Source organism: Anguilla rostrata, chromosome 1 (assembly GCF_018555375.3).
Source record: "Anguilla rostrata isolate EN2019 chromosome 1, ASM1855537v3, whole genome shotgun sequence".
NCBI classification, from domain to species: domain Eukaryota; kingdom Metazoa; phylum Chordata; class Actinopteri; order Anguilliformes; family Anguillidae; genus Anguilla; species Anguilla rostrata.
The window spans coordinates 50723786-50795874 of NC_057933.1; the positions used below are offsets into that span (position 1 = coordinate 50723786).

Sequence of the window (72089 nt, forward strand, 5' to 3'; positions counted from 1 at the left end):
ACAGAAATTGTTACTGATATTAAGCACCTTTATTTCATGTAAAAAGGCTGGACACAGCAATGTTTATCATTTAGCCAACCTAATCCAAATAAACCATGACTAGATGAAATGGCTTTATGGAAGCAAACTTATTCACATACATGATCACCTCATGATCACTTGAATCCTCGTCAGCGGTGGTCAGTTGCTATTCAGGTTAGTTAACCTAATGGTTTTATTTAAGGGCTTATTTAAGACAGGGGTGATTTTTACGGTTTTAATCGGGAAAAAGAGTTCAATGGAAACTTTCAATCCAAAGAATGCAGCTTAGCAGCAGTAGGATTCCATAACAATTGACTTGCCGTCTATGACCAAATGAAAAACTCAGTCTGAAGAATTTGGCGTTAAAGAAAATATAATTTGGCATCTAAATCATTGTGAAGCATCCAACCACAGTGCATCAGGATGGTTTTTTTTTACCTTCAGTCTACATGCTACAAATGTAGTTATGCAGCCAGTGTGGCACTCAGAACTCTGCTAATGATATAACTGGCTTCAAACAATTAATGATTGTGATGATATAGCTTTCAGTAATCATATACTATAAGACTGCATGTAACAGCTTTTAGTTTAGCAGTTTCTTGAAGACTGTCCATATCAGTGTCTCAGCATAAAAGATTTTGACATGCTGAAAAGTGCAGACAAAATTGAGCTTGATTCACTTCTGTCAGAAATCAGGGTTTTCATGAAGAGGTGAGAGGTCACATGATTACATCACGGAAATCAGGAGACAAAATAATATCCAACTGGACAGGGGAATGAAACATGAGCTAGTCCTGCCACAAATGAAAGAGACTACCGGAACTTGTGTAACAGTCCTGGCTTTATTGACTGATGAGACTACCTGGACATAGCGTCAGAGGTAGTGCAGACCCCGTGATTAAGGCAACTGTTTGATGGCTCAAGAATTCAAATGCTTTCCAGTGGTATTGTCACATGGTCAATTTCTTGGGCAACAGTTTTGACCTTTGTGCAGATGTGTAGGACAAAAATGTTTGAACATATAAAAACTATTTTGATGTCTAATAATATGTGAACAGTGCCTGACAATTAGGCACTGTGATGGTGGTGGACAGCTAAAGGGCTGAATCAGAAACAGCTCACATTCATCATCCAAGCTCTCAAAAGGTGATGAATATTGTCCAAAAGAATGCAAACTGTCTGAGCTGGGGTTTGAGCCATACAGCTCCTTTCAAAATGCCACCCGTGTTTAACTGAAAAACAGGTCAATACTGCCTATTGTGGTAAGAATGATGCCATTTCTGGATATATTAGGGGGTGATTGGCTGGAATCTTCTATACAATGACATGAATTACCTTTCGTGAACCTTGCAAACAGTATTTCTATAAAAGTAAGGTGCAAAGGCCAGGATAAGTTCGCCAGAAAAGAAAGAAACACATCAGCAATGAGAAACTGATCATGAATTATGAATATATCATTTATTTGACTTGGACGCACTGGTCGTATGTGGTGGTGAGGTACCGACGCCAGCCCATTTGTGGGATGCTGCCAGTCAAAATGCATATCTGAACAGCATACCTGACTGAGAGAAACTGAGAGCAAAGGGTAGCCAAAGCAGGGCCCATTCTGAGTCAGGGCCAGTAGGCACTGGGAAGGAGGAGAAAGGATTTGAAAAACCAAAGCCATCAATCACAGCAATGAAATGTAACACTCCGGGTAATGTTTTACCACAATGACAAAAGCTCACTGGATATTTAGTGAGTGAAGTGATGAAGCGTGGTACTGGATGTCTATAAAGCCATTTATCCTGTAGAAAAGTCAAATGTGGCAATATGTTGACAGCTTTGAAATTCAAACTGGTCCATAAGCCAACTCAGAGATACGAATCCAACTGGGTTGTTTAGAACTCTAAAATGATTGTGACTACAAAAGTGCTCAAATTACACCAATGTAAAAACATTTTTGACCACTAAATGAAATGGTTACTTGCTTTCCTCTAGTCTTTTTTAAACAGGCTCTCATTTTGCACCTGTAAATAATTTTATACCCAATAATCAAACTTTTAGCATGATCTCATTTTTGCATTCATATCATTGATTTCTTTTTCTGCAAAAGACGGCGCAAAATGAGACGCAACATTATATAAAGGCCCCTAAAACCTCAACGCATAGCAAGAGTTTTTTAAATGTGTATTTAAAAATGCACATAATTTGGCAATGTTTGCATTCAAAAATGCCTTCCTTCAAGTCTCTGATGACATCTATCCGCTGTTCGGTTCTGTTAAATTTTTTTCCACCTACAGAGGAGTCCCCCCATTGCTTTCAGACTACGGCTGATGTTTTTTTATTGTTTTATTTTTTTTTGTCAATAAATGCTGGTCCACTGTTGTTTCTTGACCAAGTATAGGTTTGTTGCAAAGTGTGCAAAATAAATTGACTTTGTCAGAGTGCAGTGTTCCAGGAGGGTACTGTCACACCTGTTCTTCTTTGCATTTGACATTATGTCCATGTCACATTCCTTCCTCTCACTGAGTGTATGACTATTAATTGCTTTTATGAGGGTCAGAATTGATTACTAATTGCATAGTTAGTCAGGTAATGACCCAAAGTGACCCTGCAAGGATTTAGATAGCAATTCAGATTGAAATTATTGAGTCACATGCCATACAGTAGATAAACCAGTGTCCCTATTTATGATTTAATTAATTATATTACTTTACGTTCATTATATTTCGGAAATAAAATCTTAACATAGATTGTGTTTCATTTTGTTCAAAATAAAGGATGGTGTTTCAGCATAATCTTCGGTGGGGATGTAGACATAATTGAATTTTAGTCTTCATTACTGGGTGAGGTTTACTGCTATTGCTTCCAGTGATATATACAGTACAGTCCATTTGTTTTGTAGTATCAGCATTTGATATTTTTTTCTAGTTTTGTGTATTGAATTGGCGAACAGATATGGAATCGATTGGGAACAGGATCGATTTTTTATAATGATTTACAAATATATTTTTGATTGTTGTTTTGGGATGACAATCTATAGATACTCCTGATTGTGAATTATGGACTGACTTAAAGTGCACTGGAGCATGTCAGCAAACAGGCTTTTTTTTTTTGGAGGCAGCAATTTTTTGACCGTACTTCATGAAATGTCCCATATGACATCAGAAAGTGCAACAGCAGCCTAAACCGAACACAGGCTGATCCAATCAAAATCTGGACTCGTCTCGCGGAGCAGCATACAGAGGCCTGGTTTGGCGGTTAAATTTGCAGTCGTAAGAACTCTTCCCAGCGAAGCGACCGCAATTGTTTTATGGGCTCTCTTTCACACGTTCTCTACACGGCTCCCGCGCCGGCGACTCCGCCTCCCGCCGCGCTCTCTCCGCATGGTTCCGGGCTCCATCTGCCTCGCTCCGCCGTCTCGTGTTGCAGCGACACGGCTCCTCATTTCTCTGCCGCTCCTCATAGCATTCAGCACCTGCGGTCTGCTCTCTGCAGACGGGGGAAAAGAAAAGAAACATCGATCACTGACACGCACGCGAGAAACCCTTCCTCTCCTGCGAGAGCGATGCATCGGAGGGTGCACCAGCTCGTCTTGTCTAAACGCCTTGACTGCATTCTGTGCTCTTTGCTTCACTGTGGTATTGCCAAGTGTAGTATTAGTATTTCTTACCTTGCATGTTATTCTAGTGGCGTTTTCTGTGCAAAAATAGCCCTTTTCAACAAGATGATTATTTTTCCTATCTGCATATAAAATATAACGTGTTAAGAGTTTTTTTTATGTCTTTTTTTCTTGCTTTTTCTCCACAATTTTTGGAATCCCCAATCATGCTCAGGCTGTGACAGTCATCACAACCTCTGTCTTCGATTGGGGAGAGGGCAGACAAGCATGCGCTATTCTGTGAAGCATTTGATGCTACCGTCACTTAATTTCACATAACAGTCGACAGGTTGGTTTCACACAGACATGAGCCAGGGGAATGCTTCACATGCAGCTCAACAGGTGAACCTTGAACATCTGACCAGCAGGGGTCACTGGCGAGAGATAAGACACCTTCATCCCCAGCCAGCTGACACCTTTCCTCCCTGGGGGATGCTAGTGGCAATTATGCAGGGGAGTCAACACTGGCATGACTCATCCTGGCACTGGATCAGTGCCTTAACAGGCTGAGCCTCGACTTGTGCCTGTCCCATTTGCAGCTACCAGATAGCAAAGTGTGATTAGGTAGCGGCTCCTGTCACATATTCGTGTTTTATTTTCCTATGCTTGCAGTTGAGTCTTGAGTTATCTGAAAAAAAACAGCATCACACACTCATGTATGCTTCTGTGCGCATCCTAGTTTCTGATGACATTCAGATGCTTAAATCACCGGGGAACAGAGGCATATTAATCACAGCCCTTCGGTCCAACCAGCTGCCTTGTTCCAAACACTCCCTCTAAAAGATCCCTTGTTTATACTCTAGTTCTGAATATCATCCAGATGCTTAATCTTGCTTGAAAGCAGGTGGATTAAAAAGGGGATGGGGCGCTGTTTTGCAGGTGACACTGTTTTGCAGGAGACCCTGGTCATAGCAGCAGCAGAGAGATTGTGTCCCTGGAATCACATTAAAGTAGGAAGGGAAGAAATGAATGAAGACAGGCGCCATTGTCCTCATCAAACGAAGGGTTGCTGTCCTTTGTGGACACATCCACGTGGAGGGCATCCATTATCCGTGTGGAAGATTGACATCTCCTTTGTGAAAGGCGGTGGTAATGCTCGATGAGGCTTTTTTTTTGGCCGCCGCTGCTGAAGAACACATGGGAGCGATTGTGGGGCAGCATTCCATGGCACGCAGTGGTGGTTTCCACAACTGGCTGACCCCTGCGCCTTCCACTCCCAAACAGGTGCCAGTAGCTTCAACAGAGATCTTTCATGCATAGACCCATGCTGCTGAAAGTAAACAAATTAACAGTTGGCTTTTTTATCTGGTGCATTTGCAAGCTCAAGTGCAGAGGGACTTAAACTCTTACAAAATCATATGGGGTTTGTTTAAAATGGTGACTGTAAGTTTCTAAAGCACTTGGCAAAATAAATTCCAAAATGAATGACATCCCAGGAGTTCACAGTTCATTTGGACGAAAACTTAGAAATGGCTCAAAAGAGCTTTTGCAGCATGTAACATGACTTGTACTTGATTTAAAACCATTCTCTTGTTCATGTTGTTTTTCATATGCCAAAAAAATGTCTAAATGTTGTACAAAATCAACTGGGATTTTCCCATGCACAAGACAGAAATTGTTACTTTGTTCAGATTATTTCTCACTTAAGTTTAAGTGTACACTTAAACTTATATGGGCTTATGGCAAGGTCTTTAATACAATTAATGTTTTTTATCTACAAGTACCTACTATTCATCAAACCTCTTATGTAATATCAAAAATGCATATGCCAAACAAGGAAAGGATGTCTGGGCAATTCTAAAACACTCTATGACCAAAGCTCTCTTAGCATTTATTGTTTGACATTCGTGTTCTTCACAGGTGTGTGATATGCATGCCATTTTCAATACCAGGGGATTTGCAAATGTCCTGTTGGAAGACAAAAAATAATATTTCATACATTCAAGGCATTCCCCTACAGACACACTCACACACGCACGCACACACAAACACACACACACACACGCACATCTGGAACTGTTCTTCTCTTAGAGTGTGGTGTTTCTCTGTTACTGTACAAAGTCTATTATGGTAAGCCATGGTACAGTAGAGAGTGAGAGAGGGATGAGTCTCGCCACATGCCCAGATGTTTTTCCCAGGTTTCCTCCCTGCGTTTCCGTGCAGAGAGCCATGTGTCCTGGGCCTCCCGCCGTCCCGGGGCAGCCCGAGCGATCATTCCAGTTTAATGACACCCTTTGGTAACCCCGCATCTCTTTACGCCAAGGCGAGCCCTTCCGATGAGATAAATCTTCCACTGGGGACCTTGACGAAGTTAGCGCAGACCTCTCTACCTCACCTTAAGCCTTTACAGATGACCCAGGGTCCCTCCCACCATTACAAAGAGCAGGCTTTAGAGTGGAAGACATTGTCCAAATATGTGGCAATGGCAATGGAATTATGTTTCCATGACTGTCTGCAGAGATCATCAAAGTGTCTCGCATGACCTGGGAAAAATGAATATCTCCTTTTGGCCACTGAACCAGAACATCATGCCACAACTTAAAGCTGAACTGCAAACCCCATTCCAAGAGTGCACAGTAAAATGCTCAGTGTTACAGCTGTGACAGAGTTTAAATGAGTCCAACAGGGATCACACATAGTATATCAGGGTAAAATGTACTGGATCAGAGTTGATTTAATAACCGGAATTATTTCATAGTGTCTGTTAGAATATTATATCGCATATCCAAGCCAAAATAACAGTGTGCATATTTGAAAAATGAATTACTGCTATTTGTATACTTTTATGCAGCTTTTGTGCAATGCATACAACTGAATGCACCAATGAAAATGGAGGTCATTTGAACTGTTGGAGTATACAACTAAAACCCTAGACCTTGTGCAGTGATATGCCTGATTTGTCAGTCGGCAGGGTATCCCCCACCTTATTGCACACTAGTTTTTCCTCTGGTAAATGCTGGGCATGCAGTCAGCCTGTGCCAGCTATGGAACAAATCAAGTTCTACAGCATATCAATTCTCCAGTCTCCAGTCTGGAAGACAATTGAATTGATGGAGCATGTTTTATTAATGGGATGTAGTTATAGGTGCTATTGGCCATTCCATATTTGGCTAAAATGGAAAAGTACCATAAATAAAAATGTTCAGATTACTGCTGTTTTTGACAATGCATTTTGTATACAGTGGCTAAAATTTAAAAATTAATCAGAATTTCATTTGTTACTATACTGATACATATTCCTTTATCCTGAAGATGAAATGCATTCAGATAGAAAAATATTGCCATGTTATTCACCAGAAATAATCTACCATGTCATCCTCAGCTTTATAACTTATTTCAAATTCCAGAGTGAGATAGGTATTTCAGAAGAAAAGGCAGGGTAAATAGATATGACTGCTGCTGCTCTGGAGAATAATGGAAATTGTGTAATGCAGGATTGTGTCAATATGAACACAAAATTTAAGAAACCCAACCCATAGAAAACATATCAATGGGCAAATACCAAAACACGGTATGAAACATTAAAAGAGATGTGGTCCCACAATATTCTAGTCATAACCAAGCCCAGAGGAAATACAGTGTAACAATATTCACATAATTCTCAAAACAAAGATTTGGATGTATTCAATGCTTCTACATTAAAGTTTTGAAGGTTCTAATAACTTATCCCAGGACATTATTAATCAGTCGCATAGGCAATTATTCCCTTTGACCACTCAGAAAAATTATATGTGCAGTTTTTTGTTGTTGCCAAGTAACAGTATCACTATTGTGACTGTTGAGAAATAATTCAAGCTGATAAGCTACAACTACAGCCAATAGCCACCTTTGTTTTTGGCTTGTACAGTGCTGAATAAAGTTATATTGTGTGAAACACCAGATCTTCCCGATAGTACAGGAACATCTCTATCATTTCAGGGGCGGTTTGTAAGTCTATTGAGCCATCATAGTCATTGGCAAAACATGAGAGAGGCTCAGCTGAACACAGGGGGCACTCAGTAATCATGTGGATTTCATGAGCGGTCCAGACATGACTTTTGCGTGTTGTAGAGCCCTTACATGCAGATTGCTTGCAGCAGGAACTTGGCAGCAGGGCCAAGCGTAAATATGATATGGCTTTCGCCCAGCGGCATCCATCAAGACAGCTTGGCTGGGAGCACCGACCCCCGATGCATGAGTGACAGCCCACGGAGAGGACGGCGAGGACGGATTCATCCAGCCAAGAGCCAGAGATGAGAGCGTGAAGTGTGCTAAGCAAGACACGATGGAGAGGACCAGGAGGGGGTGGTGCTGGGTGTTAATGCAGACAAATCACAACAGCTCCACACTAACATTCAAATAAATGTCAAACGTGTGTTCTGTTGTTCTTTAGTTTGTACATTTGACAAATCTTGAATAACCTTGCAATTAATGTTTTAACTTTTTTTTAGGTTGAGCCCTTGTGGTATTGTCAGTTATGCTGAAATCTAGCATTCTTTTGAGATTATTCCTTATGGTAAAAAAAACTGTAAAATTGCGCTCCTTGAAACAAGACATCTTGTTTTAGGGCAGAAGGGTAAATCAATCATGGTGCATTTAGTGTTAAAATTATGCATGTTTGTGTGTGTGTGTCTTAAAAAGTTTAAAATGCCAGCTTTGAGCTGTCAGATTTGAAAAATGGGAGGATGACCGCAGTCCGTGTGGTTTTTAGACCCAACTCATTAATCTCCTGGACTGATTCCTAACCCACAGGTCAGTGTATGATGTCACGTGTAAGAGGGATGTGCTTATTTATGATGAAGTACTCAGTCCATGTGCATGAGGCCCGGTTACTGGCATCCATTTGCCCCAGATCAAAACTCAAAGCCCATATGGAACACTCTTAAAATTCAACCAGCCAAGTTGCTCCTCTCTGCCAGTCTTTAATTCAAATAAGAAAGGTAGACGCAGTGTTCTCCTGAGATCCAAATCTGGCGAAGCTGGCTGCAGCAACGTTGAATTACAGACTCGGGCCTGAATCAATGCTCTTCTTTTCTGTTTCAGTGAAACGTAACACTGTGGCAAAGGTTCATTTTGACAGGAGCTCAAAAGAGACTCAAACCCAGGGGATACATCAAATGTGTTCTCAAAAGTGAGGGGCATGTACACTGCATTTCAAGAAGTGTGTGGACACCTGAACATCACACCCATATGTACTTGTTGAATATCTCATTCTAAAAACATTGGCATTAATATGGAGTTGGACCCCCCCCCCCCCAATTTGCTGCTGTTACAGCCTCCACTCTTCTGGGAAGACTTTCCAGTAAATTTTGGAACATGGCCAAGGGGATTCACTTCCATTCAAGCCACAAGAGTATTAGTGAGGTTGGGCACTGATGTTGGGCTGATGATGTAAGACCTGGTTTGCAGTTGGCATTGCAAGTCATCCCAAAGGTGTTTGATGGGTTAGAGGTCAGGGCAGTCAAGTTCTTCCCCACCAAACTCAGCAAACCATTTAATTATGGACCTTGCTTTATGAAACTGTTGCAACAAAGTTGGAAACACACAGTACTCTAGAATGTCATTATAATCTGTGATTAGAAGGGGTGTCCACATACTTTTGGAAATGTAGTGTATGAATATCAATGCAGAATATTTCAAAATTTAATTCAAATTATATTGCATAAATACCAAATTTCCAAAGGTATGTGGAAACCCCTCCTAATTAGTGGTTTTGGCTATTTCAGCCACACTCATTGCTAGCAGGTGCATAAAATCAAGCATACAGCCATGCAATTTCCATTGAAAACATTGGCAAGGGTCGTACTGAAGAACTCAGTAACATTCAACGTGACACTGTCATAGGATGCCACCTTTCCAAAAAGTCAATTTGTCAAATGTCTGCACTGCTAGAGCTGCCCCAGCAACTCTATGTGATGTTATTGTGAAGTGGAAATGAATAGGAGCAACAACAGCTCAGCCGCAAAGTGGCAGGTCTCACAACCTCACAATATGGGACCTCCAAAGCGTGCAACGTGTAAAAATCATCTGTCCTCAGTTGCAACACTGACTACCGAGTTCCAAACGGCCTCTGGAAACAACATCAGCACAAGAACTGCTCATCAAGAGCTTCATGAAATGGGTTTCCATGGTCGAGCAGCCATACACAAGCCTAATATCACCATGTGTAATAGCAAGTGTCAGCTGGACTGGCGTAAAGTATACCACCATTGGACTCTGGAGCAGTGGAAACACATTCTCTGGAATGATGAATCATGCTTCACTATCTGGCAGTCTGACGGGCGAGTCTGGGTTTGGCGGAATGCATAGTGCCAGCTGTACTGGCCTGAATAGTGCCAACTGTAGAGTTTGGTGGAGGAGGAATAATGGTCTAGGGCTGTTTTTCATAGTTTGGGCTTGGCCCCTTAGATCCTGTGAAGGCAAATCTTAATGCTACTGCATACAATGACATTATAGAGAACTGTACTTTTCCAGCTTTGTGGCAAGGGTTGTGGGGAACGTCGTTTCCTGTTTCAGCAGGACAACAAGCCTGTGCACAAAGCAAGGTCCATAAAGAAATGGTTTGCTGACTTTGATGGGAAAGAACTTGACTGACCTGCATAGAGCCCAGACCTCTACCCCATCAAACACCTTTGGGATGAATTGGATTGCCGACTGCGAGCCAGGCCTAATCGCCCAATCAGTGCCCAGCCTCACTAATGCACTTGTGGCTGAATGGAAGCAAAGCCCTGCAGCCATTTTCTAAAATTGACAGGAAATCCTTTCCTGAAGAGTGGTGGTGTTACAGCAGCAAAGGGGGGTTCAACTCTATATTAATGCCCATGGTTTTGGAATAATATGTTCAACAAGTACAAAAGGGTGTGATATTCAGGTGTCCACATACTTTTGACAATGTAATGTATCTGAACATATATTTTATTAATGCTATTATTTTCATAAACATAATTATTAGTCCACCGTAAGGCTAAATTACTAATCTAAAATGTATTCCACAGTATACTTTTAAAATGATGCATGTAAAAGAGATGATAAAATATTTAGTACAATGAGGCAAGAATCCAATACTTTTTTTGGCCCTGAGATGCACTGCTCAAATAGAGAGAACAGCATGACTTAACTGTACCCAGAGACTGAAGGCCACAACATTAAAGTTTGAAGTTAAGTACAGTTCATAATGTATTTTTTTGGTATGTTTGGGCAGGGGTGCTTCAAATCATTTCCTTTTAATTATAGATTATATTATTTAATATATATATATTGCTGTAACTTTTTTTAACAGTTAATTTTAAGATGGATTCTGCAATATGGCTCAAGTTTTATTTTAGCCTTCAGAAGAAAGGCTGTGGGTAGGTGTTTAATTAGCCAGTCTGTTTTTTTTTAGAAAAGTTGAAAAGTTTATACCCTCTATCATGGATAAAGACCCTCAAATCAACTGCAGACAAACGCAAATGCCATTCTAATTGTACTTCATGAGTTACTGTAGACAGTTGTACTCCACACCGTTCTGTGGGGGAAATATTGCTGGGTTTCCATTCTGTTGTTGGCTTGAAATTCAGTTAATATGCAAATAAATAAGATGTGGATAATTCATTATAGAAAAGTCGCTTTGAAGCCATGATTTCTGTGTAAACAATCAGTCCCGCTCAACCTCTGGTTGGCTGTTTAAGGAAACATATGTAACAGTTTACATTTTTGTGATGTTTTTTAGATGTGTTTTGAAACACAAGCTCTTGTTTACTATTCTCCAACATGTCAAGCTAGTTGTAAGCCTGAATGGGGAAGCCTGGTAGCCCAAACTGAAGCTAAGCTTTACTAGGCCCAAAAGAATGTGATACTTTTACAGAGAATTCAACCCCTCTGCCAGATGAGTGTGGTGACATTTGTATTCCACAATATGTGCTGAATGCACAAGTTCCACATAAAGAATGGTCTTATTCATGTAATTTTATCTTTTGGCAGTGTTGTGATATTACTCATGAATATGACATTGAATTTTAATTATGTATGACTCATTCGGTAATTTATTTTTATCATGCTTAAAATATGTCTGAAAGAAGCAGATGTGGTAAGTGATTGCATGCTTTTTCATTATGTTATTATGGTCAATTATGCTTATAAGGATGCAAACCATTTTGAAACCGAGGTGATGTAAATGTAACAAAATACGTGAATGTACAGGTCTGACCAAAACCTACGCTGTATTTATTTGACACCTGATGGAAAGTGCTAGAATACACAATTATTGATATATGTAATCTAACCAAACATGAGTACTGAGAAATCATAATAATAATAATAATAATAATAATAATTTATGGTTATGATTATGATTATTATTATTATTATTACGGGTCAGTTAAAAAGGGGGTAAAAAATGTAGTCAAGCAAGGATAAAACAGTGATATTACATAAATGTTTGTGTTGATAAGAGATTCATAGCTGGATAGGAAATTTTGCAAAGGAAAAAGCTTAACTCCTTTAAAGAACAATTCCTGTTGTGTGGCCACAGGAATGTCTTGAGGGGAAATGGTGGTGGGTGGTAAAGAAAAACAAAGGGATGACACAAAGCCAATCAGAGGAGAACTGCATGTGGAAATAGGAGGACATAATATCAGGATGCAGGACCTGACAAACACTGTTATCCCTTTTTTGGCTTGTGCCCCTGAGGCTAAGAGGGTAGCCATGAGATTCAGTTAAGAGAGTATATTTCCTTAAAGTTTTGAAGTTTTTATAACATTGTTTGTTACTGCTGATGTGTGCTAAAGTTTGTAATTCCCATGTCAAGTTATTTTGAAACGCGATCAAAACCCCAGATAACTAAAGACCACCCATATCAGCAACTGCAACTATATGGTATGGAAGAAATACATTTTGACATTAAAGTTTGGATTGTGTTTATGGATGATTTGGGGCCAGGTTTTATTTTATTTTTTTAGTTTTTTGTTGAGAGTTTAGCACTCATTTTTGCTGCCAGTGTTCAAACTTTAACTTCACTAACCCTTATTTTTGTGCGAACAACAGAAACCATTTTCTATCAGTCTGCATTATCTCATTAGAGTGATGGGAAAAGATTACATTTTTGATTTGCAGTACAGATTTGTGATTTTCGACGCTGATCTTCTGTTTCTCTGAATATCCGGTCAAATTTCCAGTGAGCTTCCGGGAAACGTAGCGGCCACTCCGCACAGTGAAGCAAAGGCTGGGAACAGCGGTGGTGATTGAGTGGAACCCTTCCCATCTGCCTGGGTTCCTAGCGGTTGTTCTTCCCTCTCCACATGCAGATGGTGAATTATATCCCCTGCCAAGATGTTTAACTGCAAAAAAGCCACAGCGTGCGCTCAGCTCTGATACATACAGATTAATCTTTTGCGCTGGGCGTCACAGAAACAGAATCTGGCTGTTTTCATAAATATCTTGCAGCTCTGAAAGGGCAGGATGGAAAGTATTCCGAAACACCTTGCAGTCAGACGGGAGAGCCTGCCATGTGTCACCCTCAAGCAGGGCCAAGCGGCATATGATCCAAGCCTACGTCTCAACGGGCCCTGCCTCAGCAAGGCCTGGAGCGCGGAGAGACAAATGGACGTGATAACCAACACTTCGTAGAAGGATCTGGAAAGGACCGAGGCAGCGGCAGCTGCTTCCATCCAGAAGAGTTATCCCACATGTTTTTCCACTCTCGCTCGACAGCACCGTGGCCGTCAGCCGCACAAATATCTCCAGGCAACAAGTAGGAGAACTCCATTTGATGCGCATTTCCTGTTGATCGCACTTGCTTGTGGGATACTGTTGGCGTTGTTGTTGACTTTGTTGTCGTCATGGAAAGCAAGTCGACCAAAAACGTGGAAACCGCTACACACAGTTGGCTTATTTAGGAGTAACTCTGTTCCTCTCGCACAGCAGTCTAGGTGCTGAACCTGTCACATTCTGTCAGGTATAGGAAGATGGTTACAAAACCCTATGTTACTCCATGTTTTTAATCATCACTGCTGCCTAAGAACTGTATGAAATCAACATAAAATAGATTGTTACTATGCATCGAAAAAAGGAAAATTGTATGTACAGCACATTGCTAATTGGCTTTTGGTTCATGACTCATTAATGACTGTAGGAATACATTTTTGAGCATTTTGCTTTTTTTGGTATAACCATGCTTTAAAAGTGACATATTAAGCCTAGTTTAATTAAGTCAGTGTCTGCATGTCCAGCTTATTTTTATTTTTTAGGAGAGAGGGCTAAAATAATCTTTCAAACACACCCCCACTCATGACACCCAGTGTCTTCGTGGATCTTTTGACAGGATGCATTCATGACCTTAAACCAGCCAAGAAATTCCCAGATGATAGATTTCACACAATAATATATAGGCCTATTTTATCCTAGAATTGATGTCATATGTATGTGATGCAGTAAATAAATCAGAGAAACATTTGTCCTTGTGTTTCAGCTTTTCATTCATCCTCTCTCTGACAAATTGCCAGTTGAGCCCCTTGGATGCGTTCCCCCAGTTATCACAAAATCATACTAATGTCTTTAGGAAACACAAAGTAGACTTATTACTTCCCTACACAGGATAGATTTGAATATTTTTCAATGATTTCCATACAGCAAATCTTTTACAGGAATTACCATATTTTAAAGCAGTGACCTCTTCCCCTTTGCACCCATTTATGAGTATGCAACCCCCACGCTTTGTACTTTTTATTTTTGTGATATTCTGTGCATTGCCACTAGAGCATATTTGACTTCTCTCTCATTAATACGTGAAACATGTACATATTTTGTTCATTTAATCTTTTATAAACGCTATTAATCTACTCTGCAAAAAAAGATTTCCACAGACAAGTAAGGTAATATAAACTTCTTTTCCATAGGAGAACCCTTCTTAGTTCTTTATGGATTGAACCATTTTGCCCAACAAAAAACCCTTGAACTACATAGGGTTTCTCTATGGAGAAAGAGGAGCCTTTAAGGAACCATTTCTTCTGAGAGCGCTCTTCCTGTTTGCTTGAACAAATCCACTTGTCTTATCTAATGAAGGTTTATGCATTCAAAACAAAACAATTGACTTTTTGTTAATTTGGGCAATCTTCTAATATGGACTAGCTAACAATATCTAAAAGGATCCAAGATACGTGTCTGACACAGGCTCTCTGCTTCGAGCACAGTCCAATTAATAAAACTGCACAGTCACCCAAACTCCTGTCTGTATGTCTCACAGATGTGAACAAGAAACTGGGATTTAAAAAAACTAATGGATTACGGAGAGAGGGAGAATATTTTTTGGTCATGTCTGAGGGCTTTCATGAAGTTCATGTTTCATGCTAATAATTTTATTCTTAGTAGGCATCAATTATTCCACATTCTTTGGAGATACAGAACCTCTTCCAGCAGGGAGGTTATGCAACCCATTAGTTAATCATAGTAGGCATATCCGCAGATGTTAAGAACACATGTGCAGACCATTAATAATATGGCTCTTGGTTTAGAGGATGAATAAAACTCAAAACATTTTCAGTAATCAGAATACCCTTAAAAGGATTTTGTTGGGGTAGAGTTTCAGTTCCTTTCTACAATTAAAAGTAATATGACTGCCTTTGTACGCTTGAAAATGGAGCTGGGGGTCTCACTGGAAATCTACATGGTGGCCTTTTAACATATTGTTTTGAGGAAGGTTGTACAGTAATACAAAAAAAAAAAAACTGTATCCTGCTGCTGAAATTAAATCCAAGCCAAGAGGATGTATGTGTGTATACTGTATGTACTATATATATATATATATATATATATATATATACATATATACTGCAAACATGTTTGACCCTTTCGTGACTTACAGCTGGCAGAGTTTCAAAGCTTTTTCATCTCCATGCTGAATAGGAACATTGTTTTTGCAAGACTGTTACCTGGTTGTACACAGCGAAGAGCAGACTTGGCGTCTGAAACGAAACTGAATACAAACAACAAGCAAACAAAAAAAAAGATCAGCATGTAACCACACAAGCACCATTCATAAACTCCTGTAAGATGTATGCAGGGTCTGGAATAATTTTATCCTTTTTTTTTCTCTCTACCTCTCCCACAAACAGCACTGGATATAAAATATCCTCTTGTGGTTGCCAACAATGTTCACCCAGGATGCTCAATCAGTAGCCAATCCCAAATTCTTTTTCTTTTTTTCGTTTTTTTGTAATTAGGTCTTAGGCCTTGTGTGGGGTGAGCCGCATGCCTTTTGGCCGCGAAGACGATCAGTGAAGGGATTTGAGGTTTGAGAAGACCGGGCTGGAAAAGAACAACTGTCTGTGCAAGCTGGCAGTCCGCCTCACTCCTCCCAGATCACTGCCCCTATAATTTGACACATGCTATAGCTCAACCGGGGAGGCAACATACCATTCCATGGGCAGACTCACCGCCAAAGTGCATGGGGTCTCCTCTTCTCCCTTGGGAGCGGTAAGCCAGGCTGCCTGGAGACGAGTCCTGTTCACCCATACATATACACGCATAATCCCCAAGCGCTGATGACTTCACACATACACCCATGGGCAGGAAGACACGCACACGCACATGCAGGCGTGTTTTCCAGGTTTTTTCATTGAAGCAAAGTATTGCTCCAGATTACTACCTTTGAGAAGACTGTTATTATAATTGTAATTATGGAGTTTGTTTGCTATAGCGCATCAAAGAATTGGGAACAGGTGGGTTTATGAAGTGATGTGACCTGCTAAACATCTAGCCAGATCCAGATGAACACAAAGGTATCCACTGAGCTCGGCTTATCATTACAAAATGCCCCTGAGCCACCCTCAGCCTGGGGACTGGATTACATCACTACACTGTTGCTTAGTGTGCAACATGTTCACAGCCAGTGATTTCTAACCTGTGATTTCAAACCTGCCAACCAGTTGCACCAAAAAACATAACAGCATGCATAGCAACATCTGTCCAAGATTGAGATGCCATAGCACTCATCGTGCCCACACATTTGGGGGGGCACTCACTGTCTTGTTTCCTCACTGTCTGTTCCACTGTATCAGAGACTTCAGGGTGCAGCAATCTGTGCAACAGCCCTTCATCTTTGAGGATGCAGTAACCCAGCCATGATTCACCAGCTGCTTATAGCACCGACATTTGTGAGTGCAACAGAAGGCGATTATGTCAATGACACCCCCCCATATGTGGAGATGCTGGAAATGGAGCAAAGTCCTTTTTGGCTAGGAATTCAGAGAACTGTTCTGTGCAGACCACCCTTATCCACGACCAGGAGCTTGGCTTGACTGAGCCATATGTTTTCCTTCGCAAAAGACCGATTGGCGTGATTGCCAAGAATCCGCTCGCAGTGATTGACCGTAACCTGATTGCGCAAGATGTGGTTGAATGTAATCACTCACCCGCTTTCTCTCTCTCGCGCGGGTTCATCCTGTCACGTGAGCATTCCTGCAGCGTGATGCCCTCATACTCCTGGTTCAATGACGTCTTCCTTTTCAGATGAAAGACTGACAGCTACACCTGAAACGCCCTCCTCCCCAGACTTGAGCCTCACTGAACATTTGCGAGATGAGGATGATCGTTCAGGTGGCGTTCAGGGATCACAAAGCGGCCAACGGGCACATGCTTGTCTGGACTGTTTGAGAAGAATGGGAGAATTCCACAAGATGGCACCTGCAAACTGACATAATGCACACAGATGTACAGCCTCCAGTGGCAGCCATGTATTATTCTAGCCCAGTACTATTCACATTTGCCCTTAGAGAGCAACATTCAGACCTGATAAACCAAGTAAAGTGAGTTAACTGTGTAATCCACTGCTTTAAGTGATCAATTAATGACAAGAGTGAATACAGCTGTGCTAGTCTGTGACCTAGAGCAAAGCCTGCTGTTGACCTTCAGTATGTCAATGACTAATATTAACAAACATAAAAACTTATCTGTCATGTAAATTCAAATAAACTTGAGTGAATATTCTTTGTTAACTGCTTAATTTTGTCATTCTTTTCTGCCGCCTGATTTATTTTTATAGATATTTATTTCTAAATCTCAATTTTTTTGCATAATCACCCAATGACCAAACAGGTATATGACAATTATATAACTCCTGCCTTCTATCAGGTGGAATAGGTCATAGGTCAGCAAAATAAATAAATAAATAAATAAACAACTGAACTCCCCTAGAGCTGCCATCAAGCACTTTTGCCATGTAACTACAACTTTAATCCAGAGATGATCTTGTATGTCATGTGTGTTTTATTTCTGGTTTTGATTTTGTACTTCTTGTTTGATTACAGTATATTGCATTGAGGTCTTGAACAATTGTACTGTAAACCAATACCACCATTCTATCTGTGTGAGAATAAAAGAACTTGAGCTTCAATTTAGAGAGATAGAAACATAAACATAGATTTCAAAAAGTGTACATCCTTCAGAAGGAACAGCATGATTGTCCTGATAACTGAATATGTTACAGGTAAAAGTAGTGGGAAACTAAACAGTGTGTTGACTCTTACCATTTTCCAACATACCGACAGCATGAAGGAATTGTTCATCTGAACAAACTGCTTCCCTCCTGCACTTATAGCTTTTAAAAAAAAAAAACATTCCCTAGACTTTACATTCAAAGGTTAAATAATCTCATCACTAGCGCCCAATCACTCTGACTGAAAATCTGAGTGATGTATGGCTTATAGTACTCATATATCATGGTCAGTCACAAATGATCAATCAGTCAACCTGAAGCCAAAATAGTACACATATGTCTGAAATGAATGTAGTTTACATGCATACACAGTGATACTGCACATTTGTTATAAGCAGCTGTTATTGGAGTATTTGTGGTCTTTTTGTTAGCTTGAATGGGTCTGCCTATTATCCTCTGACCTCACTCATCAACAAGGTGTTTTTTCCCACAGAACTGTCACTCACTGGATATTTTTTGTTTATCGCATTCTCTGTAAACTTTAGAAAATGTAATGCCTGAAAATCCAAGGAGAGGAGGTCATCTGTTTCATACCATGATCAAAGTTGTGCTTTATATATTGAGTTGCAGCTAGCAAGTGAATTAGCACTGTACGTTCTCTGTAGATATAGGTTTCCAGGTAGGCGGAATATATTGAATACATCTTAAACCAGTTAAACATAATGGGGATGCTAGTTTATTCAGCTTATGGGCATTGGAAAACCGTGTTTGCATTACTTTGTATATCATAGCTGGAATACACTACCTGAATATATGGGTTAACATGAGAATATTAGCAGACATGACTCCTAATAAATAACATTACCTAAAAGTGATCTGTTCACAATGCATGCCTTTTCACATGTCTTTGCCTTTTGATAATGTGTGCACTTTTTCCTATTAATCTTTTCCTGCATTTATGTTAATATACATGTTAATATGAAGTATGTGAAAACACTCTTCTGGAAATTAAACTCTGAAACCAGGTAAACAAAGAGGAAATAATTCCCTCAACTTTTAGCGCTGTTGATTAATCTTACAGAGGCATTGTGTTCCAAATGGACTGATCCAAGAACAGTCCTTTCAAATACAACAGGGACAAATAAATTAATGTTGAATCAGTTCTGCTGATGTTTGTAAACATGGGGGAAACCGTGAAAAACAAAATACACACAATCCTAGGAGTAGAAATGTTTTGAGTATACAGTTAGAAACACCACAGTAATTATATATGTCATTTCTTCCTTTTTGAGTTGAATGGAAGTAGACAAGCTGGAATTGAACAAATGTAATCCATCATGTGGAATGTCAACCAACTTCAACGGTCTTGTTTTTTTAATATCTTGGCTTGGCCTCGTTTGCTTGGTTTGAGAGTAATGACACACTGACACTGATCCAACATTTTTGATTAAATGATTTTGTATTTCCATTAGGTTATGGAATGAGAACCTGTATTTTAAGTCAGAACTATTTACTATATGGGATAAATTAATTTTTGTATCCTTCATTGTTTTCAAACTTGCAAAAACATCGTAAGTACACTTACAACTGCTACCAAACTGTTAACATTTGCCAAGTGACCTTTCAAAAGCATTGTTAGTTGGTTATATGTTCATTGATTGCAGTGTTTGACAGCCCGTTTGCAGTCTTCTCCAACCGATAAAAATGCAATAACAAGAACAACAGGGTGCAGGAACAGCTCGCTGCAGTAGTCTAATAAAAACAGAGACATCTTCCAAATGGAGTATCCAGTTTCAGGCTGCTAAAATTTATGGTATTTCTAGACCAGACTGGGGATAGTGGGTAATAACCTGAGTCTTAATCCCCTTACACGCATGCACAAGATTAAACTGTGACCGCCATCTCACCTACAGCGCTCACAGTCCTCTACACTAAGATGCTTCACCTCCCCAGCATTCCAGCCAATGTCTGAGCAGAACCCCTGGGTCCGACAGCCCAGAGGAAGCGGGAATGAGGGCACTCATCATGTGAGACCTGTCACCATTTTTTGTGTAATGGAACCTGGTCCAGTCCCCTCCCCCTACGGTTCTCTGCAGGCGGGATCAGGAGGGTTTAGCGATGCTTGCTTCATCCATCTTCTCCAGAGTGATCCACACCCACTGCTTGCTGGCCTCGTCTTGACAGACAAGGACGAATGACCCTAGAGGCGAGACTCCCTCACCTCGGGAAAGTATCCACCTCGTCATGAAATCCCTGCATCCCCAGCCCTCTGCCTATCCATATCTCTCACACATCCTACAGTTCTGCATCTTTCAATTAGAATCTGTGCACCACTGCTGCTTGCTGTCTTCCTGTCTTTATGACATTCATTCTTTCATTACCACCATTATGACAAAACGACCAAGAATAATAATATAGTTGTAAGCTGTCAGTACAGCAGCCAAGCACTCATTCAGAATGAATAAAATGAACATACAGCCAGTCTTTAGTAACATGATGTAAATCAGTCCCAAAGACATTGTGTCAGCGTTGGATGTAATGATTTGGGGGGAAATGTATTGATTTTGAAATTATTATGCACAGTGTCAGAACACTGTTCCCATTTGCTGATGCAGTTTGTTTGTGTTCATAATTGTGACCCCTAAACATGTTCAATAATTTCTGTGACCGATGTACCTGTAACACAATGCAGTTATTTGGCCTCTCACATATCAAAGTGGTGATTGTCAGACCTCTTTTATAGCTGACACATATTGCTAATTCACATTCAGCTGAATATGACTCACCTGTGTAGCTTCCCTCGTAATAGTTATTTAGTCACTTCAAAGCCAAAGCGCACATACTTGCATAAACGCGCACACACACCTGGAGTTTGGCAAAAACCATCCAGTTGGTTTTGTCAGAGTAAGAAAAAGAACTTAAAACAGAAAGTACAATAGGGTGCCTTCTGCCTTCAGTGATGAGCTCCTAATAAGATGAATGTAAAAATACTAATAATATCACCACTATGCTAGTTGTTGTCACTTCTATGTGGAGATAACCTTTAAAGTGCGAACAGTTCTTCACATAACAGACGCCACAGTAGAAACACTGCTGTGTTAAGGTCACTGGTTCCTCTTGTTCTCCTGAGCACCAGAAGAGCCTGGTTTGAATTGAGCCAGCAGACCCGAGCCACACCAGGTGGGCCGGCTCCCTGGGGACAGGGGATTACGGCAACACTAATAACTAATCCACTGCACTTTGTACACGACTCTGATCACAGCCAATAGCTTAAGGCTACATTTTCTCCCTCCCCTACTAAATCCTCAGACTTAGCAGCTGCGCTTCGTGTTAGTGAGGTTAGTCACTACTGCGCACAAGGAAATGGCAGTCATTAAGTGTCACGGTTTCTGCCGTAGTGCCACGAAAATAAAACTGATCACAGCATCATTTCACATATCTTTCATTTAGACATGATTCTTTGCAGGTGGCTAATGCACTCGGGGGTGGAGTGTAGAACAGCACTATTAAAAGAAACATGCCTTAACCATGGGAGACATTAACATTTCACCTGACCGGACAGGAAGTATTTCAATCAGCTTCCACTGTCTCTCAGACGGCCCTGTTTATCCTACGGACTACAGATGGCACTATTGCATTAGGATATAATGTAGCGTCTATGGCAAATAACCGATTATTTACACATGGTGATTAATAATTGGCAAATGTACATTTACTGCCATTTAATAACCTCTAAAAATTAAGCTATTAAAAAGGGTTGACTGCAAAACCAGAGGCCCCAAGTAAGTAATGTCTCACTTCCTTGATATCGCTTCAAACTTCATATTCAATTCAGCGGTTCTCGTAAAATGAACCACCCTGTCAGTTCCCCCTCAGAAAGTCTTTCACAAGTTGCGTAAGCTTGGCACACGAAAGCAAAGCAGGCATGTCCACTGACCAGGCCATTCAAGCTGAAATCAGTCTTTTGTTTCCATTTTTTCTTTTTTTTTTATATTCAAACATTAAAAACAATTCTTCGAAAGCGGTCATAAACTCAGCACTCGCGTTTTCCACTCGACCGTGACTGACATTATGAGACAACTGCGAAACTTAATAAACATGAGGGTTGGAAGAACTGGCTGATCCTCCACGGGTGACTGAAATGAGATGTTAATTAGACGTCACAACAATTGCAAATAAATGCAGAAGGAAACCGGGCCTTCTTTCGAGGGCGTGCTTCCTTCTAAATGTTACCAGATTTATGAATCGGAATTTTTGCTGCTTTAATTACTGGCAAAACACTACAAATTTCTTTCTAAACTAAAAATACAGACCCTTTCAACCCATGTAAACGGGTTTGACACTGTTTTTGAGCTGAAGGGTGGAACCCGCAGCTGGAAAATGTGCGTGGGGCGCTCTAACATGTTGGCTGCAGACACTCTTTTAATGAGACTTTTTTTTCTTCCACCAAATTGTTAAAGCAGGCTGTTACTCAAAGCGCAGAGTCAAAGTGGGAGTGGGAGCTGCTTCATTGCACACACTGCGTGCTGAATTTAGGGTGTAGGTATCCTCTAAGCATGGTCTCACGAGAATAACAATACCATCTTCCCACCAATGGAGGGATCTTAAGCTGGCAAAAGATTAAGCGCACATTCTCAAATAGGAACTGTTCTCCAAACAATATGGCTGTAAAACATTGACCAATGTGCGAGGAGTGGAAGCAATTTAAAAGTTTATTGTGACAACTTATAGACAAGTGTGGCCATAACCGTGAACATAATTGCAATTATCAACTATTCTGTTAGCAAACAAGCAAGGTTCGAGAGCAGAACACGAAAGCAACATCGACCGTACGCCGTCTGGATCTCAGAAGTCGCCACGGCTACGTGCTTTATGCAACGTGTTCTGCCTCTAACCTGCCTGTCCTTGGCTCATCATTAAATTAAACATAAATCTTTAATGATATAAAAAAGTGAGGAGAGAAGGCGTGGTTCAGGGACTTGGGGAAGGGGGGGGGGGGTGGAGCTGCCATTTCTGCTCATTGGGGGGGGTGGGGGGGAGGTGTAGGTGCAGCTCTAGGACATGGTGATCTGCATGGATTCCAGCATCTCCTCCACTGCCTTCACTGAGCACTTGGAGTCTTTTGTCCCCCGACCGGCCAGCTGTGGGAAAAGGGGGGGAGAGAGAGAAACGTCACTGTTGTGGCGGAAATCCGCCTTCACTTAACCTGACCTGCCAAAAGGCGCTGGGGAGTTCTGCACGTTTCCACTTCAGCGGGTCTCATCTGTGTCTGCGCACAGAGGACGGGGGGGAGAGGGGCCATATTTCACAGGGGGCTCCACCCCTGCCCACCCACACCCCATATATCTTTCTAATTACACACAATACTTAGGGATGTGTCTGACTGTTGCACGTGCGTGCCACCATACTTTGCATCATCTGTCACAGGCTGATATTTCATCACACTCAATATGTGAAAAACTGAAGTGGAAATAGGAAATAAAATCAGATTTTTCTGAAATGTTCAAAAACATAGAATGTAGTAAAAATGATGCATATAATAATAAAATTAATTTGACCCAATTAAAGTCAATTTGATAACGAAAATATTTTTAACTGAAGGGGGCAACAAAGTATTCATACCACAAAACTCAATTCAGTAGCTGGGTTTTGGCCATTTCGTATTGCAATTAAAACTGAAATTTCAGGAAATGAAGAATTGCAAACGCATTTCAGCTAAGCAGTACATCAAATAAACCAACGGCAGGGTGTGGATTCCTAGCAGCATTGTGTTGCTTTTGAGATGTGTAGCAAATAACATTCAAAAAGTGGACAGGTGACAATGCACTGTGCCACAGTGGATTCACATGCACAGTGCATACACAGCAATAACGTCCAAATGCAAAATATCAAAAATATTCCCCTTAAACATCTCGGGTTGAAGGTCTTTGCAGGTCTTCAGACAAATATATCAAACTGAGTAAAATACTGTGACTATAAAATAGTAAGTCACGCACAGCGATTAGCATGCTAATCCTCAGGCAAGACTGAAAAACGTCCAGTTCCAGCACACTTTAGAGAGATCAAATTTATCTCCATCTTTTGGAAGCAGGCCATTTATGACCTCGTTTTATTATGGTTTCATCTATCATGAAAAGCACGTCCTTATTCATGTCCCGAGGCATGTAAACCCTTACCATAAACCAAGGTACACGGAGAACCATTTGCACCCCTTTCTCTAATTGGATATGACCACATAATCGCATCGTTGTAGCCATGCAAGCGTGAGGGCCAGAACCCAATCAGAGGAAGTGATGTCAGCAAAATGGGCCAGGTCCAGGTGAGTCAATAGCCCTGGGTTTGGACCGCAGAGGTGGGATTCTGCCCCCTGCCCACAGCCTTTTGCCCCTCGTGGCCCCACATTTCCGCCCTGTGCCCGGCTTCCCTGGAGATGGCCGCCGTGATTCCGTGGGAGCCGAAACAGAACTATTCTCTTCACCATGTGAGGACCTCGTCCGGCTCTCCCCAAAAAATGGGGCGCAAAGCCTCAGTCGGGTGGGGAACCGGGAATTCCAAAATCCGGTAATGTACAGTCAACCTCTTTTAAAAAGTGAAAAAATAAAATGAAAAAAGAAGACAAACTGCACATAAGGGCTTTGCGAAAGGAGGGAAATACAACTGAATCAGGAGCTCACCCACCACCCCTTGAAATGATTTAGTTTTGAGTCCTTCTTCAGATCCGTGACATCTGCTCTAAAGGGGAAGGGCAGGAGGAGCGACTAGCTTTGATTCTGGCTGCTAGTGTTGGGCGATAGGGCTCCTCACAATTAAACCATTAAGAAAAACGGGGCGACCCCGCTGAACAGCAAAGCGATACACTTTCCCACGTCACCCCGCAGGTTCTGGCCCGTTCAGCCGTCTGGGTTTGAAAACATTTGGCCCGTCCTGAGGGAAGATTAATGTTCTCCTTGGGGGGCCCCCTCGCTCTCTCTCACCCCCCCCCTCCCCCCCACCACAGTTTTCAGACACCCACGCAACAGAAAAACACTTTTCTCCGCTTACATCCCCTGAAGCCGCTAATGTTTGTATCCTTTCTGGGAAAACCCGCCAATTCGGTCACGGGGGGTCTGCCCGCGAGCGCGCGGACCGCCGCTTCAACCTGCGCAGCCGCCCGCCCGCCCGCCCACCCCCACGCGCGCCGCGCCGCTCACACACATGCACTCGGTGTGCGCCGTGCCGCTGTTGCCACGGTGAAGCTTGTTTATCTGCGACGCCGCAGAGGAATCTCTCTGACCGCCTTGGCGAAAGCGAACGCTCGGCAGCGTAATTGCAGGCCGTGACTCATCCGCCGCGTTAGCGGATGACAGTCGCCGCGTTTCTGAGAGCCGCTCATCCACAAGCGGTCGCGCAATTATTTAATACGCCCCAGGTAAGGAGGCCCGTGTCATTTAAAACCCTGTAATCTATCAATTGGCCGATCGTGAAACCGCTAAATGGCTGAGAAAGTCATTTGTGAATCTTACCCGGAGAGCGTTTGGAAGGAAAAAAAGAAAGAGAGAAAAATGTAAGCGAGACGCGTCGGACGTGAGGTTAGAAACTGCGGCTGTTTGTTTCACGTCATGCGGCGCGCTGCTACTGCGTTTCCGATTAAGGCGTGTGTGACGCGTGCGTAACAGAGGGTTACACAGAGATAACACAGTCTGTGTCTGAGGCAGACACGTGTGCCAGCGGTGGCCTCTGAAACGATCATTCATGCAAATCCTTCAAAGTGAGCAACTGTCACGCACAAAAGTTACATTTCTCTTGTAGGACACCGGCCGCGTATTTGGAATATTGTCTGCGGCGTCTCTCAGTGATGCGTTGTTCTCGATGCCTCCAGCGAGCGGAGGCGTACGCGTGTATGACTCACAGCGCCCCCGCCCCCTGCCAGTCACGACCTCTCCCCGACCCTGCAGCGTCGCTCCCGCCACGCCCACCTGCCCCTTTTCTCACATTAAGGTATGATAACCACCAGGTACGGGGGCCGTAAAACTTAACCGCTGTCGCCCAACCTTTAATGTCGACATCAATCAGAAGCCCTGACCCAGAGAGACGAGAGACTCCTTTCAGAACTGCACAAGCCAGGAAGAAAGGAAGAGAAATGCCCTTTAATTTATCTGACCAGCAGGTACACCCTGTACACCTTCTCCTAAGGAGAGAGGAGGGGGAGAAGACTCTCGTCCTGGGAGTGTGAGTGTGTGTGTGAGAGAGAGAGAGAGATACTGTGAGAGAGCAAGAGAGCGAGAGATATACAGAGAGAGAGGGAGTGAGCAAGAGAAAGATACTGTGAAAGAGCAACAGAGCGAGAGAGAGAGAGAGAGAGTGAGTGAGAGAGAGAGTGACAGAGAGAGAGCGACAGACAGACAGAGAGAGAGAGAGAGAGAGAGAGAGAGAGTGACAGAGAGAGAGCGACAGACAGAGAGAGAGAGAGAGAGAGAGAGAGAGAGAGAGAGGTTCCCAGCACTACTCATTGTGATTGCGGACAAATTAAACACACAGGATGGCCTAACAACTTTTAAGCGGCCAGGGCAGAGATTAGTTATTACTTCCCTTCGGCTGCTGATAAAGCCGGCCATGTCTGCGACTGTCGGGGAACAGAGGCCCTTTTCTTCCAGGGCCCCTTTCCCAGGCGCACAGAAACACTCCTAATCAGATGCTTAGGGGAGTTCCAATTCCTTAAGAAGGACCTTTGATGCAAAGGGAGCTTAAATTCCATCACGGGCCTTGGGAACCTTCTGATAAAAATCGGCCGAGCTTTAACATACAGAGGTCAGGAGTGCTTCCCTCAACGGTGCCAAAGTCAGGAGGGGTCCCGTTTTCATTAAAAAAATAAAAAATAAAATAAATAAATGCCCCTGTCCAAAATATTCCAGCCGCAAGGCAGAAAACAGGTATTAGGCTACTTTGCAGGAAAATTTCAAGCCGCGGAAAATTTAACCATTTAACAACATCTGGTGAGGTGTTTGCTTTGTAAAAAAATGAATAAAAACATTGATTTTGGGTTTTTAGTTTTTATTAAATGTGACATGCTCATGCATTTGATTCACGCTTATGAATGTGTCACATTTGCAAACTGAAAGACAAGCACTATCCACATGACCTCTCAGTCTGGCCACGGAAACAGAGCACACACAGTTCCAATCTATTTGGCTGGGTGCATTTTGGGAAGCAGCACAACGAATTGGGCCACGATTACTAAAAACAAAGCAATGCCCTGCGGCTATCAGCGATTAGCCGAACACATGGCACGATCTGCTCGTGTTAAACACTTGGAAGGTTAAATGTGCTATTAATGATAACGTGCAGGATTTATTCAGTGCTTTCAACCTCAGGAGGCGCTCACATTGCCTTATAAGGAGAAAGGAGGGGATGGCCACTCACCTTAATCAGCCAGTAGTGTTACTAGTGGTCATAATTATTAATAACCATTAGTAATATCAAGGTCTATACACCTCAATGTTTTTATCTACAAAGGCCTTTTAAATAAGCTCTGTCTTTTTATGCTGCTAAATTTTAGGCAATGAAACCACAACACCAGATGCCTGGACTACATTACATTAGTTTCCACAGGTTCACGCTGAATCAGAAGAAAGGCCGCCTATAGTTTTAAAGCACCACACATTTTACAAAAGTCTGTTAAATTGGATATGCTAGTGTGGCAGAGCCATTTTAATACTCTTATTTGTGATTTCATTGTGGATGCACTGTAATTGTTTTTAACGGTCTGCTGTGTTTTTTCTGTGTCCTGTGGTTTCCTTTTCGTATTATTTTAAAAACGTAGCATCAGCGCTGTAACTTTACAGCTGTTTTATTGCTTGTTTTTATCGTGCTGCACAGGCCACGCTTGTGATAGAGACCACGGTCTGAAGTGTACCCCACGTATAAATAAAAGTTTTTTAAAATTGTTATTACACTTAGCTATCCTGGTGACACGCGAGGAGGGTTCACATTTTTAACAGCCCTTCAGGCATGGCTGGGTCCAGACCCCAGTGGACAGTGATGCACAAAGGTCCATGCAGAACCAATTCACACGGTCAACGTGCAGCAGGAGCATATGACCAAGGTCCACACGATCCGAAAGCAGAAAGGATGAAGAAACAGAAATCATGGCGTAGACCATCATGCGAAGCGCCGCCCAGCTCTGAAGCGGCAGCTTCAGGTAATCTGAAGCCAGGTAAGCTGAAGCCAGGTAGCTGAAGCCAGGTAAGCTGAAGCCGGTTTCTGGAGAGAACCGGTTGATGCGCAGCGCGGGCGAGGAGTCCCGGTGCCGTCGGCGCAGAGAAACGGAAACTCTTATCGCTCAACATCTTGTTTGGCTTAGAGCGCAAATCGGCGAGCTTCCCCCAGCGAGCCAGGACGGCAGACTGTGGCGAGGAGGAGGGGCGGGGGGGGGTCGTGCTTTCATGGCACGCTATGGCTTAAAGCCCGCGCTTGCTGAGTAAGGAACCGCTTATTACACGTTTAGCCGTCGATGCCTGAATAAGCAGCGTGCATCCCCCACGCCGGTCGTCGAATTTCTGTTAAGTTCTCATTTATGCGCGGCGTGCCATAGCAACCGTGTAAACCCCGTTTAGCGATACCATCTGAGAAACGCTTCAATTTTTCCTCTAGCGAGGCACACCAGCGGTACACGCGCGCATAGTTTCCTTTCCCCCGATCAGACGGCCCCGGGCTCGGCCGAGCCGCCACGACTCGCGCGGGATCGACGGCTCCGCTTACGCGCGGACACGGAAGACATCCGCGGAATACGAACCTGTTCAATAAAAACCAAGCCGCGGGACGAGGAGCGGGCGGGAGGCTAAAACAACGCGCTAGCTGCGAAGAGCGCCACACGTGCTGCATGCTCTCCTGCGTCTCGAGATGCTCCTCCGACACGCAAGACGCGCAGCAGGCCTCTTTATCAGACAAATGCATCGCAACGCAATCGATGGATGACGCAATTAGGTAGCCTCTGGAGGAAACCGCCCACATTATTGGGCCGTGAACAGCATTACACAACCCGTTTTATTTGCTTAGAGGATTCCATTATCCGGGACTGACACAGCTTAATTTAACATACTGCCCACTTACACGGAGCATTAAATGTTAAGTGCTTTGCCTCGAACGCACTAGGGCAGCCCCCCCCCGCCCATCTGGGATTGGAGCTTGTGACCTTCCCCGTAAGGTCGATCGGAAGGGAGCGGCACTCACCTGGTAGGCCCTGTTGATCTGAGCGGCCGCCCAGGCGGCGTACTTCACGTTGTCCTTCTTCACCTTGGCGCTGACCTTGGGGCTGGCCGCGATGTGGCTGGCCGACTGCGGGGGAGACGGCGGGCGACGTTAGAAACGCTAAAAAACCGCCGACCGGCGAGCAAGCCTCAATTATCACGACCTGACAACCTGACACCGCGTTCGCCCAGAGGAAAAAGTGAACGTTCAGTAGCACATGGCACCCCCCGAACCCTCAACCCTCAGACCCTTAATCTGTGAAACGGCGCGGACGCTCGGCGCTGACAGGCAGGGGGCCGCGCAGCGCGGAGAGCAAAATGTGAATCATGCTCTCCGGCCGCAGAACAGCTACTCTCCCCGCCACAAATCCCACGTCTTACATGCTATTCCCATCATCCACCCAACGCCAACCCCAGAGGGCTTTGACGGGCGAGACATGAAAGCCCGCCCAGTGGACGTGCTGAAATATTAAATGCAGAGCAAATCGGCCCGGCTTTCTGGAGTCCGCGGGCGCGGAAACTTCACGCCGCCGCGCGCCCGTCGATGTGGCGGCTCGCGCCGTTAAGAGGAAATGGCCGCTTGCTCGCGCCACTGCGCGGTTTTGGGACCTCCTGGGGCTCTCCAGCTAAACTGCCCAAGGCATCGTGCCAATACAGGTGTCGGTGCTTTCCCGCTTATAATCCTCAAATAAACACGATGTTTTGGGCTAGAGAACACTTTAACGACTCGTCCGCATCTGAGAGGCTCGCGCCAGAGACGATTAGCGGCGCGAGCGTCCGGCGCCGCCACCGCCGAGAGGCCATGGCGCCCGGACACGCAGCGAGTCGACGCACAGCGCGCGAGTCACGGCTTCGTTGCGTCCGGGCGAATTAAAGGCTGTGTTATGAGACACGTGGATCTCCGCTCAGAGAGCTCCCACTGCAGCCTGTACGCTAGTCTACAGTGTAACCGCCCGCTAACCCGCGAACATAATGAGCCCCAACGTCTGCACTCCTCGCTGGCCGGCCTGTGTTTTGCCTTCTTGGCTTCACGCGGGGCTGGGGGGGGCGGGGCGGGGGGGGGGAACGCAGTCTCTGTCCGGCGGCCCTCCATACCGCCGGCTGCTTTATTGGTGCCGTTTATGTTTTCATGTCAGGCGCACTTATAAATGATGCATTGGTGTTAACGGACAACTTCCTGTTTAAATAAATATGCAGATGAAAGGGAATAGGAGCCGGTGCGGACGGAGTCGCAGTCTGGGCCCGTTAGGGCCGAGGCAGGCAAACCCAGCTCTCCCCAACGGCACTGTTTTCAAACGCAAGTGATTTATTTACTTTAGTCATAAACATGGAGAAATCCCATAAACGCCTGCAAAGAAAACTCCGGAGCGGGTCTTTTCCTACGTGAGTAGAGTGAGTCAGCAGTGACTAATTTTGTCTGAGAACTGACTGGTCACAGAGAAATTCAGTAGTTTGGATGGAGGGGGAAAGTCTTCCTTTTTTTAAGGAAGATTTGCAATGCAATAGGAACTCACCATGTACAGGCCAAACAGAGCTCTCATGTTTCTATTGTTTAGCTTCAGTGCCTGGGCAAAATATTTTCTAGACAGCTCCAGATTCTCCATGCCACCTTGTGTGTACTTCACCTGCAAACACAAAAGAGGAGTACCCTAATATGAAGATTTCTGCTGTCAAAATGCATGACCTTGAAGCACGCTTCTCATTGCTTTAATGAACCCAACCATAAACAGAAAAATTATTTTTAAGCGCAAAATCTCTAGCGTACAATCATCATATATCTCTTTCTATAGAATCAAAGAATTTAAAGGGCATCAAAGAAAATAACCTGCAGTGCTTTCAATTATATTATTATTATTATATTATTGGTCATAATTTTAGATACGTTTAATATGTGCAATTAATTGTATTTAAAATCCATAAAACAACATTTGAAACGTACTGCCACAATTGCAGGCCTTGCTGGCCATATTAAGCAGGGAGTAAACAGCCTTTTAAGCACGGGCAAGTGTTTCCACGGCTTTTATTTTCTCAATAAAGCCTGAACATGTGGCCCACCTACCTCAGCATACTGCTCACAGTACAAGTGATTATGGGGGTTGGTCATCATCAGCTCCTCCAGGCAAAACGCAGCTTTAGCATAGCTGAGAATTCAAAACAAACAGCAGGTCAGAGCAAGGAAAAGCCCAACCCACCACTGCGCATTACACTAAATCCAACACAGAATTACACATTTTGAAAACTAACACAGTCTGACATTTATAAACTCCGTATCTCCCAGAAATCTCTGATCAGGCCGAATGATTGTTCAACAGGTAATCCATAATGACGCCTTGGATAACTAAGGATGATCATAAAATGGAAATTGCTCCGCTAGACCTATCGCGTTACACTATTTTGGGGGGGCGGGGGTGTAGGAAAATGCTTTCCTGAACTTATTGTCCAAACCACTGTCTGCAATTCTCAAATGAGATGACTTGCAGCAGACCGTTGAGCTATTGACCTCACGCTAATCTCCCCCGACTCCAAGCCTCCATGTCAGCTTTCTGCCCATTGTTCAGCCCAGCAGCTCAAACAGAGTTACTGTACTTTAAAACAAGGGTGGCGGGGGAGTAGCCAGAACTGGAAACGAGAAAAATGAAGACACTTGCGTTAAACTGCAAGTTCAAGTTTTTTTTTTTTTTTTTTAAAGAAGAGAAAATGAAGCTATAAAGAAGATAAAGCTCGAACGTGCTTGCGGCACGCTGGAGCGCACTGCCTCGGAAAGCTGCGGAACCTTCCAGCGGAACTTTCCTGGGATTGTTTGTCAGGGTCCATCTCTGACTTTCTAAGGGCACGTCGCCCGTGCGATAGGCCAAGCACGATTCAGCGCGGCTGGACTGAAGCAGCAAAAAAAAAGAAGGAAGGGGCAGTCAGGTACATGGCGGTCACTGTCGCTTGTTGCTGGCGACAGTTTCGCCCTGGCCTCGGCAGTGAACGCGGTGGCCGCTCCGCGGGGATGAGGGGGTCCTCGGCCCTGCTTAACGTCTGCCCTGCCGACTTCAAAGCGAGCGCTGGTTTCGGGGTGGGGGGAGAGAGGGGAGGGCCGCAGGGAGGGCTGACGGCTGCTTACAATTACCACTTCCCCTCCGTAAAGGCTTTCAGATGTGCCTCTGCTGCGGCCCGGGCCTGCGCCGCAGGCTTATCAGAGGGAGCTCGGCTTCAACACCAGGCCCCCTCTATCAGCGCACTGAGTAAACAAATCACCGCATGCCCGAGCCTCCCCAAACCCTCACCCACGTAGCCCCCCACCCCCCCCCCCCAAGAGAGCGCGGCCTGCCCCCCGGTGCCGCTCGGCAACGGCACCACGCCACGACCGCTGACACCGAAAACGAATACGTAGTATCACTGGGCGTCCCTGGAAACGCAGGCGAGTACACCATACTTGAAAGGTACGTTCATCACGCACGGCTTAATTCGCTGCAAGTTTTCGAGTTTTGAGGCAGTTCAATGCGGCCAAGCGGCTGAATCTGTCAATCTGTCACCGAAAAGACTCAAACGCACTGCAGTCTTTGTCCAGCAACTTCTGGACCGCTCGAAAATCTGGTCACAAAAATTGCGTCAACCAAAAAAAAAAAAAAAGACATCTTTTCAACACTTTTAACACAATTAAACAGTGAACTATAAATGGAAAAAGGATCGTGTATTTTTGGAACACCGGCCTCAACTATCCTCCCCTCACCACCAGACACGGTTTCTTTTTTTTTTTTTTTGTCGGTCTTGGAAAGTGCCACCACCTTCTCTTGGGAATCTAGCTTGGGCAGCTCTCCCTCTGGAAAAGCCAGGCGATAATGCGATACCACGCACACACACACACACACACACACACACATATACACACACACACACACACACACACACACACACACACACACACACACAAAAAGGCATGCTTGCAGAAAGGGCTTCGGGAATGAATGGCGCAATATTAGAAAACTCGGGCTAAGCTGTGAGCTAATCCTCTCACCCTGGGATTTCCTCCTACCACGACGGCAATAACCCCCCCGACAAAAACATTAAATATCCAATAAGCTGCCTCTTACCGCGGTCAACATTCCTGCCGCCGCCGATTTCCTACCGGGGAGACCGAGCAGCCAAACCCAGAGGTCTGCTCCACTAATTCTAAGCCCCAAACAATTATAGGGGATAAAAAGTGACACAAACAAAATGATTTTCTTGCCATGCTCTTGTCTCGCGGACAATGCCCCATAGCAACTGAGATATTAGCAGGAATAGGGGGAGCTCCATCTTACCCTACAAGTATGAGGGGCTTAGGCAGAAATCCCATTAAACTCTGATTCCATGTGACAAACAGAGACAATGCTGGGCTCGGCTCCCGCTGAGTTTGGCATTTCGTGGCCCCTATTGTGGTCATCCAACAACCTGCTTGGATCAAGCTGTCAGCCATTGCTGAGGGGGCCTTGAAAACTATCTGAGAGCTTAGTGATTTAAAAGCACACCCTGGGCCCAGGGGTAGCGAAGAGCCCAGAGCCGCCCTTCTTCCACACAGCCAGGCCGCTCGCGGGTAAGGGAAGTTGTTCTCTTTAATTGCTAGCCAGTCGCTACCAATCCAAGGGATCCGGCATACCACTTAAACCGTCACCAAATCAACACAGAAACCCCCGTTACTTACACATCCGAAGCATGAATCAGATGGATCCAGGCCTCAAAGGTAAAACACAAGAAAGAGGCCAATCAACGGGCTACAATGTGTCATTGCTAGGACGGCAACGGCTTTTCATTGGTTCTTGGCGGAGGCGACGGAGAAGGTGCGTGAAATGGGCGAAGCGAACGAAGCTTACTCGTGCTCGTTGATGTAGAGCTCCGACAATTCGTGCCAGGCTTCCTGGTCTCCGACGAACCTGAAAGACAGACAGGCCACAGCTCACACAGGGGGCCGGGCCCACTCAATCAAATGCAAAGCCCCTTTTAATTAAAAAGTGCCGGGAGAGAAAAGGCCCGGCCGCCGAGGCGCGGCTCAATCCCCTTGTAAAACACTCACTGCTCCAGATACTCATTCAGCTCGCGGATGGCCTCTGCGCTTTTCCCTTGTGCTTTCAGAATGGCAATCTTGCGCTTTCTCGCGGCCTGTGGATTGACATTAATAGAGGATTAGGGACTCAATTCCTCAAGTGTTTGTTAAAGAGGGAGGGGAGGGGAGGGGGGTCGTTTCAACCCAAAAAACCGGTACTCCTGTGGAATTCCAATTCTTGGGTCCCAAAACTCCCCCACAACACCCCTCCCCCCCACAGAACATTAAACTCAGTCCTCGCCCCCCCCTCCCCCTCCAGGTCCTGTGCAGAGTGGCCTCGCGGCGTTCTCCGCCTGCTTTCTCGCGTCCACGCCGCCGCGCCCCGCGGGACGGGCTTCCAGGGCCTCAGGAATCCCGGAGCCGCGGGGGGCGCCTGATCTCCCACCGACCGCGGCGCCTCCCGCCCCTCTTCCTGCTCGCGAGAGGCGCGCAAACGCAGCCCGGCGCCGGCGCAGGGGCCGGGGAGGCCGTCCGCCCCCACACAGCGCGAGAGGGGGCATGCTGGGAGTCCGTTCCGTTGGCTTGGTTCATTATGCGCGCCTCCCAAATCTCTTATAACCTGAAGTTTAACGGAAGGTCAACTCGGCGCTTGTAAACATCACAAGGCACCCTCCGCGTGCGGTAAAATGCGAGCGTTAATTACAGGCGGGGACGGGGCCCAGCCCAATCGAGCCGCGCGCCCCGCATTACACAACCCTCCGCCCGAACCCATACAGAACTTTCGCATGACCAGTGGAGGGCGCTTCTCTACAGCCGAAAGACAAAAAAAGGCCAACGGTTAAAGCGCACCGAGACGAGTTTCTCCTGACAGAGATGTATTTTTTTGAGGTTTTCTTTTTCTTCATCGCAGCGTGTGAAGCTTGACGTGTGGACCGACCGCGAGTTAAGGTTTCCGAGAGCGTCGGTGGGTCAGGCCTCGCCGTCGCGGAAGCGGGCGGTGAGTCATGTCTCAGACGGAGAAAATTACGCGTTGCCTAACAAACCGGATCCGTTCGAAGACGCTACCGAGGGTTTTTCTGCGTAAGTCTGGGATTGGCTCCTACGTTTTTAATGCCGAAGGCGTAGCCTTGACACAGATTACATTCTCATCAATCTGAATCAGAGCGTGCCGGAGCGCCTCTTAAGATCATTCCAAGTTTCTCAGAGGGCCCTGGCCTATACCATGCAGCATGGCACCGCACGTAATTTATGAAGTGACGTTTGTTTGAAGGACCTCTACCACATCCATTACCGATTCGAGAGCCATGTGTGAGTCACATCTTCAGAAGCGTAAATCTGGGTTCCGCGCTCAGGCGTTTTTTTCCCCCTCCGGCCGCACTTTCGCCCAGGCTGGCTGAGACCCGCCGCCCTTTCACACGCGAGAGCAGGCCGAAGCTCACAGCCCTCCGCGCCGCGGAAGTTCGGCGTCTCGCGCGCGCACGCCGAGCCGGAGCAGCGGCACGCGGGGGGGGGGGGCCCCCCACCGAAGCCGCACGACCAAGACGGGGCACGTGGGAAACCGCGGTTAAACCCCCGTCTGAAATTAAAGACCGAATCTCTCCCACAGGGGCCATTGTTTGCTTCCGTCCGCCAATGGTCTGTCGTTTTCGGGTTGCTAGGGAATCGTTCCCTGAGGAATCCTCTTAGGGAAGCATTTCCTCTGGAGGACATAGGTGGTCATCTGGGAATTTTCTACATGGACTCTAATGACGAGAACTTCAGCAAACCCATCATTAATAATTCAAATTTCATAAGGGCTGAGGCCATTACTTTCAAACATGCATACAAATTCAGATGTGGCTATATCCAAAATCATTTCATTTGTATTTTAAGAAAATTATTTTGGGACTGAGAAAGAATGCCTTTAGAAAGGGTCTGAAAGATATGAGCTGATTACAGCAATGTTCTTGCCTAACAGCTTATTCTGTGATAGCATAACTCTATCTAAATGTTTACAGAAGCTTAATTTTTGGAACAAAATATGCTACCCCCAAATTATATAGAATTCTAACAGTATTTCAACATTTTAACACTAAAGGGAATCCCATGAATTCAATAGTTGAACTGAAAACTGTGCATTTTTGGTTTTATTTTTTCAGCCTAACACGCCAGTGATAGAATGTGAAAAAAACAGAGGGTGGTCTTAAACAACTTTTAAGTCTTTGAGAATAAATGTTTTCCAAACAGAATATGAATTTATGGAACTACAGGGAAAGAAATGAAATCATATCACCCGTATCTCCTCTTTCTCCTCCGCTATAAAACACGCTGTTCTTCAAAGTCCACGTCTCCTCACAAAGTCCACACCCAGTAGGGAATTGACGCTGTGCGAAATCTGTGAATTTATATTCCCTCCAACTAAATTGTGAACATGTGGAATTTTCTCATTTGATACTGAAACGGCTTTGAGCGTCTATTGACAGGATCTGTAGGTCTACCAGGTTTTTTTTCCCCCCCTTCCCCCAGTGAAATTACTCAGGGGCCCGCAGCAACATATGGAAGTAGGTAGTTCTGAGCGTCACAAGGCACTTTATTAAATGCCGAGTCCTTCCAAACCACTTCTTTCTAAACTAACGATCCAAAACCTGGCAGGCGGGCTAATCCTCCAGTTGTCATGATTCTTTTTTAATTAGCGTTTGAGGGACACACTGACAGCGCATCTGACTGCTTACATCACTCCTGGCTCGTTGCGAGAGGGCCGCGGAGGCAGTCTTCGCGGGACGCGCGGTGCACCTATTGGCCGAGGTTCCTCGGTTCAGCGTGCGGGCGAGAGACAGCCGTCCTTAACACCATCGCACTGCCATAAACACGGGGGCTGCTGGCTAGCCACGGCGGTCAGTCACTCACTCAGTTGTACTGACGCGTTCTGCTATTGCAGAAAATGAAACCCCACTTTAACATCCAAGATCCCGGCGAGGAGTGTGTCGTGAGACATTTCTGGAAAGGCATCCATGAAATGGGCCTTATTGCATAATAAGTAACATTTAATCACGTCGACCTTTAGGGATATTTCAGAACTGGCAGTCACTTATCATGTAAGAAAGTGATTATTGTATTGGAATTAATCTTAACATTCACTTTTCATCAGCACTGCTGAATTTATCCATGTAGGCTATTCATTCTATGCATGCGAGTATGTGTTAATAAAGATTTATTACACCAAGGATAAGGATTTGATTAAAAAATCTTTTTTACACCAGGAATTCACACACTTGTGTTTTGTATCCATAGTTAAATAGCTCTCAAAATGACCTCAGAATACAGGTTGTAGAGTTATTCCAAGTGGAAAATAGGAAATTAAAAGCACAGAAACCACACTAAAGAATACTTTAAATGCAAAAGGGATAAGCTTACCATCACTTTTACTGAGCTAACATATGCCACCCCTTAAGCTACAAAAAACATAGAACAGGACATATTTAAACACTATTTATGGCGAATTATATAGCATCATCAAAAATCAAAACTTCAAAAACTCACAATCCTTATTATTTAACCGTTTTTTTTTACATACATCATGGTTGGAATTTTATAAAACAATTGCGTTTACTTACTTTAACCAATACTACAGCATTCTCAGCATAAAAAAGAAAGATAAAAATGTAAACTACATGGCACAATAATAAAAAAAAAACAACATTCTTTAAGAAACACAAAAAGAATGAGGAGAAATGTATAACGCAAGCAGAAATTTGCCAGATCATTGCTGTAGGTATTGGAACATAAAAACCCTGGAAGGCTAGGAGTTTGAAAATTGTTGGACACCGCCATAGCAAAACCTTGAACAATTTCTGTTGATTCAACAATTTTGGTTAATGGGGACCACATATATTCCTCAGCCTGTAATTACAACAGCTCAGTTTCGAATCTCAACCAGGCATTCTGGGATGCCTCACAAGTCCTCCCTGTGATGGCCAATTTTCCACATTTTTTTCTTTCTCCCCTCCTCCTTTTCATTTCTGAATGTATGAAAACCATGTTTAATGAAGATAAGTGTCACTTAATCCCTCTTTAAAGACAGGTGGCCCAGATGACGTAACGCGCGGCGTGGTAACGCGCGCGCCGTGGTAACGCACGCGCTGTGTCGCCCCACCCACCTGCCCCTGGGCTGGTGAAGACGGGATTGTGGGGAAATGGTGATTTTTGTTTATGACGCGCAGTGGTCCCGCTCGTTACGCCCTGCCGCGGCTGTGACGGACAGCCGGGGTCTGGTGGGTGGCGGTCCCTTTGGAGATCAGGAAACGGCAATCCTATGGGAGGATGCCAGGGCCCCGCCGGAGCACCACGCCGCATGGGTGGTGCAAGTTCCCAGACAGGCTATTCCAGGGTCCTCCTGTTTTTGTTACCTTTCAGGCAATCTCTCCACTCCAGTGAATTACAGGGAGGGGTTTGACTTTTTCGCTGCCAATGATACCAGTGACATTGTTTTCAATTTGAATAACTGCTTGGTGAAACATTAGGTAAGCCACAAGAGAAAAAGGGCAGAGGGGGCGGGGGATTTAAAAAATGTTCCCACAACCATGCGTTGGTTGTAAAAAGTTTTAAACGTTCGTGCTTGCAGGTAATTCGATGAAAGGTCATTATACCTTATCTGTTGTTTTTCAGTGGGTGCTGTAGGTTTACAGACCATAGCGCAGGGTATTTTAAGTGCATTTCCTTAAAATATTTTGTGCTTCAGTTTTTTTCAGGGTTATTTTTTGCATAATTGTGAATTATATTTGACTTGGAAAACTCCTGAACATGGGAAACAGGTTTCCTGGGGCTAAATATTGTTTTCATACCTCAAACCAACCTTTAGAATGTTAACAGAGAGGCCAGAGAGATATGATTACCAGGCTTTCAAAATAATTTGACCGCACTGCCGAAGATATCCATTTGCACTTGGTCCCCCCATTTACACTGCGCAATGTGCTTGCAATTAACTCGGTTCACGGGAAATGGGAGAGTTTTTCAGCTGAAACGCATGGAAAACAAACATGCCTGACATCGTTTCTCTTTTTTACAATGCAAGACCAGTATGCTGTCACTGCTTACATACAACAAAGCAGAAAATGAAGAAGACTGGCTTTGTCCAAAGAAAACACTGTTAAATCAATAAACGCTAGTGATAGAAAGGTGTTGGGGGGGGGGGGGGGGTTGGGCTAGATGTGCATGGTAGAAACACAGCTGAGGATAATTCACCAGAGAGACAAAGGCCCAGCTTTAGAAGAGAAAGGAGGTGACTGTATCAACGCGGACAAGAGTTTATTGACTCTGTCAGTAAGCTTCTATTTGTTTGAAATTGACGGTACGGAATTCTCACATGGCTTGCGAGAACAAATGTCTATGCCTCATTTCGAGCACTTGCCAACCTAGGGAAAATGTTTAATATATCTAAGCAAGTCCATGTGTCAGCACAGCAGAAGAAACTGTTGAACGTCTCCAGGGGTGCCAAAACAAATAAGGTCATGGTTTCTTTTGAAAACCCTTTAAACATTTATTTTCGTGCATGGCCGCATGTCCTTATGGAAACAATTAACAGCAGGTACAACGTGTTTGGGGTAGGAGTTTGGCAAAGCACAGTAAAAATGGATATCACTAAACATTTGACTGAATTGCAAGAGAATTTGCCATAAAATGCTGATAGTGTTAGAAAAAATACATGACAGCATTCACATGAAGATATAATGAGCATTTTAGCAAACACAAACATTCCACGTAAAATGTAGTTTTTGCGATTCATGTATTTTTGCTACAGTTCTCGCATACATGTATGATGCGCTTTAAGATAATATTTCGCTGCTCTTTCCCCAACACCCATCAGTGCTGTGGATAACTGCTTGATCAGCAATTTTGGTAAAAGTCCAGGTGGCGAGAATATGCTAAACTAAACAAACACACTCAAATGGGTCCATTTGATACAGGAAGTTAATAAACCACAATACAAAAAAGAAAAAAAGTTCTTCCTTACCGTGTTGGTTGGGTCATCTTGTAATAACGCATCGTATAGCTTGTTGGCATCTTCATACCTTCAAAAAGAAGAGAAATGCTTTTGCTTTGTCATAGATGACTGCCTCACACATCTAAATCAAATCATACAGTTATCAAGTTCTTGTATACAATCTGCACATCCTGCTGTGTATACAGAGAATGCCTGATGAAAATCAGCTCTGCTCTAGGGAACAGTGAATAGACATTACTGGCACTGTTTAAATAACAGCTGTGAGAATATTCTAGAACTTGAGAATAAATAAAGACTTCAGCAATGCAAAGTACGCAAAGGCACTAAACAACAACACTGGCAATGACTGGTTATTTGTAGAGCTGCAGCAGTCCCACTTTTTTCACCACACATGCCATTAAAATTGAGCAATACAAAGCTAACTTAGTTATGCAATTCAGATAAACAATTAAGATGTGCCATACTGCACAGTTTAAGGATCAAAGATGGGGCAAAGACCCATGTGATTATTTTGAAAAGAAAAGATATGAACTGTAAAAATCAAATCATACAGCAAAAATTCTTAAAAATTAGATGAGGGAGCAGCACTTAGCTTGTCGTGTTGAATAAGACAGAATGAAACTGAACTTGTTTTTATTAGACACAATCTGCAATGCTAACAGTTTAGTGCCCAAACAGTGCATGATCAAAACCTGTTCCACCCACAACCTACAACAGAAGCACTCTGTTTCCCATTAGCACCAAGCACCAGTGCTTACAGCTCCATTGCCCCATCAGATTCACTTTAAAACTCAACTGCACTTATGGAGATTTCAAATGGCATCTCCTTCCCATTCTTGGGTTGCTTTGATTTTCTTTATTTATTTAGGATCGGGTGGAAGCGTTTGAAGTTGTGTCACTCAAACGTAGCTCCACCTGACGCCCATTTGATCTGCTGCAGTTTATTTAAACTGACAGAGGAGGACCAGTCTCTCACAATTCAAACGGTCAAAACCGTTGGGAAGGGAAAGTTGTTGCGGTGGGGGTTCTGTAACCTTCCGGCCGTCCGTGTGCCAGGTGTTTTCTTCCCGTCGGCGACAGAACAACAAGAAAACCCCACACCGCAAAAAAACCCGAGGGGATCCCCTGTGAAAGTGGGTGCAAACCGCTTCCTTCCCAGGAATCCCTCAGGCCGACAAAGGGCAGCGCCGCAGAGTATTAAAGCGATCGCTTCCCTCTGCCAGCGCCACGGCGGGTTCCAAAATAAACAGGTCCTCCCTTCTGCCACTGAACATCTGTTTACTGCCGTCGGCCGCTCGTACGGTTACCCAGCGATACCGCCCAGCTGTTATTGCAAGGATATAGCGGGTACCTTTCCAAAGCCTCCAGCCGCATGCCGGCTAATCGCTTCACTCTGTGGCTACCTGGAAACTGCCTCTTCAGTTCCTGTAGACAGCTCTGCGAGGAAGGGAGAAGACGACAATTATAGCTGGCAGTGCCACGCAAACACCAAAAATAACCCCGCTCCTATTTTCCCTGGCTATGGGGTTTCTTCTAACCCACGAAAAGTGTGTCTTTCTGCAAAAACACGCAGACACATCAGACACAGACACGGCTGTATTTTAATCTCACTTCAGTCTGTCGACTGGGGGACGTGGCGATCCCCCAGACACTCTTAGAGCAGATTTCAGTCCAGTAGCCCCTGAGGAGATTCCGTTTTCTTGCATCACCCTGTTAAACATCCTTCCTAAACCCCAGTGATGTTTTCTTCTCCTTTTTCTAATGATTTGCAATTCCACTGTCAAGTTTTAAAGTAATATTCTCTACCAGCACATTGACCCTCTGGTGTTGCCATCACCAGACACTAGTGAAAGGAAAGGCTTCTTTACTGAATGACTAGGTGATGAATTGTGAGCACTCGGCTTTACTTGACAAGAGTGACACAGTCTTCTGTGCGTACCCACAGTTCCTTAAATTTCAAATTCTCCACCATAAAATGTATAGATAGGGTTCTCCTTAACCATTTTCCTTTGCAGAGAACTGAGGTTTGTTTTCTTAAGTGTCAGGACCAAGGAATGGTTATCATCAGATAAATGTTTCCTTGATAAAATGGAAAAGTCGGCACCACATACTGACCCATTCAGACAACCAGCGGAACAGTCCTGTTGATTTAGAAGTGTCTGCTATTTTAATGAAACCTCGACTCAATGCTGAAAACTCTAAATATTTTTGCTAACGATGACAATAATGTTTACTCCAAACACACTTGAGACAACTTCCTTCGCCTTAATTCGATCCAGACGTGGGTGCCTTTTCAAGAGTAAATTGCTTGGCTAAACATACAGCTCTTTCATTATGCGACAGGGCTTCTGTGTAAACCATTAAAAGTGAAAAATCAAAAGAAGCTATTCATCAAGGGAAGAAACTGGCAAAGGTGTCAGTAAGTAGGATATAATGGGGATTAGCCCAACACTGGGTCTGTGTTGTTCTGTGTGATTGGTTTTACCATTTCAGCAGTTTTCCACCACGCAAATAAAAGTGATATTTTTGGCTAGTCCCTACTGCAGACCCAAAAACAATTAACCATGAGTCATCTGGCAAGCGGGGCGACAAAGCAGCTATGAAAAAAGAGGGGTGTGGCAGTATTGCCGGAAAGACTCACCCAAGCCAAATCGTCCCGACAGCAGTCCAGCGCAGCAATCATAACCTGCTCATAAACAATCCAAACTGCATGGAACAAAATGGCACGTTTCAATTCAACATCAAGATGACAGGCAAAACATTTGAAATTAGCATGTTAACATTCTTTGCTCTTTAGCACAAGGAACCGTAACACTATACTTCTCAAGATCATCTGGAAGAGATAAGTAAGTGGCATTACTTCCAATACAGGTAAAAACCCTCTTCATTTAGAGGGAGGTGCCAGCAAGCTGTGACCATCCTTATGAAAAATGTGTGTCATGAAATGGTAAATTATGCAAAATAAAAAAATACAAAATATATTGAACATGTTATAATTGTCTTATGGAACAGTATATGCCCTTTTTCAAACAATAATTAAATACAATATATAATACTTGCGTGAAATAAAACCTGAGCAAAGTAAAAGGAACTGTCCAGGATATTCCGTCACAAATTAAATATAAATTTCCCAAATTCAGTAAATATCACTAAATATTAGGACAAAGATATACACAAAACATTATGAAACAGAAAAGCACCTTCATGTGTCTTCCTTTCACTTGGTGGAATTGAGCGTGTCCAAGTCACCTGTGTGTATCTGTACATACATACTGCTAAGAGGGAAAACGCGAAGACTTGCTCTATGTTTGGAATGACGATTTAATCATTTTTCTTTCTTTCCCGATATGTCAAAGTCAGGAGCCAAACTGACACAGTGATCCACTACAGAGAAGTCACTTCAAAATAAACTGGGTGAAAAATGTGCCATTTACTTGCTCTTGAAATATCCGGCTTAACATGAAAAATTGTGCTTCGCCAGTAGACAGATTACTGTCCTCAATTTTCCCAAGGTCTTGCTGATTTTTCCTATAAATGCTGCATTCTTAACTTTGGCCCTGGGACTGATTTGAGCCCACATCCCTGTAGTGGCCTTATTTTCCTCACGGTGATTGAAGATGTTAAAGAGGAAATTTTCCGATGAGTAATAACAGCCTCATCGTGTGCCTTCCTTTCACTTGGTGAAACTGACTGAGCGTGTCCAAGTTGCCAGATAAATCACCGAGCGATACATGCACCAACGGACCCACAGGCGTGTTACTGTGTTCAGTTTAATGGGTGGCAGAAAGTGCACAAGCCTACACCAGTCTAGTTACACTATAAGACCAAAAGTATCTGTTTATTAGTTTGTCCCAAATACAAATATGCTAAATATCATCAGCAAAGGCTAACAGTTGTCTATTATGACTAATGCGAATATAACAATACCAGAAAGAAGACACAATGTAATTAACTGAAATGTTACAAGTAGTAATAAGTCCATCTTTGCCATGTTCATATGTATCCTTGTTAGACTTCATGCTACGCTTCCTCTTCCTCTTCTGACCCACTCCCCAAATCCATGCCAACATAGAGATATTTTTGATTTAGCAATGCCAACCAGTATATTACTGCGTAAAGTTATGCTTGACTGTGTAATGCTGTGGTGAAGCAACCATTGATGGCATTACACTTGACTCTCAATCATTGTTATAGTTTTTTCATATGAGATGTACCATACACCGTTGGAAAGCGTATAATGTTCTCTACTGGACAGAAGATGTATCAGTGAAACCAGAATGAACTAAAAAGTATTACAATGGCTTAATAAGCAAGTGGGGTTTTGCATGTGGCTAATGTACATGCCTACCACCGCTTTCTATTTGCAAGTTTATTTCTCAAATGGATTGTTCAAGACAATAAATTACAACTGCATCTTGAAATGGACATCTCTATGTGTAAAACCAATGATCGGATTGTACATTTATTTGTTTATACGCAGATATTGATAGTAGAATGACATGATATAATTATGCAAAAAATGTGCTGTCAGCAGAAATTCATTCACACTTAATTTCTGAACTGAACTTGTCAATAGGACAGGAAGTCACCACACCTTGCAGTAAAACCACAGAGCAGAGTAGTTAACAGGGAACAAAATTCTGCTGGAATCCAAGCCTTCAAGATAAGAAACTGTCCGGTCCCTAAATTACTTGCATAAGACTTTGGGTTTTCAGGATATTATTATGTAACTTCATGGAACCCTGGGTATTATGTGCCCTTAGATGCAGCCCCTTGTACTGAGCATGTGTTCCTCTCCAAGTTGGATGAGTGGGTGGGCACACAAATGCTGCTTTACAGAACTACACGATTCCACTTCTTGAAGTTAAGCGAGAGGGTGCTCATTAACCTAAATTCATTTCAAAATGTTTAAACTGCTTTCTTTAAATGAATAATGTTATATTACGCAACAACTGCTATTTGCTGTAATAGTAAACCTCATGATACTATCTCCATCACTAAAAAATAAACAATGAACAGTGAGTTCTGATGCGGATCCTTCAGGGTACCAGTCAGCAACGCTGAGTTACATCAGCAATGCTGTGTGAATAAATGGGACATCATTATACACTTAGTTAGAACTAGCCTACATTTTGGCAATGTAAACTTTACTTAGAGTTTACTGTCTAGTCTGTTGTCAAACAGCAAGATGGACTGATTAATAAGCTTGGCTAAGAGATTAAGTTAATGAAATGTTCTTTTAAATCTTAACGTATGCATTTTTGCCAAAGTGGCCATTGCAGAATGACTTTAAATTGTTAGTTGCGTTTAAAAAATAATAATAATGCCCTGCTAAACATGAAAACTGACATGCCAAAATAAACAAATGCCTGGAGTTATTCTTGCAGTTTTATGATTCCAGCCCAGCTTTGATAATTGCCATCTTGTTTCACAGCCGATTTAAGAGCTTGTTTCAATAAAACAAGGCTGTGTAAAGTGCTTGCCCTACTTTTTAAAGACTGTTTTTGTAGTCATTATGATTCATACATACTTCAAGAGAGCAAGGCAACAGTGCATGAAGGTCAACAAATCATCTGAATTGCATCCTTATAAAATCTATACTGGCTGTCAGACAAGATTCATTTTGGCCAGCCTATTATGAACATATATAACATTGTATATACATTCACAAAAATATACATTGTATCAGTACGTACAGTAATTTTTACAGTAATAAAAATGCATATTTTTGCACCATAATTTTGCAGATTCATCTTAAATATTCAGTTAAAGAAAGGAATTATTTTCCTTTTTGAGGATAATAATGGCAACTGTTAACATGTTTGATATGTCATGGCACATTGACATCACTTGCTTTTATTAACCAATAAAGATCTAAACTCACGTCCAGGTAAACATTTACAGAATTGCTTCAAATTACTGAAGGTTATGGATGTTAATAGAAAATTGTACTGGTCAACCATGCAGTTTATTTTGCATTTTGGAGGGAAAAAATGTGACATGCTAAGCCAACGCCTTCACTAACTGCCATACTCACTCTGGCCAAATAGGCCTAAGTGTGTCTGCGTCTTTATCTGGTGCACAGCTTATTGAAGGTTCATTAAGTCAGCTGGGCAAATGTTTGCACATGATGGAGCTCTATGTCCCATCTTTAGCTTCAGTAATCAAAGATCCTGTTTACTATTAAAACCAAGCACAACTGATTAATGCTATCAGATAATTTTAATAAAGCTGACAGTATAGAGCAGAATGAAGGTGCTGGTTCTCAGATAAGAGATATGCCCCAGACTGTAAAGAACTCTGTCCATAAGAAAAAAAGCAACACAAACAAACCCCTAAATTTTATATAAGGTGCTGGTGATCGTAGTGATTACACTAAAAGAAGAAATGAACACCGCACACAGCGTCATAATTTTATTACTTAAAGTTGAAACGTTGGTAATAAAATTACAGAGCATAAGTGTGCAGTGTTCATTTCTTCTTTTAAAAAAACTCTGTCCATGCCACTAGCAACCATGGCCCACAGTCCCACAGGGTGGTGCATTATTGGCTGAGGTGCTGTGCTGCAGAGAGGGAGGGTTCTGCTTGGCAGGATTGTCCCTGTCTCATCTGCCAAGTGTCTTTTCCAGTTAATACAAATCAGTCTGATGCATATCGGCTAGTGGGGAGCAGACTGAAAAGAACAGATTGCTGGCCACACACACTTCGCTCTCCCAAGCTGACGGGATGTTCCAGTAATGGGATGGTCCTACAGATAAGACTGCCCCATTCAAAGCAGGAAAAAAAGACAATTGTGGATTTTTTAAAAAGTCATAATGCTGACAGTGCACTCTTCCCATGGATACATATTACAGTATCAAAAACTGTGCAATACCACAACTATTCTTTTGATTTTCAAGGTCCCAAAGGCTCCTTTCTACACTTTACCTCATAATTGCATTTGTCTCCTTGCTTGAATTGCTCATTATTTTTTCGATATGTCAAATGCAAATGTTCTAAATGTTCAAATGCAAACGTGTAACAGAAAATAATTACTTTAATCTCCAGACAAAAATATGTCTTGCATACATATACAAATGAAAAGAGGGCACAGGAATAACCTAAAAATTACAACACTTTACATTACATTACAAATCCCTTGGCAGAGGCTCTTATCCAGAGCAATAAACAGCAGTGGTGAATATAAGTGTTACTCTCAGGATAAAATTCCAATTGCAAAAATGGACTGTGGAAATTAGTGAAACACCATGGTTAACCACAAATTCCTGGTCAGGGAGAGAATTTCCAAAGACAGTGCTGTCTTCACAAAAAATGTTTCTGCCGTGAAAAAACAACTCTGCCACTCATTAGCTACTGGGATGTAGCCAGCTAGCGATAATGCTGCACAGTCTTAATTTAAACGGGAACACAGCTAAGCAACATATTTTGTCCGTTATCAAAACCAGCAGTCCTTTTCATTATATAATAGTATATTATACATAATAAATAAATAATAGCATATCACAAAACAATGTATTGGTAGTATTAGTATCCATCGGTAGGTCATAGTAGGGTTGTGGAATACACATCAGAAAAAAATACCCTGAGGTAACATTATATTATAACATTACTATGATTATTATTTTTCACATCATATAATTAAAACATTACACCTATAAAATGTACCGGGCTCTTTACAATGAGCACCAAACTTTTTTGAAATATGTCAGAAGTAATCCGTCATTACATGGTCTCAGAAGATCAAATTAGGGGTCTGCAACTCAAGTTCTGGTGAGATGAATGGTCTGTTGGATTTTGTCACTCTGCACTTAATTGATCAATTAAGTGGCTGATTGCCACACAGTCACCAAACCTCACCAGGGACCTGCAAGCAGTACTTCCTGCTCACAAAGCAGGATTACTTAATTGGATGAATAACTGCACTGAGTAAAACCCAAAACAACTCTTTTTACTTCAGTCCAGGTTCCAGGTTTGGGATGGTCATGGGTTGCACTCAGTCCCGTTATTCAGCTTACTCGGTAACCCTGCTTTGTGCTACAGATCCCAGGTTTCTTAGGTCTGAATTGTTTGTTGATCTTAGTGTGAAACCAAAACGCAGCGGCCACTATGGCCTGCCAGGGCCAGGGTTGCAGACCTCTGTAGCAGATGATGGTTAACAGGGTAACCTGTTTACTACTTACTGTCATCCCCGAGCTTCGACGCATGCTCGTTGATCAGTTCTTCACCAACATCCACGATTTGTTCACTGTTTCTATAGTTCTCTTCTCTCCATTTCCTCAATTTGTCTCGCATTTCTGAAGAAAGGATGTTAAACTTTAATGATTAAAGTTTAATCTTAACATTACACGAGTATATAAAATATTATCAGAACACAATTGTTACGATTTCCACTCTAGACGATAAACTACTTCATGAAAACAAAGTTACAATCGGTGGTTAGCCAGCCAATAGCTAGTCAGCAATTCGGTCAGCTGTTTACATTACATGCATTTAGCAGACCCTCTTATCCCGAGCGGTTTACACAGCAGTTTAGCTACGTGGTCCGTGAATGTCAGGTCACGAAATTGTTCGTAGTGTTAATGGGGTAAGTAGCGTTAGCTACTACGTTTGTAAATCATAACGTTATACTATCGACTCAAGACAACTGGTTCAATGGGCTAGCAATAGCTTGGTATGCTACCAGCACTGAAGGAGTCTGCTCCACTTCCATAACGTTGCCAAATCGCTAGCTATCCATGCGCGCTTCACATACACAGCACTGGGAAGCCGTGCACATTTAGATAGGTATAGGTAACTACCAAATTGATAACCCGTGCATGTGGACCAAACTAGCCACTGTGCAAGCAAACACAGTCGCATACGGCATATGCTAGCTAGCTGCTTTGTTAGTTTCCTTGTGATCACAGTGAAACTGGTGGTAGTCTATGTTGTGATTGACATAATCTGCGCAACCAGGCTAAAGGCTAATAAGATTTAGCTCTACAGATAACTAGCTAATCTAACTAGGTACTTAACGTTGATAGTGAGTGTAACTAAGGTCCGCGGTTGTAAAATGTACGCTTAGCAAGCCAGCTAACGCTGATAGCTAGTCTGCAATCAGTCTCTTGCTAGCCATCAAAGCTAACTGTCAAATTATGGGGAATCGCTCTGTACATTGCCGACGACAGTAAAATATAAAATAGAAAACGTTGTAAATAAAGACGATTTCAATAATTTGACCGATCTGAGTAACAGCTAATGTGTGTCTTGCTAATCTAAACCATTGTCTACGCATAGGCAAGTCTAACGTTAGTCTGCCTAATGCGGCGTTGAAAGCCAGCGAGCTACTCAGTTAGTTGAGCTAAATCCGGACCCAGCACAGCATCAGAAGAAAACTTATTCGGCTCTTTGTGTTGTCGCATTGTTGGTTGGGCTCTCTAAATCGTACAGCTTGTATAATTTTTAATAAACGACACAAAAAGTGTATATTATGTTTACCTTCCCAGGTCACATCATACAGTTCTGAAACAGACGCCATCTTTAAGAAAACTGGGCTACGTCACAGACGTCCCAGAGGTCACGCAGTGTGGTGCAAGGAGGTGTGGCCAATTCTTGGGCGTGGCCATAGGTGGACGCAGTCAGTTACGTAACTCGACACACAGGACGAGCCGTCTCTTGCATTGGCCACCGAAGTAGCTATTTAGCTAGACTGGGTAATTATTAATACGATATATTGCAGAATGCATCATACTTAACACAATGTACTGAGGAGAAGTTGGTCATATCAATATCTTGACCTGCAACTACTCTATTCTGCAAAAAAAATTGCCTTTCCAGAAAATGACATGTGGTTTTCAGTATTTTTGTGATGTAGGAAGATTGGATTTGAATATAGCAAACAGTGATGCACACATTGTTTTTTTCTATGTGAATCCCCTCATTTACACCTCTTGAGCTGTCAGACTCGTCCTTACAAGTTCAGAACAATCTGAAATTGTTAAATATTTCCCCAGAGGTTCACTTACTAAATATGTCTATCAATTACTGCATCTTCTGCTAGTGCCTCCAATGCCCTCTGCACACAAAGAGGCTATTCACATGTTAACAACACATGAGGGTTTGGAGTTACGGAATGGGCTGGTTAGTGTAAAAATTATGACAGCTCCTGATGTAGTCATATACAAAGCAGTGCACTGGTTCTGACCCTCCCAAACCCAAGCATTACATCTGACAGGCCTGATTAACACACTACTCCCAGTTATTATTCCTGCAAGTAGGCCTAAAATTACCCATAACCCAGTCTTCAAACAGAGTCTGAACTGAAACCCTACCCTCTCCTGAGATTAGAGCCTTTTGGCTGGATAACACTCTTGCTGAATTTATATTTGGGTTACACTTAGCATACACCATAGGAGGTGGGCTTCATGGCCAGGGTTATTCAGGAGGTCAAAAGTCAAAGGAAAGCTGTGGGACATTTCTTAGCAGATTGAAGGGGCCAGGGGGTGGGTGGATAAAATGTTGAGACGCACATTCAGAAAAGCAGCATGAAGTGATAATTGTGCATATAGAACATATGTTGTAGTGCCAAGTTTTTTTTCTTTCATTCTTTCCCCTCCCTGCTTTGTGTTCTTTTAATACAGAGCTGCCAACAGTATAACTCCGCTCCATGAAGGTTATGTACTTCAGCGCTACTCCATTACGCACGATTGAAGCGGTTTCAGGACATTTACGGCAGCAGCTTTGCTGGAAACTGATGTCATCCCAATGTGTGAACTTAGCGTGCTCCCGATAAGTAAGGCACTTCATTGTTTAAGGTGAACAGGGATTATATTTTTTAAAGTAATGCCATCATAAAATGGCAGAGTGTGGTCATTAATGGGAAAGCACAAGTGTGCATGAGGGCCATGAAACGTCATCATCTCTGTCAAGGGTACAAAAAATACACTATCTGTGGTTCATCTTACGTTAAGCTCCAGCGAACCGTTAACTTGTAATTTCCAACTCTGCAGATGGCAGTCGGTTGATATGTGGTTGAGCTTTGCTGGAAACCCAAATAGTGAGATGACCACATTAGAATAAGCAAACACTGCCCTTTGGGCGAAGGGTTTCCCCTTAAAAGCCTCGGGATGATAGGAAAGACTGTAGCTGCTCACAAACCTGTGCACACCGAATGGAAGAATGGAGTGCTTGATGGACAGGGGCCTCAAGCTCAGAGATTTAACAAGCCATCTTTAACTTTGTGAGCATGAGACACAGCTGAATGCCCAGCCATGAAAAAACAAAGTCTGTGTTTACCTTGGACAGTTTTCCCTGCCAGAAATGTCATGAAGGAAGGGATCAATACCAACTGACTACAAACTAAATTGTGTTCTTTGACTGCTGCTTACGTAGGTTTCCATGAGCAGGAACCCCACACATGGCACCGCATATATTTTTGTTACAGTCGCCCCTTCTAAAAAAACGGGGAAATGGAGCAGGAAAATGGTCTAAGGCATTATTTTTCCATTCCAGTCCAAAGCAATTGAGTTTTACTCTTCCCCTGACTTAACTGCTTTGGATATTGTGCCATGTTTAATTGGATTATGGGGTGATATGAGTGATTCATTTGCTTTTCAGTTTTTTTTCACCACTAATGTACGGTGTCTAATTGTGGAAATGAAGACTGGGCAATTAACATTTGTGGGCTCACGCCATGACACCCGTGCTCAGTGTATTTGCTTTGAAAGCTGATTGAGGGCCCTGTCGGACTGCATCATCCCCATGTTTGACAGATCATTTTTTACAGACGGCTTCAATGTTCTCCACTGAGGATAATGAAGTTTGCACTGCCATCATTTTGACCTTATGCATCCTGAGAAGCAAAAGGAGCGGGAAATAGTGGCACATCACAATTTAGTCTCCTCTCCTCTTTCCTCTCAGTTAGAATGCCAAGAACAATATTCGACTCAGTGTCAGACCCCGCACACCTGTAATTGACGTTACATGATGGGTCAAAGGTCAAGCAGTATTGCTCCCCTGACCACTCTTGTAATAGTCTGATTGCTCATGGCGCAGATGCACTATATTATATATTGCTGGACTTTATTTAATGGCTGCCGTTCCTTCTCATTAAATTCAACCCTAAACAGAAGGTTTAACAGCTCTAGGACGGCTTTAAAGCATTAACTCTGCTCTAGTATATTCACTCTCTAAGTAATCTCCAACAATTATGTTAATTAAACTTTGTTGAAGAACTTGTATATTGGTCATACACTTCTAAATTAAAAGAACAACATATGGAATGATCTGTTCCTTGTTTTTCTTTTTCTTTTTTCCATCTTTTATATATGAAACATAACTTATTGTACATCTATAATACAGTGTTCTTTCAAATTTTGCCCAGTATCATAGTCATACTACATTGGTTGAACAAGGTTTAACAAATCATAAAGATTATACACTAAAAACATGGCATTTCTCTTGGCCTTACCAGTTCTTCATGTCTGAACTTTTACTGTCACCATCACCATAAACTTTGCCATATGCAGCGAGGATGCAGGCCATCGGAGGAAGACAACTTATTAATGTTGACAAGCTTAATACCCTTTTCCTGTTACAAATTTCAGGTATCAGGTTTAAGCCATTATCGGACTCCAGTTGAAACTAATTTTGTTGTCCATAACACTTCCTGAATCAGAATGGACTATGTGTCGCAGTCTTGGTATGTGGGAGTGATGTTTGCGTGTTTGCTTAACGTTACAATTTAAAAAATAGCAAAAGTGTACATGCAGGACTCGAGAGCTGTCTGTCTTTAGTTTTGAACAAACTAAGTTAAGTAACTTGTTAAGGGTTTTGAGTCACGGGATCTTTCTTCTCAGGATGTGTCTTTTGTGTAGTCTGACCCCTGACCCCAGCATATTGTTACAGTCTTAATGGGCAAAGTTTACTTTTATAATTAGTTTATATCTCTGGTGTTTCCAGACTTTCTTTTGTCCTATTATAATTCATAAGTAACATTAAAATATATAGCAGTGGTTATTAAAAAAAAAAAAAAAAAAAACGCTGCCAGCTTTAAAAAGTCAGGGGAAACAGGTTTCAAGTTTAGCCTTCCTTTTCCTGTAAGAATATTATTTTTGTAGTTTTGTAAATGGTTAATGGTGGTGTTATCTGTGTGATAGCATTCAGAGTTTTGCAACAAAAATGGTCAGCGTATATAAACTGTGTGGTGCGTCAGTTTCCTACCTTCATTTGGGTCAGTGATGCAGTGTATTCTTTACAAGGTAATGTAAACATGATAGAAAAAAAGCTGACAGTGCACAAATATATTCATGTAATTCTGTAGCTGATTCCAGTATCTCTGTGCTTACAGTAGGATATACTGTTACCTGTTTTGATATCATGTTTGCATTTTTAATCATCGGTCAATCAGTCAAATGTATTTATATATAGCCAAGGAAGGGTGCAATAAAATTACATAGGGCCTCAACCTGCTTGAAATATTCATAGAATAACAGAAGAAAAGCTTTCTTTCAGGTAGGAGACTCTTGAGGATATTCTGAGGTGAGTGAAAATTTACACGTTACCTTCAGTATAATACGTTGACATGTGGTTTACAGATGTTCCACTCTGCAGTTTGATCTCACCCTTTACGTTTATTCGCATTGTTTTCCAGCCCACCGCTCTATCGATAGTCCCAATTTAATTGACTCTCAGTGTGACCTGAAGTGAGCAACAGTACTTCAGATTCAATGTCCTGGCCAAATGATTTATGACTGAGCTGGGATGTAGGGAGCAGAGCCATGGCAGACCTAGAGCTGGACGTTAAATTCCTGTAAGATGTTAGCATTTAAATTCAGAATCAGTACTCTCGGCTCGGCAGCTCACAGTTCAAAAGCATTCATCTCCGAAACGTATCGATTTGTTCTGTGACATATGTAATTGGGGGGGGGGGGGGGGCTACCAATGGAGACACACCACAGCAGGAGTAAGAGCTGTTTAGAGGGAAGGGAGCCAGAAGTTTTTCCAAAAAAAAAGGTGTGTTTCTTTTCCAAACAAAAGCCAGCTTTGCCTCAAGACTTACTCAAACACTTTAGAGTGGGAGACTTTTGTATGTAAAAGAGAATTCAAATAAAAGTCAACTTAAGAAAACAAAAATATATCAGCATGTTTTTAATACCAAAAGCATATTTGGACAGGACTGTGATGCAAACTCATTGAGCACAGAGCTGTGCTTTGTCTTCCTGTGCCTGCTTATAACCTGTGACTGGCTTGGGAAGCTTGCAGAGAGAGGCCTCTACCTACCTCACTGCTCCACTATTGCAGGCCGTGAAACTGCTCTGGGCTGACTGGGATGTTTTATTAAAGACTGCATATTCAGGACTGCATTTTACAAGCTTCCAGTCTGTACTACTTTATCAATTAGCACAGCCGTGTGATGTTGTATCCCTTCACAACGGGAGAGATCCCTCCCTCCTCCACCACTTCATTAGCACCCCCCTCCCACCCCCACCCGGACAGGGTGCTTGGGAGGCAATTGGCAGCGGCGTCCAGGACAGCATGGAAGAAAATGCCGCCCCTTTCTTGGCTGGGGTTCCCGTGGAGACTGAGCGGGATAGGGACCAGCAGGAGGCTCCTTGACTTTGTGCTTAACAATAACTCCCCACAGGTCTGGAGGCGCCTGCAGGACCATTTAATCTACAGCGAGTGAGAACGGTGCCAGGCGCCTGCCCAAATCGCCCACCCCGCTCCTGCAGCCTGTGGCATGGGCAGCGGCCCCGGGGCAAAATGTGGAGCCCAGCTTGTTTTGTCTTTTCTTTCTACGTGTTAAGTAAAGCAGTCATTTTGCAGAAAGCACCAGAGGAAGGAAGAGAAAGAAAACAGACAGGGCAGCCTGCCCATTAAAATTACCAGTTGTTTTCTGGAAGAAATACGAACTTACTTCTGTTTTCTGAGGGAAAATTTCCCAAAAAGATTTGAGAGAGAAACCCCTGGATGAGATTAGCTGGACCTATAGTTCCAAATCTACTTAAGTCAATGACCCTTACAAGGCTTATTTATAAATACTGGGTGCATCCAAACAAATACTTTCCTTTATTTTTGCTTTCACACAGAACCACCCTCTGCATCCTTGAAACAGTTAGATTGAACTGATTTGTGAATTAAGCGAAGTAGTCGGGAAAGTAAACCAGGCAGTTTGAGTGAGTTTGCCTTAGTGAGGAAACAACTGAGTGAATGACTCTGCAGGCCTGCTGGGCTGTGGCATGCAGGGCAGCGCGGTCTGTGGACTGGGCTATGAAAGCACGGAGAGAGAGCACGTGGGGCAGGTTTCTTTTTTTTTCTACCATGCATCACATTCCCTGTTTTCTTTGCAGCCCTGGGAAAATGTGTGGAAACCATGTCTAGGTGTGTGTGTCTTGGAATGGGGCACTTTTATTGTGTTAGTTATTATTTTTGCGGCTTTTTTTTTTTTTTTGCCTGCTCTTGGTCAGGATGGGTGGGGGAAAGTGTAGGAGTGCATTCGCAGCAGTACATCAAGAACATCCAGACGACAGAGTTTCCAGACAGAACAGTAAAAAAGCACAATCAACATTTGTGGCTTTGAGAACTACTTTGCACACATTCTCCAGCACATTATCAGAGCTATCCAATGCAATTGTATCAACACCACAGACATTCACTCATACTTATGTAAACCTTTTTTTTTAAATGATAAAACATCTATTCTCAAATGCAACTGCTCTGGTCTTTGTTTTGGCTTACGCACTATTTCAAGAGTTATTGCTTTGTCATCTAAGTAATATGTTTTGTCATTTAAAAAAACATCAGCAAATCAAAAGACAACAGGGACACAAAACTTGATGAAACTAAGAAAGAAATGTAAGGCTTGCATAATTGCCAACATTTATTCTTTAATGCTTGAGAAGTGTTAAAACACAAAATATTGCTAATAACCTACATCAGTCTACACTGCAGACAATAACATCATGCAGAAATGAAAAATGTAGAGCAAATTAATGAGAATATTTGAACATAAAATGCAATACATAAAGAAACATTATATACACACATATATATTCTCCAGATGTGAAGCCAAATGTGGCTGCCATTCAGCAGCTCTTAAAATTACCAGCACAGACAAGTCCTTACTTTGCTGTGGCTGTGTAAGTCTTTCCTTCAGCGGAATTGTAGATGTGTTAATAAGCTTAGTGCTCAGAGTTTCCCCCAAATTTTCATGTAACAGTGATTCACCACTGAAAACAGGATTATTTATTTATTTTGCACATGGTGTAAGCCTACCAGCACACATTTATATGGCTTGGCAAACATATATAAACATCTACCTATAGGTAGGGCAACCGGTTTGTCTCCAGCATGTGAACTTCAGGGATTTAAACTGGTATTTCAATGGTTTTCCTCCAGGGGTCCCCATGGGCACTCCAACTAATTGTACAATTGACTTTCTAATTAAGACATTTATAAAAAAAATTTGTTGATCTAATATGGGGAGAGTCATGAAGGAAATTGAATATGGATAGAAGTTTAAATGCTATGAAAAGCATATCTTTGAGCCCATGGTCCTCACTCCTGGCCGTGGAAAGCTGTAGGATCTGCTGGCTTTCATTGTTACTCAGCACTTGAGTAGCACAGTAAGTAATCAGTTAAAGTAGTTGATTACACGGTTAACTCAGGTCACCAGGTTTCTTTGGCTGGAATTGGTCGCTAAACCTAAGGAAAAAAACAAAAAGCAGCAGACTGTAGCTATCCTGGACCAGGATTGAGTATCACTGCAGTAAAACGAAAGATACATCCATATAAAGCAGGGGTGTCCAATCTTATTAGAAAAGGGCCAGTGTGGCTGCAGGTTTTTGTTTTAGCCTGGCACCTGATGCAACTTAAAGTCTCGATTGAAGACCAAATGTTATATAACTGCTCTCATTTTTAATGCTGATATTCTCTACTGCTTCTAACAAAACCTATCATGCCCTTGTACAACATTTAAAAATAATGCAGCATTTCCACAGTAGTAAGTAATAAAACTGATTTTAACGTACGAGTGTTGCTTGTAAATATTGATGCGCTTAATTAGTGACAATTATTTTATCAACTGATCTTAGTTTGGGAGCATAGCAATTAAACCGTTGGAACCTTCACAGGTGGTTAGCAGGCTATAAGGATATTTCTTTTAGCTAAAGAAGCTATTTTGAATCACAGCAACCTGTTGGAACAGTGTTGTGGCATTTTAGTCAATGTCTACTGAAGTAAAAAATAAATGGATTTTGACCTCACTATTATGTTTAAATTGACTTTTGTAGCGGAATGAATTGCTATATATTCTCTTGAACCTGTAGTAATTTCATGAAAAGTACTGATACTAAAACTACCTTGAGTTGCTTAATGAAGATGATCAAAATACAATCAAGCAGAAATGACCAATGTAGTGGGAGCTTATTTCCATTTATTTCAGCTTTACAAAATCCAACTCATCATTGCTGACAAACATAATTTATTTACATAGCTGAACTAATTGTAGGTACATGAAACTGTAGAGCTAAATGGGGAAAACCAGATCAAACCTGAATATAAACTTTAAAAGCACATTTGTCTCCTTTGAAAAGTCAGTCCGTATTTGAGTAGAATCTGTTTGTGTGCATGGATTTTCCTATCATCTGATCCCAGGAGCTCCTTCATTACAATGATTAGCTGGTTGAAATAAGAGAAACCAAAGCAATTGGGCCACAAAATTAGAATTTCAAATACGAGATTCCTTGTCAATTAAGAATTAGTTGTGGTATTTAACCTATGGTTGTATTTTATTTATTGGCTGCATCTTGAATACTTGCCTTAGTATTCGTTTTCCAGAAAATTCTGCCAGTGCTTCAGTGATGAGGCATGCTTTATTGTATTTATATTGAAAAATATCATATTCAAAAGGAATATTGTGCTATCAAAGATGGATGCTTTTTAGTGGATATATTAAGGAAAGAATTCAGTGGAAATATAATCACTTGTATATGGTATTTCCATTAAACTCAAAGGCAACACCATGAGCCATATTTGTCAACCTGTTGACTGCACTTTGGTCAGTAGTGGAAGGAAACTAATTCCACACTCCAGGATTATGAGGTCAAATGAATGGTTTTTTCCATATGAAAATTACCTTGAGTCTTAATGGTGCACACATGGTTTTTATGTCAACAAATACTGAAAGAAATAAACCTTCTAATTTCATCTGTTAGATATTTTAATCCACTAATTATTTTGTTTGCATATTAATTCTATAACACGTGTTTATAGTAATCTCATATTAAGCAATGAATAATCAGTTAAAAATTATCCTGTGTAACAGTAAGAAACAGTTATTTCAATAACAAAAACACACACACAAAAAAAACATAGAAGGTAAACTATTTACTTGTTCTGGAACACGTTTAACATGTTCATACACAGTACCTCTGGATCACTGGAACAGACTGTGGCCCAATGTTGATTACTCCGCAAAAAGACACACTGGGCAATGTTTTCATTGGTTTGCAAATAACTATCCTTCACATTTAAATTCACTGCGAAAACTGGCGCACACCGTTGTAAAGTAAGCATGAAATTATGGTCTCAAATTCTAGAAGCAAAAAAGGTTCGAGTTCAAGTCAACTTTCAGCAAATAATCTGAAAGAAGCCATGGGGAGAATGTTATAGTGCACATCAATACAAGTATCTTGGGAATATGAACCCAGTCAAATAGTAAAATAGAAAGCAAAAGATATAAAAGAAATAAATCTCTGTTGTCAGTGTCCTCTCTGACCTTATTGTTTTTCAGTTTTAAAAACAGAGCAGTGAGAACAGAGTCTTCAGCTCTTCTCCGCCCTGCATATGAATGTTTTTCCCGCATGTTAACAGTTTGACAGGGCACTGTCACCAAGCCAGCACTGGCTGCATCAGAGGCACCCAGTAAAACAGAAATCGCCACGGTGACCTATGAGTGCTTATGACTCATTTCTACCTGATGTCAGATGGTAAGTCCCATGGCAACAAGGGGAAAATTGTTTGAATGTGCAGGACAGTGCTGCGAGGTTGTCAAGCAAACAAGGGGGCTAGTGGAACCTATTAGAAATGGACCATTTGGAAGCTGATATTGGCTCTTTGCAGCTGGGTATGGCCAACACATGGGCATCTTTATGAGATGGTTTGAATTAAAGAGAAGGGCAAGGGTGTGTATTTTTGCTGAGGTGCAAGAATTTATACAAATAAGTAGCAAAACAATTATTCTAATCATATTTTTTGTTAAGGGTCTTTCACATTCATGAAGCTTTTTGGTATATTCAAAACCCTGCTTTTATTTCAAACATTTATTGTTTATATCTGTATTCCAGAGTGAGGTCATGGCATCTAGTCTTTGTGAACTCTCCTTGATACTTTGTCTGCTGGAGAAATGTCAGTGGGCCCTGGAACAATCCCAATGTTTAAAAATTCAACAAGTTCTCTTGGCAGATGACTCTCTTTATAAATGAAATGTTTCATTGTATCAACTCTGTGCTGAAATTATAGGAGTTATGAAAAGCTTACAGTGCAACCATGCTACTTTTTCCATTTGGAAAAAAAAAAACCCTCAGTGTTCTACTTCCTTAGGCAAGTGTGCTAACAATAAACTATTTTAAACTGGTACCTTCTGAAAGAATAGACTTAAAAAGTGTATTAAGAATTATGACTGAAAGGGTATAATTCCACCTTGTCACTTTGTTGAGGGTGCATAAATGCATGTAACAAATCAATACTACTTAAATGTTATAATCTGTGATTACATACTGAATTTTAGACACTTGATATAGTATTATTTTTAAAAATTAAATAAATAAAAAATAAAAAACAATCATCTAAAAATTTAAACACAATACGATCTTTCCTTGTAAAAGACTTAAAGCCTTCCTGGCACGGTTCACAAATCGCTTCTAATCCTCACAGCGAATGTGCTGTGTTAATAAAGTTTTTTTTTTCCAATAGTCCCCCTTTCCTCTTCTAAAGATGGCGGAGTACGATCTAACCACCAAAATCGCGCATTTTCTAGACCGACATCTTGTTTTTCCTTTGTTGGAATTCCTCTCTGTTAAAGAGGTATGTATGTGTTACTTAATGTATTAATTTCTTACGTTTTTAAAATTATGGGAGTTTTGTTAAACGTATTTTTTTGGGATTTTGAAGCCACGTGCATTTAGCTATCAGGCTAGCAAACGCTAGATACGAACAGAGCCATTTGTGACTAGGCCTAGCTAGCTACCGGTATGTGCTTTTTTGGCCTAGCAAACATTAGCATGATGGAGCTTTATCTGGCATGTCCTGCTAGCTAGCTGGTTCGAGAAGAGGCAATAAATTCTGTTTAAAATTATTCAACTAAAAAATTGCAGTAGTCGCTAACTGCTTAGATGAAATGGCTGATCAGCTTGTAAATAGACCCGCTACTATGAACACATTTATCTGATTCATACATAACATATCCATCAACTGCTGTTCATTTTGTCCATGCTGTCACTTTGGATGCGAACGTTAGAGATGCGTTTGTTCGGAAAATCATTCTTAAGACGTTATAAGGGAATGCATCCTCGCTAAACCTCTGTAAAGTTACTCACAAGACACCCTTCCAAAAATCACAATTAGTCAGACAGCCAGTTAGGTAGTTAGCAGATGTGATCCAACATGGCTAGTAGCGCAGCGTTAAACCGTGATTGTAATAAGTTTTGGACAGTGACTTGTTGGTTAACGTAAGTAATAAAACGCGAAGTAATTTTTAAGATTGAGAATAAAGTGTATTTAATACTCCAAACTAGCTATGACTGAAATAGTTATGGTTTAAAGCTTACAAAACGACACAGTGCTAGCTACATATCAGCTAACGAGTCGGACGTAATTGAACTGTTATGTGGCTAAGTAGCAGTGGACAATTACATGTTCAGTACGAATTTGGTGACCCCTAATATATAATTGTAAATACAATCTATATCAATGTGTTAATTAGATTTTCCCCGTTTAATTGTTGATAACAATTATGTATTGATGCAAATGATGCCCAACAGAATTCTAGGTAAATAGATGGGGACGAGATAGACAATTGAAAACGATACATCATTGTTAAAAATTCCGTAATAGACATTTTGTAACGCATTAAATGGAGAAACGCCACATTGAAGGTGAAATATGAATCAATCAAGTGCTTAGCTAAAACTATATAACATCAAAACGAAGCGTTTAGCTGCAGTGCATATTAAAACATTGCCAAATATCATAGAACCGAAATTGCAAGTTACAGAGAACCGTAGCAAACGTAGTTCAAACTAATTATTTCCATGGGCTGTCCATTCTTATAAAATCACGAATGTATTAAATAAAAATAATGTTCTGCTTTATCTGTTTACTATACTTTATAGTAATTTAGTAATTATCACGGTTGATATGCAATTTTTTAAACTGATCGTTGTCACCATGCTTCCTTTTTATATACCTGTATTAGTCGTGTAGCTGCTCTCCAAATCCGCAGTTCCGTTTAAACCCTGGTCTCCGAGTCAGGATTCGGTGACTCCGTTCATGAAATACATGTTCTCCCTTTTTTGTGAGGGTTTGGGTGAAGGAAAAGGAAAGGCCTGCAAGACTTGCTTCTTTATCATTAAATCAAAACAAAAATAACATTTGATAAAATTTCTAAACAATAATAATAAAGAATTTTAAGGCATATTATTCTTCATTTAATTTTTAATTATTCAAAAAAAAAGCTATTAGGAAATTAAAGCTTAATAAAAAATCCTCCCTGCAGACAAAAGAAAAGGAACTTACTGTGCTGTGGATGGTTTTTTAATGATCAGCCATCATACTTGAATAAATCTATTGTTACTACCTGTTTCTCACAAAAAGTGGCTGCTAAGTTTCAGATTTGTTCTTAGATGATGCTTATTTGCATATGTGAGTTATGTCACATTTATTTGTATATAAATCCCCTGCTCAGTATATCCCCTTGCTCATGAATTGAAGCCTCATTTAGAGATCTACAGACAAATGCAAATGGTATTGAAGGCATTGCTGAATGAACGTATGAGCTCGTGAAAACGATCACCTATGGCTGTTGGTGAGAAAAGCAGTTACACCTAGCCAGTGTATGTGAAGGCCTGTTCTCGCCCCGCTACTTCCACACTGTGCCTCTCTGTCTTGTGGGAAGGCACTTGGGGAAATGGTGGCTGCCTGGCACTGTCTGCTCACTCGGCAGCCTGACTGACAGTTGTCACTCACTCCTCTCCTTTCTTTCACGGTGCCAATTATAGGTAAATGCATTTAAAATCTGGCTTTGCCAATCTCAGGGCTCAAAATTAACTTTTTTACTTGGTAGCACTGGTGCTCCCAACTTCAAAAAGTTAGGAGCACCAGCAAAAATTTAGGAGCACCCACCAAAATGTAAGGAGCACCAACAATATATTTAATAGATTTTTTATTGATAAAAACAACAATATTACATGTAACATAAAATGGTGAAAGTAGCCTTAAAAAAGCATGGTAGGCCCCCACTGGGGCTTTACGCAATATCTTGGTATCTGCAATTACACCGATGATGTTGGCACATGACTTGTCGTTGGCATAAGTCATGTTAATGTCAATGCCGTTCTTTTCCATAAGAAACAGCATTGGTTTAAATTTAGTGTGGCTCCGTGCTTAGTTAAACTCTCACACTTAAAGAGCATATTGCAGGTTGGAGACCCCAGTGAATCAATGTGTAGGAAAATGATGTCATAAAAATATACTTAACTTGGTGTATAGACGCTTTCATCAGACGCACGTGCATTGCCAATTATGCGCTTGGCCCCAAATTAACTTCCGCTCTGTGTTTGTCAACGATTTTTCATTTTAGTTTTTGATAACGCTAGCTAACGTTACCAATTTAGCTAGTTACTTAGGTAACGTTAATAAATTGATCATAAACTTTTGTCTTCAGGTAACATTAGTTAATGCGTTAGCTCTCTGTGTCGCGTGACAGTGGAGTGCTGCGAAAGGGGAGTGATTGAAGGCTAATATTAACCAATCTAAAATCAGCATTAAAGGTAAGAATGTCAAGCTCACGTTTGATTAGTTAGAATGGTCACTGTCAGCTCACAAGGCACATACTGAGTGTACTAACTAGCGAATGTACAGAGAAAGGGACGTTCGACTGGAAAAAAAAAAGGTTGCACCAGTACAATTATTTGCACTCGCACAAATGCTCCTAATTATAATTTGAGGTCGCACAGATTAAATTTCGGGAGCATATGCGACCAAAATGGTCGCAATTTCGATGGCTGCAATCTGGAAAAGTGGCCAGAATTATTGCTCGTCAAGTTTGATTCCCCGTCCCTCTCCGAACCTCCCCCTCACTACCCATCTTCCGCTGTGGCCTGAAGACTCATCTCTTCAGACTATACCTAGACTAACCACCACCACGCTGTGTATTTCACTCTAAATCCCCCCCCCCCCCCCCTTTTTTTTTGTTCATGACACTTTTTACATGTTGCCCCATCCCAGCACTTTTTGGTAATTTGTAGCTATTTGTCCCAATACTGTAGCTTATTCTTCTGCCTAGTTGGCTTTGCAGAGGTTAGGTCTGATTAGGGTTCACTGTGTGAACTAAACTGTGTTCTTGGCTAGAAATAGCTGTACAAAATAAGTATTGTATCTTACTGAACCTGTGTTTAGTATGAAATGCATGAAATGCACTTTTTGTACGTCGCTTTGGATAAAAGCGTCTGCCAAATAAATGTAATGTAATGATAATTAAGTGGTGGGGTCGCTTAATCTAGTGACAGTCAAAACATGGTTCCACTGAATGAAGTCATTTTGTTCTTGTTCGCTGACTTATCTTTGAGGGCCTTTTCAACCAGTTATAGCGCATTTATGGCACTGGTCATTTGTTACTAAGTGAAATTGTGTCAGTTGGCTTTAAACATAAATAGAATAATATTTTCAAGCAATGGTATACAGAAGGTTTTTAATTCAGGTATGTTGAGGTATACACAAGGTATATTGATGTGTTACTTTCAGAATAGTCACGCCCTACATTTTAAACTAAGTGATCCAAATTTGCTGAACATGCAATTGTATGATGGTGATGCTACTTCTCACCAGCAACCATATTTCCTGTAATATGATTGGTAGTCTTTAACAGAATCAATTTAGCAGTGTTTAAGACAAATGAGGCTGTCATGACATTGCCCAGTGGTGCTTATTAGTAACTTGAGCGCTGAGGTCTGTCCTAGTTCATGGAAGTTATTTCCTTGGCCTGCTACTTCCCATCAGACTATTTAGTACACTCAGACTGCCTTTGAACGTCCTGGCTAGCATCCTGGGAAGGTTCCCCGCCCTCCAGACATTTCTTGTAATGTGTGTCTGCTGGACACTCATGGCCCATTAATCTCCCCTCCTGTTCCATTCTGTGTTCCAGATCTACAATGAGAAGGAACTCCTACATGGCAAGCTGGATCTTCTCAGCGACACCAACATGGTGGACTTCGCCATGGATGTGTACAAAAACCTGTTCCCTGACAAGGAAATTCCACACTGTGAGCATACATTTTCTTGTGTTTCTTCCCAGTGGAGGAATATGATTAATGCACTCTGTCCATCCCAGTATTGAGCCATTCCAGGTCTTTAGTAGAATTACATTAGTGTATGGATTGGGAGCCACTGAGTTCCGCTCTGTATACTTTCATTTCTCTTGAAAACTGAAAATTGCTGTGTTGCAGGTGAGGTGGGTAGCTTTTCCCTTTTGAGCATGCCTTGGAATAGGCAGGGATCTCGCAGCCAGCATGTTTCCTATAGATATTGGAACAGTTACACCCTTTGTGAGGCTCATCCTGTTAAGGCACTGTTCTAGCATGTGTGGGCCCCATGGCCTGGTATTGAATCCTGATTGCGCCAGTGCAGACTGGGACCGGCAGCCACGCTAGGGACGCACAGTTGGATCCAGCATTGCCCAGGGATTTTAGGCTTTCATTTTGCCGGGAGGTCAGTGTCTCATTGTTCACCAGCAGTCCACGCTAGTTGATCTGATGCCTGAAAGTTCTTCTGCTGAGCTGCACGGGAAGTGTCGTCCTCAGACTTGTGAACTGCAGTGTGAAAAGAAGCAGCGGCTGACATCGCGCTTGTCTGCTCCCTCTCAAATCTTATGCGGAAGTTAGGGACAGGTGTCGTTTAAGAGTTGTATGCCCTTTTATAAGTGGAGGATAGATTATTTTTCCTATATTTTTCCTATCTTCAGCCCTGAGAGAGAAGAGGACCACGGTTGTGGCCCAGCTGAAGCAGCTGCAGTCTGAGACCGAGCCCATCGTCAAGATGTTTGAAGACCCAGAGACCACGAGGCAGATGCAGTCCACCAGGTGAGCGCGTCTGTGACTGTGGGAGATGGTAGGTCTCGCAGTACTGTGACCGGATAGGACAGGCTGAGCTCTGGTATGATGCAAGGGAATACACGTGTACCTCCCTGTGATTCCGGGCAGCGCTCTTTTATTTACAGTGGTGTTGCAGTTAGCCGTTGCGGTCTACGTCACAGTGCCCACAATAGTCAAAACCTCACTTATGTCACTGAATAAAAGAACACTGCAAGGCAGTGTCCAGGTATTCAGTTTTTCTTTTTGCCTGTGTGCTAATGATTCTTAACTGGATGCGTGTTTGCTATCTGAATTTCAACTAATGTCAAGCTGTCGCATCCAGTCATTTGTCATTGTTACATTATTCAGATTTTCTTTAGAAATACATAACGAGTGTACTGTAGTCTCCTTATAGCTGTTTGTTGGATAAATGTCTGTTTTCTGTTGTTTTGTGTGCAGCCAGTCACTTTGATTTCTTTCTTGTTGTTTTCTTATTATGGACAACGTGTGTTTTACAGTAGTAATCATTTTCACAGCTTCTAGGTATGGAGTTCTTCAGATTGGTTGAAAGGCCCTAAATGTATTTAATTGAGGAAAGAGCTGCATTTTATGTTGGGTCGCGATCAAACAATAAGTACATTTTGGTTCAGACTCACCTGATGATGTGTTTTGGTTCTGTGTAAACTTACAGAAGACTAATGACACAGAATGCTGTGGTAAACCTTTTTTAAAGCTATTATGTCAGTGCTGACTTTGCCTTGATTAAAATAGTTGACTGAATGTAGCCTCTGCCCTTGCTTTGGTACAGATAGATAACATTAGTCTAGAAAAGAAAACCAGCAAACCAATCAAGGACCTTTCTTATAAGTTTGGATTTGAACAATTTCAAAAGATATTCAGCAGACTTCTCGTTATGCTTCTCAAATCTAAGTTAATCTAATTTTGAGCGACCCATGAGGTTTGAACATAGTAGCAGTCTGTCAACACTCAGTGTATTTTTGGGAAGAACTGTTTTTGAATATTTTTCTTTTTATGCAACCCATGCTTTAATATCTTTTATTGGACCATAACGCAACTTGTGGCTAATCAAAACCCTTCCCTTAAGAACCATAGAGTGAGCATCAGATCATGTTCAAGGTTCCCAGTGTGTTCATCCAGTAATTTTAGCCTGTATCGGTTTGTTTCATAACTTGTGGACATGAAACAATGCACACAAATCTACATATCTGAAATATCTGACTACATTCCTACCCTGTAGTGGTAATACTGGGTTTTATTGATAATATAATAATTTTAATAATAATAATTTTATTGAAATTTTTTTCCCCTTGAATCTGAAATACCAAATTTGTATTGGTCAGTACCCTGTTGCTTAAATCCAAACCACTTTTACTTCCCGTAGGTCTTAAAATGCCCTTTAGGTCTCTGCAAAACATACCCTTTAAGTATAGCATTTTCAAAACTTTTTAATAATGAAAATTTGAACCTTAGTCAGTTAAGGTTTATGAAATGCAGACCTGCCAACCTGCACACATTTTGTGTACCAACCACGCAATTCTTGGTCAAAATACGCATGTACGAAATGCCAAGTGAAACTATGTGCAAAAAAAAAAAAAAATTCTAATTTAATTATGGAAAACAATCAATCAATACAAAATAATACCGAACATTTTTTCGGTATGCAAACCCCCCCCCCCCCCTCCCCGACCCACTCAACATCCACTGATACGCAGCGGTACTTTATTATCCACTGAGGCGTAACGCTGTATTGCTGAGGTAAAATGAGAAGTGGGAGAGTAATAATCAAGCACAAAAATGTGACCGTAATGTTAACATACAAAACATTAAAACATGTTCGGTAACTTCACGTGATGATGCATTTCAAGAGGTATATCCTAATGAGAAATTTGTGTATATAGTTAGCCGTAGTAGTAGTAGCTCGCATACGATTTAGCCTCGTTACAAGACGGCTACGGTGTGAATAACTGATGGAATTATTTAGCTGCAGTAACTCAAACGCCACAGAGACTCCCTGTTCTAACATTGAATCGCGCACACACTGTTGGAGCAAAATATCAGGAGCAATGGCTGTACCTCCGCCCCGCAAAACCTGCGCACCATGCATTTTGCACAATGTGCATTTATGATTTTGACATTAGCCACCAAGGAGCTTCATGTAATAATTTAGCTAAACCTCTAGTTACAAAGGCCTACATTCCTACTTTTTTTCATTAGCCCTATATGATATGTGCCTATATCAGCTGATTCAATTATTTAATTATTAAATAAAAATGGAAATCATGAACAGAAACTTGGTTTTATTCATAACTGAGTGTTGTACAAGTTTTTTTTTTTTTTTACATTACAACATAAGTTTCTGTAAATACTTGTAACATCTTTCCATTTTCAATATACAATATAAATTATTTCTATTTTTATTAAATAATTAAATGCAATTCACTTATAGTTATCAGTTTGTATAAGCACACATATCATATAATGAAATGCTAATCATGAAAAAAATGGGTTTAAGCAGGTGTACTCAAACGTTTGACTTGCAAGTATATCATAATATAGCCCAGTGCAGTGCAAGTGATATTTTAGAATCAGGTCAAATTATACAATTTTGCCTGATCACTTCTACAGTCAAAACTAGAATTATGAAGAAAGGCTTGTGTGTGTGTGTGTGTCTCTTGCAGACTGTCGTGTGCAAAGCGAAGTGGTGCGAATGTGTGTGAACTAAGCATTACACTGACTATTGTGGTACTCAAAATATTTTCCCAAGGTTGGCAGGTCTGGAAATGTCATTTTGCCTTAAGTAACATTGTGTCTGATCCTTTCTTGAGTGGCTTAAGTTACACCCCCCCCCCCACGCACTAGGCCCCGCCGCTTGGGTGACTTACGTTGGGATATGATAGATGTGTGATTGGGGTGCACTTTTACTGAAAAGGTTTGTTCTATTGAATTCTGAGGTACTTTAAATATGGTTTGAAACTAGTGTGTTATGTAGTTTTGTCATTTCTCCCATTATTTTACTTACAACAGAATTAACCAATCATGTGCGTATTCAAACGGATTTATTGTAACTGTATGAGCAAGGTTTATTTCTTAATTCTGCCACCATCTTGCATGCAATCTGTTAAACCCTAAGCCTTTTAAAATTCTGAGATTTCCATGAATGTAATCGCAGACACTTGAAGTTTACATTTCATGCGCTCAAGTGTGACAGCTTTCAGAATTATGGTGACCCATTGGCAGGTAATTCATTTTTGTTTCTTGTAGTAAGGTTCTCCTTGTTCAAATTGCATAAACAAATTTTTAACTGAATTTAGAAAAAAATCAATGTAATCATAACAAAGACAACACTTATTAACTTTGCTTGTAAATTGCGCAGTGCTTGTTAGCGTCAAGCTTGCTGGGAACCCAAATAACTGTTGCTTATTTTAGTTTTGTTTCCATATCCGAAATGTACAATTGAAAATGCAGCCTGTAAGTGTGTATTTCAGGTAATCAGGTGTATTTAAGTGTGTGCCTGAATCTGTCATTTCTTACAAACAACATTTTCATATAAGCCATAAAATACATCCTACCGATGGGATTAGTCGCAAGAGTGTGAGGTGGTTTTGAGCATGCAATTTTTGCCTGTTAACTCCTGTACATTTGGGGGAAAAAGCTCTCTTTGGAATGATAAAATGGAGCATGTGTACATAAAAACCAGCTGGATGTAAGGAGACTACTCGATGAATGTAGAAACTGAAATTTGGATTTTTAACAAAATCTCTATTCAAGGTACCGGGATGTTCACCTGTGTGGATTATTCTGCACTGAGCCACTCTGGATTTTAAACTGGGTTGAGGGCAGCATGACTATATTATCATGGAATACGTGCACCTAACAAAGACCTTACAACACATTTTCTTTTTTTTGCAATTGGTACCCTCTTGGTAGGTGGGGTTCTACATACAAGCTCACTGTAGAAAAAGCATTTCCTTCCTGCCAGTCTTTAATATGGCTATGAGCAAAGTTGTGGCTTTTAGATTTTGGCTCTGCTTCCAATTGCTTGACTGTGCTTTAATTCTAATTTCATGCTTTATTCACTCTCAATATGGACTTGGTCAATGAATTAAGAAAAAGCTTGTTTTTTTATTTTTTTCTGGGGGGGCACTGTGCAGGTTGAAAGAGCTTTGGACCCTAAGATTTTTTGATGACTAGAACAGTCTATTAAGCCTATCTGAGCTTGTCATTTTACTTACTGTCTAGACCGGGGATCTCAAACTCCGGACCTGGAGGGCTGCAATGTCTGCAATATTTTTGTTTTTCTTTCAGTCAGTAGCCAGTTCGTGAAAACAAGGTGTGTGCACTATTTAGCATATCATGATTTGATTACTGAAATGCTCTAAAACCAGCTGTCACTGTGACCCACTAGGAGCCAAGTGTGAGATGCCTGTCCTAGACTATCGTCCTCTCAGTGAAAGAAAAAACACCATCCACTATAACGATCATGTTTGGCATTGCTAGGGAAAGTGAATGGCCTTCATTAATCTGAAACTTGGGTCACAGGGTGAGAACCCTGGCTTTTGGGAGGAAATAGGACTGTGTCATGCCTGGTCTTGTGCACCCCAAGAGTCTTCTGGAAAGCTGTTCCAATTTTGCCACACTTGATTGATTGACCCCAGTTTAAATTGCTTTTAGTGGTGCCCTGATGAGCTTACAGAGTTTCTACATATAAACGTAGCAATGTCCTCTCCACCTCCCCCATAGACCTTTAAACGGTATTCATCTTCATTGATGGCATTCCAAATAAGTCCAATTGCTCCCAGCCTCCCACAAACAGCAGAGATTGTTGGCCAGCAGGAGTCAACCTTGATGTCTGAGATGAGGCTCATCCATCTGAGGATCAGTGTTGCTGAGGGGAGCAGGGAGAGAGGGAGGGTTATGGGGGGCTAGACCTCTCCACCCGAACTGTTACCTGTTGATCTCCAGAGCCCGGCGTTCACGCACAGTCGCCTCTGACAGGAGGGCCTCTCTCCCCCACAGGCCTGCGGCTCATTAGGCCCAAGCCGGGAGGCGGTGAGAGTTGACAAAGTAAAGATGTAATCCAGCGTTTAACCCAGGCTTACATCAGCGGCAATAAATCGCGGCCGGGGCGGGGCGGAGGGGCTGGGGGGGGGGGTGCGCTGGTGGAGAGAAACACATTGTTCAAGTCCTTTACTGCAGCCATTAACGGAGATTAATCTTCCCCAAAATGGCAGCATATGTCGGAGGGCAATATAATGGCGTAAATACAGAGTAGTCAAGAGTGCTTTTATAAACATCCTTTGAACGCCCCACAAAAAAAGTCAACTCGCCTCCTTCCGAGATCGAGTCCCCCCGCTCCTTTTTCATTAGAGGCTAGCCACATTTGAGAGAGATGGTCTTGTGGCGAGCTTGGTTACCAGCCCCGAACTCATTCATCAACTGCCACTGCACGTGGGTTGGCAGGGCAGTCACATGGTCAGCAGTTGGTCTTAACTCCCCCATATCATGTCAGGAAGGCAGTTTGTTATTGAGCCTTATTTAAAACAAAAAAAATGTATATATAAAAAAATATTAGGAAATGGTGAAAGTCAATATAATTGCTGTTCTCCTGGTTGGATGGTCTGTTTACGATGATTTGCTCTCAAGCATCAATTTTGAGGGCGGAGAGGCCTTTCCTTTGTAAAATCAAACCGGCTTACCGGACCCGATTTTGAAGGCCTATCAGTCGCATGCCAGCCTTGACTTTTCAGAGATAGAGTTACCGGCAGAGCACGGCAACTCTTGATCCATTTTAATGGTTCTGCTATTTCTTTGCATCTTGGATCCCTGTTTCCACTCTATCTTCTCAATAGCTTTGTACTGAAGCACCTGTTCATTTTTCAACGTGTGTTCATTGTGCTGTTTAAGGACATCTTTGAAAAACAGGAATGTGTTTTTATGGAACATGACCTGTTTGTTTCCAGGGCTGCAGTGTTTCATGGAAATTAAACATAAGGAAAAAATGAAAGTGTATTAAGCCATCATAAACTTACTGGCTAATCAGTTACTCGTCATTTTAGAAGAGCTGCTAACAGATGTCTTCTTTTTTCAGAGACGGACGAATGCTGTTTGACTATCTGGCCGAGAAGCACAGTGTGAGTTGCACTTTGCTGACGTCTCGTTATCTGTCTGTGTGTGTGCTCCAGTGTTTCGCTTGACTTCTTTGTGAACTGAATGCTGTAAGGCGGCGGGGGACGCTAAATGACTTCCCAAACCTTAGCTCATTTGAGGGTTTCCACGGGCTGTAGAATTCTGTAGACATTTACATTCTGTGGTGGATTGGTAAGAATAAACGGAACAGTCTGAGACCCGTGGGCCCGGCCACAAAAATGCGGGAAGTGTATGTTCGGTGTCGCACTTCCCCGCCGCTCCCCTCCCAGCTCGACAGACTACTGACCTGCGCTCTGTCCTCAGTGCACCCCCACAACAGGGCAGGGGTCCTTG

The 72089-nt window shown here is 42.2% G+C and overlaps 2 protein-coding genes across 2 annotated transcripts in view; one reads left to right on the plus strand and one right to left on the minus strand.

Moving 5' to 3' along the window:
• Positions 1 to 22744: 22744 nt before the first annotated feature.
• Positions 22745 to 49898, minus strand: emc2 (ER membrane protein complex subunit 2). The gene is made up of 11 exons (XM_064341054.1): positions 49741 to 49898; positions 48444 to 48557; positions 42905 to 42969; positions 41615 to 41700; positions 40273 to 40330; positions 34314 to 34399; positions 34114 to 34173; positions 31335 to 31416; positions 30790 to 30900; positions 29259 to 29363; positions 22745 to 23191 (listed from the first exon to the last, which is right to left on the minus strand). The coding sequence occupies exons 1-11, from the start codon at positions 49778 to 49780 to the stop codon at positions 23105 to 23107; spliced, it is 894 nt and encodes a 297-aa protein (XP_064197124.1). The 5' UTR covers positions 49781 to 49898; the 3' UTR covers positions 22745 to 23104.
• Positions 49899 to 60166: 10268 nt separating this feature from the next.
• Positions 60167 to 72089, plus strand: part of eif3ea (eukaryotic translation initiation factor 3, subunit E, a) — a 46180-nt gene continuing 34257 nt past the window's right edge. Inside the window, exons 1-4 of the mRNA XM_064341068.1 lie at positions 60167 to 60327; positions 64664 to 64781; positions 65480 to 65597; positions 71698 to 71740. Coding sequence (XP_064197138.1) covers positions 60238 to 60327; positions 64664 to 64781; positions 65480 to 65597; positions 71698 to 71740 — 369 coding nt within the window. The 5' untranslated portion in view covers positions 60167 to 60237. The remainder of the gene's footprint in view (positions 60328 to 64663; positions 64782 to 65479; positions 65598 to 71697; positions 71741 to 72089) is intronic.

Bases quoted from the DNA above. Each gene is read 5' to 3' on its own strand.
- emc2 (XM_064341054.1), bottom strand. From the start codon at position 49,780: ATGGCGTCTGTTTCAGAACTGTATGATGTGACCTGGGAAG. The intron at 34,174-34,313 runs GTGAGTGTTTTA...TCTGTCTTTCAG, and splicing joins CTGAATGAGTATCTGGAGCA to GTTCGTCGGAGACCAGGAAG. The intron at 29,364-30,789 runs GTGAGTTCCTAT...TCTCCCCCGCAG, and splicing joins CTCTGTTTGGCCTGTACATG to TCGGCCAGCCACATCGCGGC.